Here is a 61,237-nt window from a genome sequence, read left to right on the forward strand (position 1 = left end):
TGATCGCACCACCCGGCTGCTGGGAATTCAAGCGAACGTCGACTACATCTTTGAGAAATTGGGTTGGGAGAGACTGTACAAAAGTGTAGAACCAACCTTCTGAAGCATCAATCGAGAGTTCCTCGCGACCTACATATGCTACTTCCCCGAGGATAATTCCATAGAGGACGCCTACATGGAATTCAGGTTGAACAAAAAATGGGTGCGGCTCAACATGTCCCAGTTTGCAGACATCCTAGGCGTCCCCAAGGGAACACACTCGCTCATACCGACGATATCCGCCTATGTGTTCCAAGAATTCTGGCAGAAAATAGCCATCCGAAGATATTCCAGTTCTAAAGGCAAGATTTCTTGGATCCAGCACCCGGTGATCAGATACGCTCATCAATTCATGTCTAACTCCATATTCGCTCGTGACGAACCGGGTAAGATCCATAAGCTCGAGATGGGTTACCTATATTTGGCGCTTCAAGAATTTCACGACGGGCCATCACTCGATGATTGTGTGCGAGGAGGATGGTCGACCATGGATTTAGCATCTAGGGTAGCAATCCATCTGTACAACATGGCCAACACGAAGGCTAAGGACGTTAAAATATGCGTTGAAGGCATCATCACAAAGATTGCTCGGAGGGTAGACACGGGGATTACATTCTACAAAGAAGACGTCATCGATTTGCATTGCCTCCTCGACATGGACTCCTCAAGACTCGAAGCCACGTCCGGAGGATAGGAGAGGAATGGATCTATCTGGGTGACGATGGACTCAAACAATACTTGCGTCTGCCATGTGAGGAGATAGAGACATTCACCCACGTGACACTGCGCCTAGACTTCGTTGAGACTCCTCCGACACGTACCGGAGACCGAAGAGGTCGCAGGGAAAGGCTCTTGACTTCTGATGGTGAAGAGACCTCAGTACCTATCCCCGATCCCAGGTTAGACCTTATCATCCAAAAGCTGGAGAGCTTCGATACTCGCCTCACCACCATAGAGGGTTTTGGACCTCGTCTCGCATCCATCGAAGAATCGATGGAAGATCACTTTGCCACGCTTGAAGCCACTCTCAACTGTTCTACTGAGAGTGCCCAACGCGAGATCATCCGTACGGTTGAGAAGATGATGGATGAAGATGCCTCCGGAGACGAAGATTCCCACCACGATAGCGAGACCGATGCATCATCCACTTCCAGAGCAAGCAATACCAGCAAGGGCAGCAAGAAGGCAGCACCATGGTCTACCTTATCTTAGGACGAGTTCAACTCTGATACTTTATTTTACCGGTGTTTTGGATCACATTTTGCTAAACCATGGCATGTTTAGGTTGTTTTGAACTATGCTTCGGATTTTAGACTCTTAGGTTGTTTTGAACTACATTTCATTGCTTGAATGCATGTCATTTCTGTTAATTCGAGCAACGGAAACTTTTTGATCAACGGAATACTCGAAAACGGGCGAAGAAAAAAATTCAACAGACCAAACGGGCGACCCACTCGTTTTCTCGAGCGGTCACCTGCATAAAAAAAATGGTCGAGAAAGAGAACGAGCAGAAAATGGGCGACCGCTCGTTTTCTCTGAGCAAAAAAATCACCTGGCCGAGCGACCGCCCATTTTTTGGGCGACCCGTTCGTTTTCTCTGAGCAAAAAAAAATCACCTGGCTGAGCGACCGCCCATTTTTTGGGCGACCCCTCACTCTTTCTGACCACTTTTTTCGATGATGTTTTCAGCATGTTTCAGATGGATTCCAGCAACCGTTGGAGGAGGGCACGAAAATACATTTTTACCGGAGTTACAAGACTCAAAGCCACAAAATGCCCACTTTTCAAGTCTCGTGGATGAAATCCGAGTTGATGCCGAACAAGAACATGCGGATCCAATCCCGTTTCAACCCCAATCCAACGAGGAGACAATCCTTCTACACCAAATCCATCAGAGGGGGATTAAGGCTTCAAAATTCGTATACCATGGAATTCAACCAAATCAACTCTATGAGAGGATCGAGGGGATATTCCAACTCGCCGGATGGGAACGTCTATTCCGCGCCAATCCCCGCACCTACCATTCATTGACAACAGAATTTGCGTGCACTTTCCAATGTTTCATCCCAAGGAATGTCGATCCTCGCAATGGCTACATCGGATTCTGTTTAGAAGGGCACCAATACTATCTCAAGATGGAGCAACTCGCTCAAATTTTGGGTGTTCAAGCGGGCAGCACCGCAACAATCCCAAAGATAACAATCGCCAAGGCTAGAAAATTCTGGATACAAATAGCGGCCACACACTTCACCCCTTGGGAACTCGAAGCCTTCATGATACGACATCCCGCAGTCTGCTACCTTCAGCAATTCATGGCATCCACCCTATTTGCACGCAAGGATACACGAACCGTCTCCATGACGGAACCAAACATGCTCATGGAACCTCTCCACTTCATGATGAACAACCGTCTAGAGGTTGCGGACGTCGCGTCAAGGGTAGCACTGCATATGCACAAGGTAATCACCTCCACCACTGAGTCAATTTGCTTTGGAGGGATCGTAACCATGATTGCAGAGCGATTGGGCATCGATCTTAGAGCATACGCGCATGATTTCATCCACGGAGACAAGATCAACTATATGCATCTTTTGGAGAACAATTTTGTCAAGGAACAAAATGGGGACATATTATGGAGGTTCGTGGACGTCGAGAGTAGGTATTGATCATTCGACATGGCCTATTTTGTGCTACCCCCTCTTACCGAAGAAGGAATCCATTTTGAGGTCTCATCAGACCTCGACACAGACTCCGGACAAGAGTCCTCATCCCACGGGTCCTGCTAAAGGCCCGCTCGGTCCTCTCTCTCAACTCTCACTTCTTTGCATTCATTTTAGCTAACATCACATAGAATTGTAGTTCTCTCACATTGCATAGGTTTCATGGGCTTACGACATCCGCAAAAGAGAAATTGGAATGCAACTCCACCTCATCGAAAAAGGTAACACACTCACCTCTTCCATTCCATTCCTTATTTCTCCTTTGGAATCACTCCACTAGTCGAGAGTCAACACCGTGGACGGTGTTTGATTCAAGTCTGGGGGGAGGAATGCACTAACGCACATCGTACCCATGAACCCTACACATCATGCATCATTTGCACTTAGAATCATGCATTCCATATTCAAAAAAAAAGAGAAAAAGAAAAAAAGAGTCTTGCATTTTGTACATACTTGCATAGATCGTCATCAATAGGTTGCATATGTGCATATAGGTCTAGGAATGCATGACGATGGGTTTTATCCCTTCAGATGCATCAACCAGAGTCCATACTTGGTTGTCTGACATGGATTGCATCTCGGACTTCATAGCCTCGCGCCATTTCTCGGAATCCGGACTCGCTATAGCCTCTGGGTATGTGGTAGGCTCGTCATGTTCTAATAACATGAGTTCCTCATTTAACCGTTTGGTTATAATTTTATTATGCAAAAATTGGACCGAACCGAACCTAATAAATCTATATAACCGTTTGGGTATGATTTTTTTATAACTGAAATAATCGAACCCGAAATAACTGAACCGAAACCCGAAATGGCCACCCCTAGTCATCGATGCAAGGAGGAGGAAGAGAAAAGACAGCGTCGAACTCCTAGTCCCTTTTATTCTGATATATTCGATTGGTTTTCGTATCTTTCTTACCTATAAGTTTGTCAAGAGTTACTCCTTGTTCGTGCCCTTCCACACCAGCGAGTACTTTTCGCCTTCATCTGTATTTGACATATCACAGACGCATCAATTTTCGTCTAGTTCGTCCTTGAACTACACTGTATTGGGAGGGTATCGACTTTGATATCATTTATAAGATCTCGTACAGATGTTGAAACTACCCCCACCGATGAATACAAGTCATTCAACGTGATTTATCCGCACTCGCCCACATCTCAGAAGTACTTCCCAAGAGATCACCCATTGTAATACATTTGACTTTGAAATTCTTTCAAGATAGACAATCGAATAGATAAATACGTCATATTGGTATGAATAACTCAATCAATTCATTTAAGTTATCTTTGACCGTATAGTCTCATACTTATACATCGATCGGATCTCTCTCATTACGATGCATTCGATTCGTCTCTATATCCCTCCTATCTAGAAGCCTATCAGGAGTCGCTCTTTATCTATACCCTTCCATATTGGCGATCACTCACCACCTTCATCGGTACTCGTGATGTCACGATACAAGTATTTATGCATGGAAAAGATTTAAAGAGCACAAAAAATTGAATATTCGAATGACATTATATGAGCACAAGTAAAGAGGTTACAAATGGTGTTTGATTGCGTGTTTCAAGAGAGTTTTAGGCAAGAACTTGATCTTTACAAGTTTGGGAGCAAAGAACAACTTTGTTCAGAGAAATGACTCAAGACGAGTTAAATTGACTCGATCCGAGTTGAAATTATTTTGCTCCAAATGAAACAGTTTTTCATTTTTTTTTTCAAACATTTGATTAGTGCGAGTTGAATTGACTTGATATGATTTGCATTGTGGCGAAGCTTGATGAGTTGCATTAGAATGATTTATTTATATTGGTTTTGGTGTCTTTGAGACTTTTGATATTATTTTTGAGTCAATGGTTCTTCTTTTTCGGTCTTTAGTACTAGTTCTAACTTTGCGATTGGGTTGTTGCTATCCATATTTGTGACGTTTTCTACCCGTTTTCAATGTTTTTTAGTTGGGTTTGGATTGAATTCAAAAAGTTATTAGGGATTGAGGCTAATTTTAGGTTTGCTTCAATATGGTGTAACGGTTTTCAGGGCATAAGTTAAATGTTAGGTCTAGACTTATTTGAAAAGTTCAAATCGGATTTAACCTATGAGAAGTCTAGTTCGTATAAAATATTAAAAATTCTTTGATAAAAAATATGAAAAATTGAGTATTTATTCTTGATTTGATTTGATTTTTAAAAAATCAAATTAAAACTAAATTTATAAAAAAATTTAGCATTTATTATTAATTGGTATCAGGAATCATATTAGAGTTAATTACAAAATCAAATCTCGTGTTAATTCTAATTGATTTTATTATTAATACAAGATACCCTCTCTTTTGATATAAATATGAGTGTTAGATTGTCTACAAAATATATAAACAAAAAAATTCATATATTTTTCTCTTTGTCCATATTTTTTCTAAGCTTTTTTTTTTTTTTATGAAACGTGATTGGTGTATATTCCTTAGCTAAAAAGACCATAGAGTTTACAAAATTCATTCAAGAGACGAAATATAAAAATTAATGGGATTTCCATGAGCAATTGGACAAAAATATTACTATTCTGCAGGATCTAGTACAAAAATCTCATATATTCGGGTTATTGGATTTGAATATATTTGATAGAATCAAAACGAATTTAGTCCGTGAGAAGTCTAGTTCATGGAAAGTTCTATAAACTTTAATAGAAAATCTGCAAAATATTGAGAGAATATTCTTGATTAATTTAAAAAATCAAATTAGAATAAAATCTACAAAAAATTTATCGATATAATATAAAAATAAAATCTGATTGATTTTATCTTGAGATTCTCTCATTTAATATAAATAGGAGTCTTGGGTTAGCTCACAACATAGAAAAGAAAAACAAATAATCTAGAGAAAAAAGAGTATCAACATATTTGTTTATATCTCTCAGACTTCGCTTGGTATTTGGAAAAGATTCTTCGGAATATACGGTCATTGTATCATGGGAGTTCACCGTGCTTCAATAATCTAGAAGTTTTAGAGGTGGTACGAAAATCGAATTTAAGAAAACTGTATTTTATATATCTCAACAAAATATTTTTTTATTATAGGTAATTATCTAGGATCATTGGAATTGTCGAAACTTTGCCGTCGTCAACAACCCTCGTTCCCTATAGGGACCACATAAAACCAATGCTCTAGCAAGCTTTCGTTTGGTCACGAAAGTTTTTATACAATATACGGTCGTTATATCACGTGAGTTCATTGTACTCTAATTATTTTGAAAATTTGGAGATGGTACCTCAAGCTTAGACATATCATTTTTTTTTACTATAGGTATTTTTGAGATTATTCAACTTGCCGATAAAATATTTGTTCACAATTTTTTTTTATTGCACGTACTTTCGAGTTACGGCGTGTCTTGTCGGCCCCAACCTCAACTACCCCTTTACCCTCCATATAAAACATTTCGATATGGTTCAATGTTTCCTTGTTGGTTCTGGCTTTATCTACCTAACATTTCAATTCTAAACTTCGTATACCTTTTTACTGAGATATATTCTAGTTTCCATTTTACAAGATTATATCCGTTAGATGTTTATATCGATTTTTTATTTGTTTTATTTTATATTTAAATTAAATTATTTTCCCCTGAAACTTTTGTAATTATCTTTCAAATATTTAGTTGGCTTTACATTTAATTCGTTTTAGAAGTTTGTATTCAACGGTTTTTGCATCTTTATTCAATTTGATTTCCCTGTGATTAATTACAGCGCAACACAAAATAAAAAATTTCTAATGACTTTTCGGTTTCTCTGTATACCTTTTGAGAAGTGGTCCAATGAGCTTTTCGGTTTCCCCCTGTACATATTACCCCCCTCCTCCTCCCTCTCTCTCCACTCAGGCTTGTCTGCCGTCGCCTCCGGTTCTCTCTCCACCGTCGGCTTCCTTCCCTTCTCTTTCCGCCGGTGGATTCAGTCTTTCACTTCTCCGCCGTCGGCTCGGGTCTCTTCTCTCTCTTTGCCGGTAGATATCGCGGTCAGATCTCCGCCCTCGCCGCCGTCTTCTCTCACCTCCGACGGTAGTCTTTGTCATCAATTTCTCCGCGGCATGCTTCCCTCCTATAGCTCTGTCTTCGGCCTGCGTTGACATTCTCTCCACCGTCGTGTTCGGCCCTTTCTCTCGACTCGCCGTCGTTCCTATTCTGTAGCAGTTAGGTATGATAGATGTTCCCTAGATTCTAATCAAAGTTCACCACCGCCATTACCTTGCTTGTAACTATAGTATATAGTTGAATGTGAACAATTTCCAGGTAAACATTCTATTTTTGTTAGGTGAATTTCGACCGTACAAGTTGATGATTTGTTCTGCAGTAATAAATAATCGATACTTTTCGATTCATGTGAGGTTTAGTCGGGGATATATCTCCCTCCTGTCATTAGGAGTGTACTGGTTCTAAAAATCTTGAATTTATATGATGATTCTTCCGATTTCCCAAATTCTTCTGCACTTTTTCGTCAGCTATTTTATTCTTGAATTATCCTTGATATGTGTAGTTTAGGAATTGAAATTCTGTGTTGTGAAACCCGCAAATTCATTTGATTGCTTCTTGGTTCTGTGACTTTGTCGTTTCATTGTTTTGGCAGTTTCTTTTTCATTAATCATCACTTGTTATCTCCTCCCAGGTAATAGCACGATGAGCTACAAAAGTAATACAGACTTTTCCCATGGTGTTGTGGCTATCAAATCCGAGCCAGGCGCTCTTGGAACCTATGTGAATCAACAGAACTGTCATGGTAGCCATAATTCTGGAGGGCAACTGCAAAGTCAAGATTCGGGAGAAAATAGATGTTCAACAGTTCAAAGCACTGGGCAGAGTAGCACCAGTGTAGTGGAACAGGTTCAATCGCCTATTGACGATACTGGTGGCACTTCATCTGGTATATGTCCACCTCCAATATGTCGTCAATTCTGGAAGGCAGGAAAGTATAATGATGGATCTGGTTTGGAGGCCCGTGCTCGTCATTCAGGTCAGCTATGATAAGTTATCACTTTTTTTCTTACTTTTTTGTCGTTGTTGTATCTGGTATTTATCCATTTTTGTTGTAGTGTACCGGATGATTGGCTTTAGTGGCCATACGTTCGAATTCAGTATTTTTCTATGACTAACAAAATTTTTAGTCTGAATGCTTGAATTCTTTTTTGTTACCTCTTCCTATGCTTTGGTTTCTGAGTTGTAGAACTATATATCAGTAATAGAACTTGCTTGCTTATGGCTCTTGACAAATGTATTACAGATGGAAAAAATTATCTTCATGTCCATCCGATGTTCCTTCACTCAAATGCTACCTCACATAAATGGGCTTTTGGTGGTAAGACTAAATAACTATAATTTTCCTGAACCCTTTTTTTTTCTCTTTCTAATATGGTCAATCAACATTATTCTGTGTTTTGACACGGCATATTGGGTTCTGTATCTGCAGCCATTGCTGAACTGCTTGACAATTCTGTTGATGAGGTGATTCTTGATTTCCTTTTTCTGACGTGTTCAGTGCTTTTTATTTTTTCTCTTTTGGAACAGTTGTGTTCATTGCTATAATGTTGCTTCTGTTTGTTCATTGCTGCTAATTGTTTGAAGTTTGAACACAGTCCTTTAGATCACATTTGTTTCTGGGAACCCTACTGTTAGCAGAAAAGTGAAAATTCCTTGCAGTCTGCGCCTTATTGCTTGATATTAATTTTTTGAGTCATAAAGTTTACTTTTTGTCAGCTTCTCCTTTTCCGTTTTGATTTTGAAAGGAAAATATCAATGACTCCTATTAGTGGACTGTGGAGTTTCTATTTTTCCCCCATCCCGAAAAGAATATATAAGAAGTGCACATTAACCTTCAGATTTATGTGTTTTCCCTTAACTGCACATGTCACCGGTATAAACATTCATATTCTAACATGAGAAAGATCTTGATGGTGAACTTTCCTCCTGGTAGAAACATGTTTCATTCTCCAACTACAGTGTCATGTGTTTCATTGAGGTTGAAATATATCCTAAACGTTAATAGACCATGTTAAAGTTCTGAACTATAACTTATTATAGTGATTTATGCTCGGAATCTTAATTACCCTATAGATCCAAAATGGGGCCACTTTTGTCATTGTAGATAAAATCACAAATCCAAGAGATGGTATGGCAGCACTGCTTGTTCAAGGTATCCTATATGTTCGACAGCTTTTCTTTATTCAGTTTTTTTTTGGAATAAGTCCATTTCTTTGATGTAATATGGAAAAGAAAGACTTAACTAATTATCTTTCCTTAAAATTTTCAAGATGATGGTGGCGGGATGGACCCGCAGGCAATGCGTCATTGCATGGGTTTTGGATTCTCGGATAAGAAATCAAAATCAGCCATTGGAAGATGTATAACATTTTGTATTTTCTTCACATGTGCATGTTTTCTTGCTTTGTTGCTCATATCTTTAATCGCGACTCGTTAGATGGAAACGGTTTCAAGACGAGCACGATGAGACTTGGGGCAGATGTAATAGTTTTCAGCCGCCATTTAACGAACAAGTACGTTCAGTGTGATTTGCAGCTCTATTTTTACATATTTTATGGTTTCTAACTGCAGCTGTCTTTTGCCGCCCTAATATACGTTTTCTTAAAGAATACTGTAAAAAAGTAAATGATTTAAGTTTGTCGTCCTGCTGGTATTGTTTTAATCATTTCTGCATTACTCAATTCTCTAAACAAGAGGGGTGCTGATTGGTTTTATTTCTGTCTCTCTGACCAGGACATGGACACAGAGCATTGGTCTCCTTTCTTACACATATCTTACACGAACTGGCCATGATAGAATAGTTGTTCCCATGGTGAGTCGGTCTCCATCTTTAATTCCTGTGTTATGAATCTTTTTTTAGTAGTTCACCCTTATTCACCTTATGCTATGTGATAATTCAGTTGGATTACGAGTTTAACAAGGCAACAGGCAGATTTGAGATGCTACAAAGTAGAGATCATTTTGTACAGAATCTTGCCATTCTACTAGAATGGTCTCCGCTTTCCACAGAAGCAGAACTTTTGAAGCAGGTAAGCTTATCCATTTCCACCCCTCCTAACCTCATGTTCCAGATACTCTTTCCTTACAATCTGGATGTTTTTACTGTACTTGGGGCGTCATGTGATTTATCCAGTGTGTTATGTGAACTATTGATCTTTCCCAATTTTTGTTCGGTTGCTGTTGATAAATTCTTTTTTGGGTTTTATTTTTGTTATGATTACTTTTTAATAGTTTTTGGTGGTCTCAACCCCATTCCTCTGCCCCCGTGTTTTTTCTTTATGTTGGATTTTTCAGCTAGGCTGGCATTTATTTTCCTCTAACGTCAAGATATTAAAAAGCCACATAGGTCTGTTAGTTGATAAGATGGATGAAGTCAATATTCTTATGATACCATACGCTGCCTGTAGTTAGGATTAGATTACGGCTTATTGATATTTTCCCTGCAAACACTCCAATGTCTTTAGAAAGCTGAAGACAATAAGATAATTAAAATTAATCTTTTTGCAGCTTTGTTGCATGTGAATGAGTTTTTAAATTAGTTGTCCTGCAATGTTTACATGGGGAGTTTTTAGTATCTTGTGTATAAAGTTGGATTTTTTGTTTGTTTTAGATTTCGCTCTGCTTAAACATCAAATCATCAAGTCTTTCAATTTGAATTTTATTTTGTAGCACATTTTTCAATATCTGAAAATTTTTGAGGTTTACACGTTGCTACTCTGGATCTCCTTGTGAGTGGTGTTTAAACGCATACAGAGCTTCTTGGTACAGTCCTAACTTCATGATTTTTGTTGCAGTTTGACAACATAGGGCCTCATGGGACAAAGATTATCATCTATAATCTCTGGTTCAATAACGATGCTAAATTGGAATTAGACTTTGATTCAGATGTTGAGGTTGATTTTCTTTTATCTTTCACATTCTTTTTTATTTCCAAGATTAGCATATTTCTCAGATTTGACTTTATTGCTTGTTCTTCATAGGATATTCTCATTGAAGGAAGCATGAAAAAAGTTCAAACTATTCCTGGTTGGAGGGATGTTAATGAACAACATATTGCAAACCGGTTCTCCTACTCACTTCGTGTAAGCTTGTTTCACAATAGTGTATAGAGGAACAATAATATGCTGATATTCATGCCATGTGTTCTGATATAGCATAAAATTCTATGGAAGTATGCCCACATGCATGAATATTTACTAATACTTAGGGAGACACGTTGCCCAGAAACATTGATTAGTGTGCTACAACCAGTTTTGTATCAGAAACCATATTTGCAACTGTCATTGCACGTGCACAAAAATATATTTTGACATACTTAAAGAGACAAGCCTCACTGTAGTGTGTATGCAGGTTTACCTATCCATATTATACCTGCGGATTCCTGAAAATTTCAAGCTAGTGTTGCGTGGTAAAGTTATTGAGCATCATAACATTGCTGATGATCTCATGTATCCACAGTACATTTTGTATAAACCTCAAACTGGTGGATGTGTGGAGGTGCGAATAACTTCTGGAAATTTTTGGTGTCCTTTATTTTCTTTACAAACCATTTAGGTGTTTTCCTTTCTGTTAATTAGATTCTTTGGTTCAACACAGGGCGAAGTTGTAACGACAATAGGATTTCTGAAAGAAGCTCCTAAAGTAAATATTCATGGCTTCTGTGTTTATCATAAGAATCGTCTAATAATGGTGAGTTTTAAAAGGTGTCAGTTCTTAATTCTATAGAAAAATGTTCTAAATCTCGGATGCTGCTGCAGTGTTTTTTGTTTTGCCATTAAAATGGCATTTGGTTGTACGTTCTAACTCTCATGACACATCAAAATGTTGCTGGACTCATTTACATAGATACAAGCATGCAAATATATGCTATCAACTTCGTTAAAGAAGACAAGTTTCTCTTGCCTGTATATGGTTCCCTGGAAAAATAGTTATTCCATTTGGATCTGGCATAAGAAATTTCTTGCCATTATCAGAGTATTTCTCTACTCTTGTATATTGCATTGACCTGGTATGGATTCTCTGCTCTTTTCAGCCATATTGGCAAGTCGTTAACTATTCAGATAGTCGGGGAAGAGGAGTAGTTGGTAAGAAGCTGCATGCATTGTTAATCTTTTTTTCTAACTATAATTTTTGAATTAATATGTAATTAATGCAGTATATGAAACAAATGATTATTGACATCTGCATATCATTTTCAGGTGTTCTAGAAGCTAATTTCGTTGAGCCAACTCATAATAAGCAGGATTTCGAGAAGACTTCCCTTCTTCAGAAGCTTGAGAACCGTCTAAAGGAAATGACATGGGAATATTGGTAATCATGCAAAACCTTAAATTTTTGCTGGCTGTTTTCATGATACTTTTTTTCCTTCCCTTACAAAGTAGATATATGCCTAGTGACTGGTACAAGACCATACAAAATATCCTTCTGTCCTCGCCAAGTAGGGAATTTCAATATTCAAATTATCTCTAAAATTTCTCCTATATGCTTGGATTGACTTTACAACTTTTGGTAAATTTATTATTATTTCTTAATTCATTTTTGTGGTTGAAAATTTTTGAAAGGGACTATCATTGCGTGTTGATTGGGTATCAAGAGAGAAAGAAGCCCCGTATTCGGAAATCTCAAGATATTCTGGTTGACAGTAGGACGTGTAGCGATATTTATCCTCACAAACCTTCTGTAGTTATTGACAGACAAGCAATAACTGCTCCTCCAGGGTTTCAAAAAGCTTTTATTTGTGGTAACTCAGCATCTCTCTCTAGAGCTACAGTTGAACCAGGTAAACACTCAAATAACCTTCTAGACCTCTCTCTCTATGGTTGTTTGACACGCTTTGCAACTAATTTGAACTGTGAAATTTGTAGTCATGGCGATAGCCACTGTTCCATATTCAATATTAAAAATGTTAAAATTTCCTGTTTCATTTCTGTCTTCCATAGTATTCTTTCTATTTGTTGCCATTAGTTGAAGTAGCATTTCTATAAAAATACCAGTTTCCACTAATAAGATATTTTAACGGAAGGCAAATGTTATTTTTCAAGGGAGTCAATTCCAATTGCATGTAAAAGACTGCAGATATAGCTTTCTCGAAAAGCAGTTGTTATTCCTTCTCGGGTCTGGTGGACTGAGAGGCCTGTCCTTTTTAGTCGTTAAAAATACCTTTGGAAATTTCATTTGTGACTTTTAGTAAGCACTGTAGAGGGCTGCTGGTGGTATGTCACAAATGTTGCATGCGTTTTAGTATCAGTTACAAGTGTATGGATGTTATGAACAAACAGAAGAAATACGTTATTACAGTGTTAATTAGTTACATATCATATTATAGTGTATGTTTTATTGTGCAACCACCCCTAAAGCCCTGCCTTACGCATGTCTGTTGGTTGCGCTTTTTCAGTGTTATTGGAAAAGAGGAAACAAGTTCCTGATTTGGTAGAATCTGCAGGGTCAAAACGACATTCTAAAAGTACTACCTGTACAGATTTACAGCAGAATCCAGCCAAGCAGGTAGGGCAATAATGTTTATTTTATTTGATTTCTTCTACAATAGCATTTACCTACATAGCTTTGGCAATGCTTTGTGCAAAAGCCCTGACCTACATAGCTTTGGCAATGAAACATATTAACACATAGGCTCATTTTTTATTCTACTTGTATGATATCTCTGGTGTTGGTAGGACAATTTGTCTTTTTGTTCTTATCTCGTTACCAAAGCACATATCGTTTTGTATTTTGCCTTTTACTTTTTAGCTTCAGTTAATGATCTCTCCCTAGTAATTTATTTAACGATACCTCTGAATGCAGTCCAAAGATCCTAAAATTGTTGGCTTGATGGAAGAAAACAAGAAGCTCCGTGCTAAGTAAGTAAAAAACCCGTCCGTTTGGAGTGATAGTTTATATTTCTCACTTCTAGGACTCGTAATGGTTACATTGCCAAGGAGCCTCATAATTTATTTAAGTTTTCCATCTAATTTATTTATGCTTCTTTAACTCAGATGCTTGGAGCACAAACAGCAAAGCAAAAACCTTGAACTCAAGGTACTTCCTTTTCATGCCAGCAACCATTTTGTGAATTATATTTGATAAAAGAATCAGACTGCTCAGCCATATAGCATAACGACTGCTTATTTCAGGGGTAAATAGCTGTGGAATGGAACATGTTGTGTACTTGGTTAACTTTTATATTACATAAGAACTCCGCTCTTTTGCATCTCGTTGTTTGTCGGTTTCAAATATCGGTCGGCCTACATTCTTTGCCTTGCCATGTTTTAAAATGTTTACAATGCAGGCATCGTGGCTTAGGAGCGAGATCGGGAAAACCAAGCAGCAGTACGAGCGGTTGATTGCTGAGTTTCAGGCCTTGAATGTGGTTAAAGAGGAGCACAACACAAATGTACGTACGTAGATTTTAGGTCTCTTTTGTTTGTTTTCGCTTTGAATCATTCCCTCTCGGCGAGGGCGAAAAGGACGAATCCATTGTATGGATTACATCCCTACTTTTCGTTTCGATACAAAGCTTTAAGCCTTTGTTTCCCTCCTCTCAGGAACGTAATCAATCATTATGGTAATCTATGAGATATATTAACCGATGGAGAGGCATCAATAGGAAGTCTGGATCATTATTTTCCATCAATGATGCAGATCCTGTTTGTCTTTCAAAATTGTGATTGATCTATACCCCGAATCAACTAGGTTGGTGATAGTTTTTATTTTGAATTTTTGGTTTTAATTTTTGATTTTTTGGTTTTTAGTTTTTAGACAATGTTTTTGCACTTTTATAATTTTTATTTTTTTAAAAAACTTGATTGGAAGAGTAATGTTTTAGTTTTATTTTAGATTTTTAATGTAAAATATCAAAAAAAGTTTTTATTTATATGTATAAAGTAAAATTTTCTGTAAAATTATAGGTCTTTTTTGTCTTTTGAATATTTTAATTAATATTTAATAGAAAATAAATAATCTGTTTCCAAATTGTATTTTTTAGAGAAAAATCCCTAAAAATTTCTGAATTTGTATTTTCATATAATATTAATTCCTTAACTTGTAGAGTTGTCTATTAATTCCCGAACTTGCAAAATTGAACACACTAATTACTGAACTTGTTAAATAGTTCCATAATTGTCTTTATCGTTAATTGGTAAAAAATCGCATTGACCTTCTCCGACGTGACGATTTACTTGTCCAGTCAACTCATCAAATTTGTGCCATATACAATTTCTGGTTTTTCATTAATTTGGATTCACAGTGTACCAGGTTCAATATACAAATCGGTCTACAGTAATATTTTGGGTTAAATAAAATCAGGTACCGATCAAAACCCACATTTATCACCCATAGAATCGAAGAAACCCTAAACTTGATTTCTCCCCCAAATTGAGAGAAAATCGGAACCCTGAATCCAGTGATCCCTGTCATCGGTGATTTCGTCGGAATTGTCTTCGGCTGGACACGTAAATCGCCATGTCGGAGAAGGTCAACACGATTTTTTGCTAATTAACGCTAAGAACGATTATGAAACTATTTAACAAGTTCAGTAATTAGTGCGTTCAATTTTGTAAGTTCGGAAATTAATAGAGATCTCTGTAAATTGAGAAATTAATATTATACCAAAATATAAGTTCGGAAATTTTTAGGGTTTTTCCCTATTTTTTAATTAAAATCTAAAAAAATGGTTTTTAGCTTTTCTTTTATTTACTTAACAAAATGGTTTACCGGATTTTTAGTAAAAATAAAAAAATAAAATCTTGATTGAATATTTTTTTGGCTTTTGAAATCTAAAATCTGGAAAATCTCAACCGTTAAGGCCCTAGTCTTAGGGGAAAAAGAGAGGGAAAATCTCATATAATTAATCTATTTGTTAAAACATGTTAAACAAAATACCTTAATATTTAATTTGACAATATAATACAAATATTAAAATTAAAATATACCAAATTAATATATCAAACTCCTTAAATTGTGTCAAATTATTACCTAAACTCTTGAAATCGAGAGCAATCTCAATCAAAATTCAAATTGATTTAGGCGTTTTTTGAACAAATGTATATAGTTTTTGTTGAGAATTGCTCTCAAAACCGATATCACGGCTTTCAAAATCGGAATTATACATTATCTTGTCTATTCCAAACATCAATCCTCGACGCCATCGACTGTCGGACAAATCCAATCGATGAAAATCCTCTTCATCGACCATTCACGTCAGAACTTTTCTCAAACTCGAGTTCAAGTCTTTAAGAGTGTAACTGTATTATTTTCTCGAAAAAAAACACAATCCTGAATCTTAGGTTTCAGTCAATGGGATTGTTGACATGGTTACCAAAGAATTGTATGTCTTCATCGATGTACTAATGTTGACTCACTCATCTATCTATACTAGATACGCGAATAATCGGACAATGGATGATGTCTTTATTAAGGGGCGACTGGTTGTACCGCCGCCACCCGCAAACGGAGCGGTTGCGATTTTCAGCGGTTGCGGGCGATTGAAAAATTGACTGGTTGAACCGCAATCAGTCGTAACCGCAACCAAACTTGTGTTTTCTAATCGCAGTTTCCAACTTGCGTTTTGGTAACGGTTTCCGGCGTTTTGACAAAAAAACTAAAATATTTTTATTAGAAATTATATAAAACATTAATATATATATTGCTGATGATTTTGTTTAGTGTTATGATTTGATATTATTTTTTAGTATTATATTTTAATAAAAAAAATACAAAAGTATAATTTTTAAGTTTAATAATGATTATTTTTAATAATTTTTATAATAAATTATTTTTAAATAATATTTTTTTTTGACAATTTATATCAAAACGCAATTGCAACCGTAATGAACCATTCACTTCTAACTGCACCCACCCGCAATCGCTACCAACAACAACTTTTCAACCAGTCAGTACTAATCATTTATAATCGCTATCAAACGTTTTGAAAACGCTGTCACCCACAACCGCAACCGCTGCGGTACAATCAGTCGAACCCTACTGCATTTTCGTGGTTCACATATGTTTCTCAGACAATGCATGTTGTCTTTATTAATGCACTTTCTTGGTTCACTTAGATTTGTTTCTTGCAAAATATACAACTGCTTGTGTAATAACCTAGATCTTATTTAATTAATTAATAACTATAATGATAATAAGTAATAATTAAAAAAGAGCTACGAAAACGTGAAACAAATCACGTACAATTAGGTGGCAAAATTGTTGATTGATTCGTGTTGCTTAAATATTTATGATTATTTTTATGTCCATGAATTATTGTGTTGATTTAATTGTTCATAAATTAACGTTCAAAAGTCCGAACCGGATCAGACTGGTCCCCGACCGTCCAAACTGAGATTTCAGACAAATAACACAAAAAATTAAATGTGAGATAAAAAATAAATGTTGGTTCGGATGGTCTGGATCCGGACCGATCCGGTCCTGTAATTGTAATAATAATAATAATAATAATAATAATAATAATAATAATAATAATAATAATAATAATAATAATAATAATAATAATAATAATAATAATAATAATAAATATCCAAAGAATAAATAAATAAATATATAATAAAACGGACAATCCAGAAATTGGACCGACTTGTTCTAACCCTAAAACCAAATTTAACCAAAATATGACTAAACTCGGTTTGAACCGGACAATATGTAGTTCAGACTAAACGATGCGACTGATGATTTAAAAGATTAAATAAATCCTAAAAATAAGAAAATAAATAAGAACAAGTTTAAAAGAAATTATGCTTAACTGTGTGTACGGTAAGTAATAATGCATGACCGTGTGATTGGGGAATCTTGTCAGGGTAGATGGCATAATACTGACATTATTCGGATGTGTTTGGGTAAAGTCCAGTGCATGATTGTAGACGAGGTTTGAGTGATATCATGATGATTGCTTTGACTGTAAGTCTTTGTTGTATGATATTCGATCCGGATAGATTATCATCCCGTAGAGACGTTATTGTGATTGTGGATCGCGCCATCGTTCCCTGACGAACGATTATGGCATCATGTGACTCACGTATTCGGGTTTTCGTGTGTCATCCGAATGCGTGATGAGGAAGTACGATTCTTTGGGCAACTGCGCCAACGTTTAATTGGTCATGGAACGGATTTCGGGTTTGCGTGTATCACTCCTTGATTGGCAAATAAACCAGAGACCTGGATTGTTGCGTGTGTCTCTGGCAAGATGGTACAGATATACTCTGAAAGACTTAAGTTCGAGTCTGATAAGTATTTTCTGAGCCGGATGGTCGGCGAGGAGGTAGCATAGAGTTGCTTCGTCCAACAGTCCGCGACATCGGGGATCGATGTCTGGAGTGGGTATGAGGATGACCGGTACCAAGAGCCATGATATCGGTGGCCGATGAGGTGTATGAAGATCATTTGAGGTCTTCGCAAACGATTTTGCTTAGACTGTTGCGCCTCGTGTTCGACACAAACATGAATGAGTTGTTGTATTTAGCTACGTGTCAGATACATGCAGAGACGATTAACAGATTTGTTTGAGATGGTTGAATAGTTCAACGGTGATTGATTTGATTGTTATATCTCGTCATATGTATACGTACAATACTGACTATATTGGTTGGCCGTTTTCAATAAAAATAAAAATTTCGGGTTACACCCGGATTTTTCTCTAAGCACGTAGCTTAGGACATTAATGTTTCAGGTCGTGAGTAACAGTCGTGACTGAGAATAATAGGATGGTGACTTTGTCTACGTGTGTAAACGTACTCATGTATATTATAATATCTTCCATTGTGTTATATTTAAAATGAGTGGTTTTAAATTTTCCACGATTTTATATTTCGAAATTTTCTGATTCTGATTTTATTTGTCCACATGACATAACCTATGAGCGGGATACGGATTACGGATGTCACAATTTGGTATGAGCACAGTTGTTTCCTCGAAAAGATTATGTGAAAACTTGATACCAAATAAAAATAAATTTAAAAGATTTTCAGAAACATGTTTTTAAAAGCTTTCAAAAGTATTTTTGACATGTTCCGAAAAGTTAATGCATGATCTTGAAGTCATCGGAAGTAAGTCTCATTTTCAATGTCTACATTGATTATGCCTCCACGAGGTGAAAGACTTGCATTTAGACTTGAAGCAGCAGAAGCACCTATCCCTGACCCTATGCCAGAGGACTTCTAACAGTTCTGCGAGAGGATATGACAACACTACCAGGCTCAGATGTCACCTCCAATAGCTTGAGCCATACCTGTGGCTAGACCGGAGTGTGTTCCACCACCACCTCCACCAGGTCTTTCAGCGTTTCATGCACCAGTAGCTGATCACCCCGAGGATTGAGGGTTCTCAGATTCCTAAGGTTGCTAAGGACTAGTTGGCGTGAATCACACATGACTTTGATTATCTACGGTGTTCGCTATAGTATCGAGTAGAGATAGTGAGCCACTATCTGTTCGGATAGGCTCGCCACTGGTGGGATGGAATTATGCAAGACGCTAGTCCTAGACATTAGTTCACGTGGGATGAGTTCCGAGCTGAATTCGAGGAAAAGTATTACAAGCGACACTGTTAGGAACATTGTCTCGTAGAGTTTATCAATCTCTAGCAGGGTGACCGTTTTGTTGGTGGCTATGATGTAGAATTTACCAAGCTTCTACGGTATAGAGTTAATCTTGTTCCGACTGAGCGATTGAAGATTCAGAAGTTCGTCATTGGCCTTCGCTCCTCTTTGCGGATTAAGATTGAGATACTGGAGTATCCTACCTTGAGCTGGTACATCTGCCAGCTCGAGAAGTTGGAACGAGGTGAGCAACAGGAGGCCAGAGTCCGAGATTGGACCCCCGCCAGAAGATTCTTCATTGGTCAACCTTCCACCAGTACTAGTCAGACTAGGAGTCCCGAGACAAGGACAAAGCACCGGTAATTTGACCACCACCACCATAGACGTCGTCCTAGAGGAGGCCTTGTCCTTGATGCAGGCGAGTTCAGTTTGGACTATGCAATACTCATCTGACATGTTACCATTGCGGATGATCAGGTCATTGTGACGTACTGTCTAGAGAAAGGGACATCTACGACGAACGTTAGACCTCTTCGTATTCAGCCTCTACAATAGTCTGGCATTGCACCAAGGATTTACCTGTTGGCGGGAGAGGTCGATACTTAGGGCGAGGATTACTACATTGAGGATCTAATCGCCGATGATGCTGTTATAGAGGAGGACCCCTAGCAGATCGATGTTACCGCTATTACTAGTACTTTATACATACATGATGTTTCTTGCCATACCTTGTTCGATACCGGGGCTATACACAGTTTTCTAAGTATGACGAAAGGTGATGAGTTATTATTGGTAGTTGATATCGTATACATATGCTCGGCGGAGAGATCCTTCCTATGCGTGGAATGTTGAACGACGTGCCTTTAGAACTATGTGGAAGGGATCTTCCAGCCGATCTAATTATTGTACCTATTCAAGGATACGATTTGATATTGGAGGGATTGGTTGACTCTAGATCGAGCACACATTGATTGTCGCCGATGAACTATTCAATTTACAGATTCGACGGGAAATTTTGAGTTTGTTAGGGACATGGTACAAACGCTATTCCCGATTATATCAGCCCTCCGAACTAGAAACATGGTTTGGAAAGGGTGTGATGCATTTCTCATCGCGGTTACTGCAGCAAAAGAAGTTGATGTGAAGCTTGAAGACACTCTAATGGTTCAGGAATTCGGAGATGTATCTCCAGACGATTTGCCTAGACTACTACCACAGAGAGAAGTAGATTTCTCTATTAGCGTGATACTGGGTACGAAACCGATATCCAAGATACCATATCGGATGGTTCTTATCGAGATGGCAGAATTGAAGAAACAGTTGAATGAATTAGTGGAGCACGAATTCATTCGATCGAGTGTATCTTCTTGGAGTGCACCGTAATATTTGTGAAGAAGAAGGATGACACTATGCGACTCTACATTGTCTATAGAGGACTTAACCAAATAACCATTAAAAATCAGTATTCACTACCAAGGATTGATGAGTTATTTGATCAGTTACAGGGAGCAAAGTGGTTCTCCAAGATTAACTTACGATCAGGATATCATCAGATTCGTGTGAATGTTGAAGACATATCGAAGACAGCTTTCCCTAGACGATTTGGCCACTTCGAGTTCGTCATCATGCCATTCGGACTAACGAATGTCTCAACAGTTTTCAATGCAGTTAATGAACCGAATATTCATGGATTATCTGGATGAGTTTGTCATCATATTCATTGATGTCATTATGATATTTCCTCCAGACTGACGAAGGTGCTGTGCGTTTGAGGGATAACCATCTGTATGCTAATTTCAGTAAATGTGCATTTCAGTTGCAGGAGATTGGCTTCTTTGGACACGTAGTCTCAGCTCGTGGAATTCAGGTGGGCCAGCAAAGATCGAAGTTGTTATGGAGTGGAAGACGCCTGCTAACGCCACGGAGATCCGAAGTTTCCTAGGATTAGCAGGCTATTACCGTCGATTTGTGGAAGGTTTTTTTGAATTGGCGAAACCAATGACGAAATTGATAGGAAAGAACGTACGGTTCGAGTTGACGTCGTAGTGTGAAACGAGTTTCCTGGAAATGAAGAAGCCACTGACAAACACACCGATATTAGCTTTACCACGACCAAGTATACAGTATGAGTGTATACAGATGCGTCGAAACAAGATCTATGTTTCGTATTGATGTAGGAGGAAGATGTGATTGCTTATGCATTCAGATAGTTATGGAAGCATGAGAATAATTATCCGACGCACGTTCTTGAGTTAGCTGCAGTAGTTCATGCGTTAAAGATTTGGAGTTCCTATTTATATGGTAAAAAGGTTAAGCTCAACACAAACCATAAGAGTTTGCCTTATGTGATCTCTCATAAGGATTTAAATCTTCGACAGCGACGATGGCTCGAATTGATAGCTGATTATGACTTAGAGATTACATATCATCCGAGCAAGACAAACGTAGTTGCCGATGCCTTGAGCCGAAAGAGAATCCTATCTACTATATGAGTCTTATGATCATCATGAGAGAACATAGCAGAACTATTGGTTATGTTGGGACACATGGTGATTTCCGAGGAGGATCAGGCTCCAAGTTTAAGAGACGAGTGATCTCGAGACAACGCAATGATCCAGACCTAGTATGATTCATTGAGGATATCGACAAATACAATGAGAAGGGCTACATGTTAGGTGACGAACGTGCTTTGAGATTTTATCACTGTCTTTGTGTACCACATGATCGTGATTTGAGACAGGATATATTGCGTGAGGCTTATAAATCGGGAATGGCTATTCATCTTGGAGCTAGCAAAATGTATCGGTGATTGAGACAGTGGTATACATGGTCTGGTATTAAAAAAGACGTTGTGGATTTCGTTACTCGATGTCTTACGTGTCAACAAATGAAGACTGAGCGACAGATGCAAGGTGGAAAGCTACAACTGTTAGAGGTCCCGGAGTGGAAGTGGAACTCTATTGCTATTAGGGATGTCAAACGAGCCAGCTCGGACCAGATCGGACCGGTTCGTTTCGAGCCAGCTCGGACCAGATCGGACCGGTTCGTTTCGAGCCAGCTCATTTTCAGCCCAACTCGTTAAGCCCGTTTTTATTTGGGCCAGAAAATTTCTGGCTCAGCCCAAGTCGCTTTGCTTACGAGCCGGTTCATATTTTTCTAAATACCTAAAAAAACCCATATCAAATTATACAAACCATATCCAAATGATACATCAACATAAAAAGAACATATCAATACATCCAAATCATACTTATATTAACAATCACAATCCATGTACAAAAAATCAACTTCAAATAGATCAAATCACAATTCATCCATATGCAAAAAACCATTTTCAAATCCTAATTCATCCATATACAATCAGATCCTAATCCATGTACAAAAAATATCTTCAGACCTTAATCCATATATAAAAAAAATTATCTCCAAATCAAAATATCATACCAAGCAATATCAACACTTTCAAGTTTCAACGTAAAATTTTTTTTTTTACTCAGCTCCCCAACCAGCTCGCGAACCGACCGAGCTAGCTCGTTTGGGCGGGCTCGTGGTGAGCTAGCTCACTCAGCCCGTTTTTTATTCGGATTCAGATATTCTTGGCTCGGCTCAATAAAAAAAGGACCTACCTCGAGTTGGCTCACGAGCTCGACTCGTTTTGACATCCCTAATTGCTATGGATTTTGTTGTTGGATTGCCAATGACGCAGACAAAGAAGAACGCTATTTGGGTAATCGTTGATCGATTAACCAAGTTAGCACATTTTATTCCGATTCGACAGGAGTATATCGTGGATCGGCTGGCGCAAATTTATATTGATAACATCTCGAATTGTGATCCTCGATTCACATCCCGATTTTGGAGTGCGATACAGAAAGCATTGGGTACAAAGCTAAAGATGAGTACCGCGTATCATCCACATACAGACGGACAATCAGAACGAACCATCCAGACACTCAGGACATGTTGAGAGCATGCATATTGGACTAGGGAGTTCCATAGGATAAACATTTGACGTTGAGCGAGTTTGCGTACAACAACAATTACCATACTAGTATCGGTATGACACCTTACGAGGTCCTATATGGGAGACTTGTAAAACACCATTGTGTTGGATAGAAATTGGAGAGCGACGTGTTTTTTGCCCTAAGATGGTGGAAGAAATAACAGAAGTCATTAGGAATATCAAGGCTCACCTGAAGGTAGCTCAGGATCGCCAGAAATCTTATGCAGACCAAGGACGACGAGATTTCACATTGGATATGGGTGATCAAGTGTTTCTTCGAGTTCAGGGTATCCGAGTCAGAAAGGCGGGAAAGCCCATATCGCGATATATTGGACCATATCTAGTGATCGAAAGAGTAGTCATAGCGTATTGCTTACAATTACCCTTCGAACTCGGTAATATCCATGACGTCTTCCACGCGTCAATGTTATGGAGATATGTGGCCGACCCTTCACATGTTCTACAACCACAAGAGATTGAGCTTACCAGCAATATTCGCTTTCGAGACGAACCAATACAAATAGTTGATTACAAGACGATGACTTCGGAACAAAGAGATTCCTCTGGTAAAAGTCACGTGGCGGAGCCAAGAAGTGGCAGATACGACATGGGAGTCGGAGAAGGAGATGCGCAATCATTACCCCTACCTTTTCAGTAAATATTCTTATCTAAATTCAATTTGAATCCGATGACGAATTCATTTTAAGGACGATAGATTGTAATAATCTAGATTTTATTTAATTTATTAATAACAATAATATTAATAAATAATAATAAAAAAGGATTGCGAAAACGTGAAACAAATCACGTATAATTAGGTGGTAATCACCCACATATCTACCTAATATTATATATATAATTATTATATAATAATTATTAAAAAAATCAAGTCTCTTCTATATAAAGAGAGACATTCTAGGGAATAAACACATCACGCAGAGAGAGAGAGAGAGGGAGAGAGAAAGAGAGAGAGAAAAATATATAGAGTAAAAAAATTCACAAAATATATATAATAAATAGTAAATAATAAGTAGTAAAAAAAGAAGAAAAAAAGTAAAAAGTAAAAATAAATTTTATTATGGGGGGAATTCTAATCAATTCGGAGAAAAACTAACGTAACAAAAGAAATCAACCGACATAATTCAAGGTTAGTAAATTTGGATGTGATTCGAAATTTTTTTTTTTATTATCTTCGAAATTTGAATGTATATGTGTAAAATTGCTGATTGATTAGTGTTGTTTGAATATCTATGATTATTTTTATATCCATGAATTATTGTGTTGATCTAATTGTTCATGAATTAATGTTCAAATATCTTGACCGGATCGGACTGGTCCTAGACCGTCCACACTGAGATTTTAGACAAAAAACACACGGAAAATTAAATGTGAGATTAAAAAAATGAATTCTGGGCTGGACAGTCTGGATCCGGACCAATCCGGTCCAGTCTAAATAAGAATAATAAATAAATAATCAAAGAAAAAATAAATAACAGAACGTACAATTCAGAAATTGGATCGTCTTGGTCTAAAACCAAAATTTAACTAAAATATGACTAAACTCAGTTCGAACCGGACCATACGTAGTTCGGACCAAACGATACAATCGAGTAAGTACCAATCTCGGGACGAACCGAACTGGAATTCGGACGTGCCAGAATCTAGTTTGATCGAATCGATTATTTAAAAGATTAAATAAATCCTAAAAATAAGAAAAATATATAAGAACAAAATTAAAAGGAATTATGCTTAACCGTGTGTACGGTAAGTAAAATGCATGATCGCGTGTGATTGGAGAATCTTGTCAGGGTAGATGACATAGCATTGACATTACTCGGATGGGTTTGGGTAAAGTTCAGTGTGTGATTGTAGAAGAGTTTTGAGTGATATCACGATGATTGCCTTGACTGTAAGTCTTTGCTATATGATATTGATCCGGATTGATTATCATCCGGGAGAGATGTGATTATGATTGTGGCGATCTTCGATCGGGCATCGTTCCCTGACGAACGGTTATGGCATCCTGCACCTCACGTATTCGAGTTTGCGTGTGTCACCTAAATACGCGAGAGGAAGTACGGTTCTTTGGGCAACCACGCCAACGTTCCATTGGTCATGGAATAGACTTCGGGTTTGCGTGTGTCACCCGTTGATTGGTAAATAAACGTGAGACCCAGATAGTTGCATGTGTTCCCCGGCGAGGTGGTATGGATATATTTTGAAAGACTTGAGTTCGGGTCTGATGAGTATTTTCCAAACCGGGTCGGCGAGGGGGAGTTAGTATAGAATTGCTTCGTCTAACAGCCGACGGTATCGGGGATCGATATCTGGAGTGGGTATGGGGATGACCGGTACTGAGAGTCGTGATATTGGTGACCGATGAGAAGTATGAAGATCACTTGAGATCCTCGCAAACGATTTTGCTTGGACTGTTGCGCCTCGTGTTCGACCAAACATGATTGAGCTGTTGTATTTACCTACGTGTGAGATACATGTATAGACTATTGACAGATTTGTTTGAGACTGTTGAACAATTCAATGGTGATTGATTTGATTGATATATCTCGTCGTATGTATATGTATAGTACTGACTATATTGCTTGGCCGTTTTCAATAAAAATAGAAATTTTGGGTTACATCCGGATTCCTCTCTAAGCACGTAGCTTAGGAGTTAACGTTTTAGATCATGAGCAGTAGTAATGACTGAGGTAGACGCGGCCCAGTGACAGCTACACTTCCAGATCATGTATAATTACTTTGGATTTATTTTATTTACGAAAATAATAGGGTGGTGATTTTCGAACTTTTGTATTATACTTTTCACCACTCGAATTATATATCGGTATCTTCGTGTACTTGTGTAAACACACTCATGTATTTTATAATATCTTCGGCTGTATTATATTTAAAATGAATGGTTTTAAATTTTCCACGATTTTATATTTCTAAATTTTTCGATTCTGATTTTATTTGTCCACATGGCACAACATGTAAGCGAGATACGGTTTACAGGTGTCGCACCTTGTAACCATTTCATAAATCAAAATTCACCGTCTATTTTGCAAGTCATATACACCGACAACTTTGAAATAGTCTTTACATATTTCATAACCCATAGGCAGCCTTCAAATACGCTAAAGCTAAAAAAATGCAACAAAACTTCATACTCCAATATCTTTAACTTTTTCCAAACTAACTTTTTGGGATTTGATTCTCGACCTCGTAGATTTGCACTTCAACTATGACTTTCCAATTTCCAATGTGAGTTTGTGCAACTCTTCCCCGAGAATCTTCCGTGTCTTTTGTCATAGTTTTGTTTTAGGGATGGTCATTTTTTGTTTTTAGTTCGATATTCAAGCGGTTTGGGTTCGAACGGTATTTTCGGTTTTATAAAAATTATACCAAACTAAAATCAAATGTTAAACGGTTCAGTTCGGAATGATATTATTATACAAATACCAAATCATAATATTTACATATATATTGGTGGATAATTCCAATTTTGACCAGCTATTTATATGATTCGGTTCAGAAAATGGTTTATTCAGTTTTATAGAAAGTGTTTCGAATCAGAACCGAACTAAAGGGGATATATATTGAATCTTGTTGATATGGAAACTATGCATGATTTCTGTGCATTACATATTTGTTTGCTATGTTTCCATATTCTGTAAAGTAGGTCAGAACTCAATTTGTATATATGCGAGCTTTGTCTCTCCGAATGGACAAGCTGTTTATCCGAAACCTTTCTCATGGTTGTGATACATGACATGGTATCAGAGTTCGAACCTCTTGAAATACTGAACTAAACTCGTTCTTCATTGCTTCCTGCAAATCGACATCGACCTCGACTGAATCTCGACAATGGCAGAACCTTCCTCGACTCTGACTATGACTCCTGACACCGCAATCCCAACACCGTTGTGGTCCCTAGGTGTATGATTTCTCCGTATGATCTTACACCGAGTGACAACTCCGAACTTATCCTTTTGCACCGAAGCGACAATTATGATGAATGGTCGATCAATATCTGACAAGTCTTGAAGTCCCGCAAAAAATTCGGATTTGTCGATGGCTCAATACCGAAACCCGACACGGACTCGCCGGATTTTGAGGATTGGGATACAAATAGCACTCTAATCGTTTCCTGGATCAAGAACACACTTGATTCTCCTCTTCGATCAGATGTTGTGCATCGAGAGTATACAGAAGATCTTTGGAATTATCTCAAACATCAATTCGGCATGGCAAATACGCCTCATCTCCTTAAGCTGCGAAGCGAGCTTGCAAATTGCAGGCAACACGGTCGAAGCGTATTTTGGCAAATTGACCAAATTCTGCAAGTGTGGAAGATGCACCAGGGACATTGCTACAATTCTGGAAAAAGAAAGAATAAAAGACATGTACGAGTTTCTCTTAGGACTTGATGAAACTCATTACGGGACCTGCGATCGAATCTCTCTCCCGTCAACCTCTGCCTAGTCTTGAAGAGGCCTACAACGTCATGACCCAAGATGAAGACACAAAACATGCTTCTCACCAACATCAAGTAAGTTCGACCTCACTGCATTTTCCACTCGAATTGGTGCAAAACCAAAGCCCAGACCAGACGAGAAAGACAAAACAATGCTCTGCACGAACTGTGGACAAACTGGGCACTTGGCTGATAGCTGTTTTCAGATCATCGGGTTTTCGGAGTGGTGGGGTGATCGATTCAGAAACAGATCAAGGGTGGCAGAGGAACACTTCCTCCGACTACTCGGTCTCCTGCTCGTTTCAATTCTACTCGGATTTTGGATACACAGTCATTTTAGGTGTGGCATAAGCGTTTGGGTCATCCATCTCTTAAAGCTCTTGTGAAGATTGCTAGTTTTGATCTATCTAGTATTAGTTCTTATGATACAAAGCATTGTGATGTGTGTTTGTGAGCCAAACAAACTCGCGACTCTTTTCCGATAAGTAGCAATAAAATTTCAGCAATTTTTTAATTAAGCCACTATGATATTTGGGGGCCATATCGCCATTCATCTTCCTCGGGTGCTAAGTACTTTCTCACCATCATTGTCGATTACTCTAGAGGTACTTGGATTTATTTGCTGGCTGGAAAGTTCGAAGCTTCTGTTAAACTTCAACATTTTGTCTCTCTTGTTGAACGTCAGTTTGCTACAGTTTGCTCAGATAATAGCTCATAATTCATCAGTTTAAGAGACTATTTATTCGACAAAGGCATTCCGCATGAGACTTTCTGTGTTGGTACTCTGCAACAGAACGGACGTGTCGAGCGCAAACACTGACACATCCTAAATGTTGCTCGTGCTTTACTTTTTCAAGCTCATCTTCCCGTCGAATTCTAGGGCGAAAGTGTGCTTACGGCGATTACTTGATAAACCGTACTACATCTTTTTGCTTGGTGGTCAAACGTCATATGAAATTCTCCATGGACATGTTCTGAAATACGATCATTTGCGAGTTTTTGGAAGTTTATGCTCTACTCATAATCAGAACCGAGGGGTGACTCTCTTCGCGAAGCTCTCGTTGTATATTTATTGGATATCCATATGGACATAAGGCTTGGCGTGTATACAATCTCGAAACTAAGACGTTTCTTTTCTCGTGCGATGTTGTTTTCTGGGAAGACAAATTCCCATTCTCGGACAGAATACTGATATATCTCAAACTCCATCGCAACATCACTCTCCTTTTCCAGTCGATGATGATGACGTTCTGATTCAGCTTCCAAATTCCTTGCCTTCGATGCCATCTCCACCAGAGTCACAGAGTGAACACACTTCCAGTCACTCTCAATCAATTGGTGAACATCAATCATCCACTAGTGATCCTAATCGGCATCACCATCCTCATCTTCTTCTCCCATAGCTGAGAGCTTCGTTTCTTCGCCAAATTTACCACCTATTGTGGAATAATCTAATTCTGCACCGCAGCTTGGTCGAGGACAAAGGCAGAAATATAGCAGTGTTCTCCTTCGTGACTTTGTCTCAAACTTTGTCCAAGGCGAAAGTCCCACTATCACTGCCCGGTCAGGTGCTTCACACTCTCTTGCCAATTTCATCTCCTACGATAATGTCCTGCCAAACCACAAAGCTTTTGTTGCTGTTGTAACCATGAATACCGAGCCTCAGACATATAAGGAAGCGATTAAAGATGAACGCTGAGAGCCACAATGAGGGATGAAATTTCTGCACTTCAAAAGAATAAAACTTCGACACTCGATACTCTTCCGCCGCATAAGAAAGCTATTGGGTGTAAGTGGATTTTCAGAGTCAAATACAAATCAGATGGGACAATTGAAAGATACAAGGCTTGCCTTGTCTTCCTCGGCAATAAACAAACAAAGGGAATAGATTATGCTGAAACTTTCGCCCTTGTAGCGAAAATGGTAACTGTCAAAGCATTTCTTGCGGTGTCGGCAACTCCCAACTGACATGTGCATCAAATGGATGTACATAACGCATTTCTTCACGGCGATCTAGCAGACGAGGTCTACATGAAATTGCCTCCTGGTTTCTCGCCATCAAATCCGATTCCAGTATCCCGTTTACGAAAGTCACTCTATGGTCTTCGACAAGCCCCTCGATGTTGGTTTGCCAAGTTGCTGACAACTTTACAACGATATGGTTTTACTCAATCGCAATCTTACCATTCCTTGTTTGTCCTTCATACTGCTATTGTCCGAATTCACATCTTGGTTTACGTGGATGATCTACCTGTTACCGGCAATTCACAATCCGCTATGACGTTTTTTCAAGAACTATCTTCATCAATACTTCCAATGAAAGATCTCGGCCCGCTCAAATATTTCCTCGGCATCGAGGTTGCTCGGAATGCTTCCGGAATATCATTATGCCAAAGGAAATATACGTTGGATATTCTCACCGAAACAGGACTACTCGGAGCCAAACCTGTTTCATTCCTTTTAGAACAAAATCATTGGATCGCTATTTCTACCAGTGATGTCTTGCCAGATCCTGAACGTTACCAAAAATTAGTTGGCCACCTACTCTTCTTGCTTGCCACACGCCCCGACATCACTTACACATTACATATTATGTTTCAATTTATGCAGGAACCATGTGTTGATCATTGGGAAGCAGCTTTGCGTGTGGTCCGATACTTGAAACGCAGTCTAGGTCAGGGAATTTTGCTTCTCGCCGTCTCTGATCTGCGCCTATATGGCCGATGTGATTCGGACTGAGCAGATTGCCCTCGATCGCGATGCTTTCTTTCTGGCTGGCTCATTCACCTTGGATAGTCTTCGACCTCGTGGAAGTCTAAGAAACAACACACGGTGTCACTCTCTTCTGTCGAGGCAGAATACAGGGCTATGGCCTCAGCAATATGTGAACTCATCTGGCTGAAGGTATTGCTCTCAACACTTGGAGTTCTTCATACCGAACCAATGCTCCTTCATTGCGACAGTCAAGCTGCAATACACATCACTGCCAATGACATCTTCCATGATCGGACGAAGCACATCAAAGTCGATTGTCATTTCTTACGACATCATCTCACTACAAACACTATATAAACTCGGCATGTCTCAACATTTTAGCAACTTGCGAACATTTTTACGAAGGCCCTTGGACGGAAAGAATTTGACAATTTTCTACACAAGTTGAGCATACATGTTATCTATACTCCAACTTGAGGGGGTAACGGAGATATATATTGAATCTTGTTGATATGGAAACCATGCATGATGTATGTATATTACATATTTGTTTGTGTCACCGCAGAACTGTGTGCGCCGATTCCGAATCTTGTCTCTCTCTCTCAAACTCTCACACGAAATGCAGCAATCGTAAAGAACACAACGAATTACGTGTTCGGACCGACCGAATGGACGCGATCCTACTCACGCCCAAGAGCTTATGCTCTTCAGAGATTTTTTCACTAGAAGCTCGAGATTACAAGAACAGATTCTCAGTCTTGGGGAAATCCATAAAGCGAAGAAGAAAAACAGAATGAACACGATACAATGATTAAAACCTGCTCAATTCCTTTTAAATCAGATTAGAACCGATTTACACCGGTTTACCCTCTGAATCCGGTTGAGGCAGACCAATTAAAACACGTCCCTGTAAATTTACAGGAATGCCATTACTAAGACTCTGATTTACTTGGAGTCTTTAGCCTACTGTATCCTCAGATGAAACCTTCTGAGTCATCCAACGGCTTGCCCTGTATCCAGCACCTGAGACTGAAATCAGTATACAAAACTCCACCTCAGTCTCAGCTTGTGCAGGTGCCATTGTTGTTTCTTCTTCCCTTGGTCTCGGCTCTAGCTACATTTGAAGTTTAGTTGCCTTTTAGCCCTAAAAGGGCTAAGGCCTGTTTGAACTTACCTGACGGAACTACCTTGGTTAAGATGTCTGCTGGGTTGTATTTGAGATTTTATGCACCTTTAACATGCCTTGGTTCAGGAGATCACGAATGAAGTGAAGCCTGACGTCAATGTGCTTTGTCCTCTCATGAAACACGCAGTTCTTGGATAAACAGATCGCACTTTGAGAGTCACACCAGACCCTCACCCAATCCTGCTTGAAACCCAATTCCTCAATAAGTCCTTTGAGCCAGATACCTTCCTTCACAGCTTCAGTTAGGGACATGTACTCCGACTCAGTTGTTGAAAGTGCCACAACGTGCTGCAAGCTTGACTTCCAGCTAATTGTATTCCCACCTGCAGTAAACACAAAACCAGAAAGAGAACGACGTTTGTCTAAATCTGATGCAAAGTCTGCATCACAATAACCTTCGATTATGAATTCTGCATCTTTTGAGTATGTAAGCCTCAGATCTGTGGATCCTCTGAGGTACCTAAGCAGCCATTTCACCGCTTTCCAATGTTCCATCCCAGGTTTACTCATAACCCTACTCACCAATTCTGCATCTTTTGAGTATGTAAGCCTCAGATCTGTGGATCCTCTGAGGTACCTAAGCAGCCATTTCATCGCTTTCCAATGTTCCATCCCAGGTTTACTCATAAACCTACTCACCAGTCCAATCCCATAAGCTAAATCCGGTCTAGAACCCACCATAGCATACATGATACTACCAACAGCACTTGAATATGGGAATGAACTCAGCTCTAGACCTTCTTCCATGGATTTGATTGCTGCCAACTTGAACTGTCCTCCTATAGGTGTTAACACAGGTTTTGCTTCACTCATGCCAAATACCTTCAATACCTTTTCCAAGTAATCCTTCTGTGACAATGTTAGTGTTCCATTTCTCCTGTCTCTTCTAATATCCATTCCTAGGATTTTAGATGCATGCCCCAAATCTTTCATTTCAAACTCTGAGTTCAGTAAATTCTTAAGATCATCTATTTCCTTCATTCTCCTAGCAGCTATCAACATATCATCAACATACAGTAGAAGATAGATGAATGACCTGTCATGGAGTTCTCTGAAGTATACGCAGGAGTCATACTTGCTCCGTGTGAATCCCTGATCTATCATAAATGTATCAAACCTTTTGTTCCATTGGCGAGGAGATTGCTTCAGGCCATATAAAGATCGTTTCAACAAGCACACATGATCTTTTCGACCTTTCGCAATGAAACCTTCAGAATGATTCATGTATATTGTTTCTTGCATATTTCCATGGAGAAACGCAGTTTTGACGTCTAGTTGTTCTAGTTCCAAGTCCATATGAGCTACTAGAGACAATAGAATTCTGATGGAGACATGCTTTACAAGTGGAGAGAATATTTCCTGATAGTCCACACCTTCAACTTGAGAGTACCCTTTGGCAACTAACCTAGCCTTATACCTTGGTTTCTCTATTCCTGGTATTCCTGATTTCCTTTTGAAAATCCATTTGCTGCCAATGGTTCTCTGCTTTTCTGGCTTTTGCACCAATATCCATGTTTCATTCTTCAGCAATGAATCCATTTCCTCCTTCATGGCTTGGATCCATTGCTTTGAATCTATGCACTTTACTGCTTCCTCATAGGTTCTTGGTTCTTCGAGATTCACCTCATCTGCCATGGTCAATGCAAATGCTACTGCGTTTGCCTGCGAGTACCTTACTGGTTTGACAATGGCCCTTCTTCCCCTGTCTCTAGCTAGCTGATAATCTGACAGATTACTTGTTTCATCTGCTTCATCCGAGTCATGGTCTGATTCCCAGTTTTCTGTCATATTGTCCTCTTCCTCTGGTGTTTCGGAGTCCCGTTCTGTTTCTCCACCTTGAACAGATTCAGAAGCTCCACCTCCAGCTGAGATTCTTTGTGAGTTGTGGTCAGTTCTCCTTGTCTCCTCCCTCACAATGGGAATTATGATCTCTTGCCTTTCAGGCTCTGTGCTTGTAACCAACTGTCTCTCTTGAAACAAATCCTTAAACACTTTTATTTTCCTAAAACACAACATCTTTACTGATGATACATTTTTTCTCTTCTATTAGCCATAGTCTGTAACCTTTGATACCTTCAGGGTATCCCAAGAAAATTCCTTTTCTTGCCCTTGGATTCAGTTTACCCTTTTCTGTATGAACAAATGCCCAAGATCCAAATCTCCTCAGGTAGCTGTATATTGGTCTCTTATTAGACCATTTTTCTTCTGGAATTTTGAACTCAATGGCTGAGGATGGTGATCTATTGATCAGAAATACTGCTGTGGAGACTGCCTCGGCCCAGAATTCTTGTCCCAATCCTGACTCATTCAACATACATCTTACTTTTTCCATGATGGTTCTATTCATCCTCTCAACCACTCCATTTTGTTGTGGAGTATATGCACAAGTTCTGTGTCTGCGTATCCCTGATTTGCTGCAGAATTCATCAAACGTTTTATTGCAGAACTCCAATCCATTATCTGTCCTTAAGCATTTTACTCTTCTGTTTGTCTGATTCTCCACCAAGGTCTTCCAGCCAACAAACTTGGTATATGCTTCATTCTTGGTTTTTAGGAACAAAACCCATACTTTTCTGGAGTAGTCGTCAATAATGGACATGAAATACTGAGCCCTTGACAGGGATGGATGGATAGATGATGATCCCCATATGTCTGCATGAACATACTCCAAAATGCCTTTTGTTGTATGCTTCCCTGTTTTAAAACTCAATTTGTGATATTTTCCCATGATACAGTCTTCACAGAAACTTATAGAGCTGATCTTTTTCCTGTCCAAAAAACCCTTCTTTACTAGGATTTCAAGTCCTCTTATGCTCATATGACCTAGTCATCTGTGCCAGAGTTCTGTATCATCCTTTTGTCCCGTGATTTGTTGAGCTTCACCTTCGACTGTTGTTCCTTGCAGAACATACTACCCATTCTGAAGTTGACCCTTCATCACCACAATGGAACCTTTGCAAACCCTCAGCGATCCATCCTGTGATTTGTATGTAAAACCTTGCTTGTCTAAAGAACCTAAAGATACCAAATTCCTCTTTAGATCTGGAATGTATCTTACTTCCTTTAACAACTTTATAGTCCCATCATGTACTTTTATTCTTACTGAGCCAATGCCTTCTACCTCACAAGTCATATTGTTCCCCATTAGAACCTTTCCTGCACTGAACCTCTGTAGCTCACAGAACCATTCTAGTCTTGGGGTCATGTGGTATGTACATCCCGAGTCTAATATCCACTGTTCCTTTGGATCCTGATTCGAGATGGTGAGAACTTCTGTTTCAATTTCAGCTACAGCAGCAGTTTCATCTTTTTGTTTTCCTTGTTCCTTTTGATGAAACTTCTTTCTCGCATTACAGTCCCGCTTGAAATGCCCTTCCTTCCCACAATACCAACATCCCGAACCTGACTTGCTTCTAGATTTTGATCTTGATTTCTTTCTTTTACCTTGGTTGTCACTCCCGCGTTGTTCTGTTCTACCTCTGACTAGTAACCCTTCTGCATTGGTTTTACCTGTCTTTGCTGCAAACTCTAATTCCTTTGAGTAAGCGGCACGTGTTATTTCGTCAAAGGTCACATATTCCCTTCTGCTGTACTTGAGCGTATCTTTTAATTGCTCATACTGATCTGGTAATGAGTTAAGGAGAATAAGTACCTGATCTTCCTCAGAGACTTCAATTTTCAGATTTGCCAAATCATTTACAAGCTTTTTGAACACATCCACATTGTCTTCAATTGTCTTTCCTGAATCCATCTTGAACCCAATAAGACGTTGCTTCAGATACATCTTGTTGGGTAGAGACTTATGGAGAAACTCATCCTCGAGAGCCTTCCATATACCAGCTGCTGTATGCTCGTGTCTCACTTTCCTCATAATTGGATCTGACAAACATAGTAGGATCAGATTTCTTACCCTTCGACTCCTTTCATACCTTGATTCTTGGCCAGAACTAAGCAATCTTTTGGCAACCCCTGGTGTTTTCGCCTCTTCTTCTTTCACTTCTCCTTCAGTTTCAGATTCTGGTGTGGTTACGTCATATTCTTGACTTAGAACATCATGTAACCTCAGAATCTCAAGACTTGCGATTACTGTCTTTCCATAACGAGAAATCACATTTCCCGTCATACTTTTCAACATCCAATTTCACAACCGTAGCCATATTTCTTCAGGACCCTTTCTCTGAATTTTCTTCAGATTTCTTTTCTAGTTCAGTACCTTGTTCTTGATTCTGACTCAGGTTCCGATTGATCTTTGGATCTTCGACTCTTTCTTGCCCTACAGATGCAGTATCTTCTCTGGATCGAGACCGGGCTCTGATACCACTTGTCACCGCAGAACTGTGTGCGCCGATTCCGAAATTGTCTCTCTCTCTCAAACTCTCACACGAAATGCAACAATCGTAAAGAACACAACGAATTACGTGTTCGGACCGACCGAATGGACGCGATCCTACTCACGCCCAAGAGCTTATGCTCTTGAGAGATTTTTTCACTAGAAGCTCGAGATTACAAGAACAGATTCTCAGTCTTGGAGAAATCCATAAAACGAAGAAGAAAAACAGAATGAACACGATACAATGATTAAAACCTGCTCAATTCCTTTTAAATCAGATTAGAACCGGTTTACACCGGTTTACCCTCTGAATCCGGTTGAGGCAGACCAATTAAAACACGTCCCTGTAAATTTACAGGAATGTCATTACTAAGACTCTGATTTACTTGGAGTCTTTAGCCTACTGTATCTTCAGATGAAACCTTCTGAGTCATCCAGCGGCTTGCCCTGTATCCAGCACCTGAGACTGAAATCAGTCTACAGTTTGCCTGTTTTCATATTTTGTAAAGTAGGTCAGAACTCAATTTGTATATATGCGAGCTTTGTCTCTGTGAAAGGAGAAGCCGTTTTTCCGAAACCTTTCTCGTAGCTGTGACAGAACTAAATTCCCGAACCAAATTGACGACACCGAACAAATACGGTTTCGTGACACAAAACAACATAAAGTATCATGTGAAATTTAATATTCACAAATACCACTAATAAATAGACAAAATGAAAGATGAATACTTTTACCGCCTTAGAAGAAACCACGTCCTGAATTGTTTTGTATTTTCGAATCAACGTTGAAAATTGGACTTCCGCAATCACGAGAGAAGGGATCGGTATAAACCGGTTTAGGATTACAATTTTAAATTTCATCTGCAGGTTAAAGCTACTTCCCATCAAATATGCATAAAACCATACCACAGTTCGTCGACATATATAAATATAAACAAGGCAAGATTTTTTTTTTTTTTGTATGTTTGTTGTTTGTTTGTGAACTTATTTTTGGAATTCTAATTTACATCCACGATAGAAATACAAAAAAATAAAAAACCTCTGATCTCGAATTCTTTCTTTCAATTGTTGATATATTGTTTCTCAATTTCAAGACCCTAAATGCCAAGAAAATATATGGTCATTCCGCCTCCTTTTTTTTTTTTTTGCATACTCCACCTATTAATCTCGATTATATAACCCCAATCTAGGGTTCTAACATGCTGCAGATTTTCAAAGAAAAACCAATTATCATAGTTTGATAGAGATCAATATTCAAAACTCTAAACGTCAAGAACAAGCTTGGTTTTGTTTGGGGTCAATGTTTCAGAAAACGGTTCGGGTTTGAGTAGTGATGTCAAAATGAGTCAGGCTCGCGAGCTGGCTCGCGGTTGGCTCGTTTTTTATCGAGCTGGGCTGAAAAAATAAAAGACCAAATAAAAACGGGCCGAACGAGCCAGCTCGCGATGAGTCCGAGCCCATCCGGGCTAGCTCGGTCGGTTCGCGAGCCGAATATGTTGATGTTGGTGTATATTTTTTGTTATATTTTGATGTTGTTGGTGTATGAAACTTTTTATATTGATGTTGATGTATATTTTTTGTTATATTTTTATATTTTGATGTTGTTGGTGTATTACACTTTTTTATGTTTGTTTGGTTTTGTTAATTTTTCTTGATTTAGATATAGTTTTATGGATTGTTATGTTAAATATTTTATGTTATATTGCATGACTTCAAAATATTGTTACGTAGACTTTAAATGATTAATTTTCATGTAATTTTTAAAAAAAATCGAATAATTAGATAAAAACGGGTTGGCTCGCGAGCCGGCTCGGAGCTCGGACAATTTGGTCTGGGTCAGAGTTTTTCTAGCTCGTAAAAAAACGGGTCGAACGGGCTGAGCAAAAAATGAGCTGGCTCGAGACGAGCCGGTTCGGGCCGGTCCGAGTCAGCCCGTTTTACATCACTAGGTTTGAGACGGAAATATATCGGTTTACTTTTTTCAGTTTTACAAAAATAGATATCAATCGGTTTTTATATTATATTCGGTTTGATTCAGTTTAGTTACCGGTTCGGTTCAGTTCTGGTTTTTATTAAAAAAAATATAGATTTTTTAAAAAAAAATTGGTTTTTTGGGATTTTTCAAAATTCGATTCGGTTCGGTTACAGAAAATTCTCGGTTCTCCACATATAATACCATTCTCTAAAAATAAAACTTCCATGATTGATGGGTCCGTGTTCTGCAGCAAGCGCAATTTCTAGAATTTCTCCTTTAATTCGTCTCGTTAACCCCTATTCTACCCAGTTTTCCCCCATCACCTGCTTCTTCAACAGAACCCAGAAGCCAAAGGTTTTGTTTTTTCAGCGGAGATACTGTAACCCATTCGTCGGAAACCGTTTAATCGATTGAGTTTCTTCGTTTTATGAACTGGGTCTATTCGATTTTGCAGAAATTTCATCAGTTTCGGGTGTTCTCGATGGCGTCGGAGTCGAAGGAATCGCCGGCGAACAATCCCGGTCTCTCTGTGACTCGTGACGAGGCTACAAAAGGATATATCATGCAGCAGACTGTAATATTTCTCGCTTTGAATCGAGATTCTTTTGGCGTGTGCGCGTATTTAAGCGTGTGTATGTGTGTGCGTGTATGTACAAGATATTTCAGGGAGATTATTGTTTGGAAATCATCATTCCTTGTTGAGCTCGAAAAGGGCATCTCGTATGTCCTTATGCAGGCATTTGTGTGTCAAGTGAGTGTCTATGTCCGTTTGGAAAAAATCTAAAATGTTATTTGAACTCAAGAGTGAGTCATGTGATATGTATGTTGGAATGTCTGCGTCTGTGCCTAGCTAGGGTTCTTACATGTCTGATAGAGATATTGAAACCAACATTGCTAAGTTGAATTCAAATTGAGCGGTTGGATGTTCGCCTTCAATTTTTACATTTTCTGTAATAATGTCGACCCAACCCGATGCTCTGTTTGTTAGTATTGGATAAGTTCTCTTCGAGTTTAAATGAAGTTCTCGATCTCAACATGTTATATTCATGTTGATAATCTGTGGAAAAACCTATTGTTTCCATCAAGTCGTTTTGGTTCGGATAGCAGTCAGACCACTGGAAATAACATGGGTTGATGCAGAAGAAAATTGAATTAAGTCCTACGTCTTGACCTTACACTGGTTTCCTTATTCGGTTTGTTGTTGAAATTCGTTCTTGTTTTCTTTCTATCGAGACAGCTGACTGAGCTTCATTTTCTTGTCTGTCTTAACTTCTAGATGTTTCGGATCAAGGACCCCGAAGTTAGTCTTGACTTTTACTCGCGCATACTGGGAATGTCGTAAGTTCTCTCTCACTTCTTTTCTGGGGGTGGGGGGTTGAAATCCAACCCAACACTTGAATAGTTTTCACTTTAAGTTTCAAATCATAAAACTCGGTTTTGCTTTTCTGATAATTAGTAATTTTAGTTATTGTAAAAATAAATCCCTCTAGGTCAGCCATTGTTATGTTTTGCTTTATTATTTTCAGATTACTGAAGAGGCTGGACTTCCCCGAGATGAAGTTTAGCTTGTACTTCATGGGGTATGAGGTAAAACCGGGTTACCTAATCCTCTCCATTTCATCATTTGACTATTTATTAGGAAAGAAAACTTCATTTTGGGGTTTGGACCCTAATATCATGATTCAAGCATTCAACTTTTGATCTTGTTTCCAACAAATTCTCGCGATCTTGGAGATTTTGCATGGAATTTTTGTCATATAGATGATTCGGTTGAAAGTAAAGAACAAAAACATTTGATGCTGGTACAGGATACTTCATATGCTCCAACTGATCCAGTTGAGAAAACAGTCTGGACATTCGGTAGACCCGCTACTATTGAACTTACGCAGTAAGAACAAGAAACTACTGTCTATTATGCTTTTCGTTTTTTGCCCATCAAACCTGCCTTCAATATGAATCTTTCTTTCAGCAATTGGGGTACCGAGAGTGATCCAGAGTTTAAAGGGTATCACAATGGGAACAGCGAGCCTCGTGGTTTTGGTAATAACTCTTTTCTTTACATATTCACGATTAATTGGGTAATTTTTATATGTTAACTATTATATACTGGTTCCATGGAATCCAATCTTGATTTGGAAGGATCGAAGATTTTTAGAATAGTATAAGCGTAATGGGGTAAAGATCAAAAGATACTATGATCTATATATTCACGGAAACAAGTCCCGAGTTCTTACAATCTCCGACGTATTATCTCAACGCAAGGACTGACTTTTCTCTTGCAGGGCACATCGGGGTTACGGTTGATGATGTTCACAAGGCGTGCGAAAGATTCGAAAAACTTGGAGTGGAGTTTGTGAAGAGACCGAACGACGGTGTTATCACCAAATCGACTCAATCTAATCGAAAAGTTTGAATCATTTCATATCGCAGACGAAATTCTCAACTCCCCCCCCCCCTTTTTCCTGAAATGTTGCAGGAAAAATGAAGGACATAGCGTTCATCAAGGACCCCGATGGCTACTGGATAGAAATCTTCGATCTCAACACTATCGGGAAAACGGCGTGAATGCAGCTTGAGAAGGGTAACACCCGAGTCATCCATGAAAAGTCTCGATCCATTTCCCCGTGTCCGACTGTTACCAAACCACTGAAGGTTTACAAGCGGTTCACTCATGGATTGAAAAGATCTCTAAAGATGATAGCTAAGAAGTGAGCTGGCAAGAAGTTTATTTTTATTTCGTATGTTCTGTATTTTTATTCCAGCTTTGTAGTTTGTTTCTCGGTAGTGTGAAAACACTTGGGTAGTTTTATTTCCTTGTTATTAGGAGAAGTTATTTCCCTTACGTTTGTGTACTTTTAAATGCTAAGAAGGAAATGGAAGGAGACATCTTGAAAATCCAATTCAGTCTTTGAGCACTTAGTCTCAAGAGGTTATTAGGTTCCCTCTCGTGAGCCTAAATTACAGCAATCATAGATCGTAAGAAGAAAAATCCTAGCCAAATCATCCAAACACCCATCGAATTCCTACCGCCCCGACCCATAACGAGATCCATAACCCGGGACCGTAACACCGACCAGTGTTTTATGCTCTTTCTTCAACGTGAGTCTGTCGTGATGAATAAAGAAACATGGAATGTGATGTTATCTTGTGCTAAATCTAAGGATATCTCTTATACCAAAAAAAAAAAAATCTAAGGATATCTCTCATTTTTCAGAAACTGATGTTAGATTCAACAAGGATATTAATCAGCAAGAATCCGTTGGATAACATTACATCATAAAATCTCCTTATATAATTGATTTGTTTCCTTGAGTAGGTGTCGCCTTATCTGCTTGCTTGATTTCTTTGATTCTCCTTGTGTGTATATATACAAGCAAAGCCTTTGCATCAACAACATAGTCAGTAACAATGGCGTCTCTTTCGTTATGTGTTTTAGCTGCAATGCTTCTTGTCTTTTTCTCGGTCGCTGCTTCTGCCCCTCAAGGCGGAATCACAGCCGAATTGATCCGCCATGATCCCCCGCGCTCTCGTCCTACTCGGTCTCCGTATTCCGACACAGTATCCAACCACTTGGGCGGGTATCTGATGAAAATAAAGATCGGGACACCGCCATTGGAGTTCATGGGACTTGCAGACACGGGGAGCGATCTTACCTGGACGCAATGTTTGCCTTGTCCTAATAACTGTATCCCACAAGATTCTCCAATGTTTAACCCTCTCTCTTCCTCCACCTACCAAGACCTTACTTGCAGCGCAAGTCAGTGCAGAACCATTAACAGAGACACCCACTGTGACGGCAAGAATAGTGTCTGCCCTTATAGGCTGGTTTATGGCAAAGGCTTCTCTTTTGGGTCAGTTGGGTTCGACACGGTCACCCTCGGTCTGACCTCTGGCTCGCAGTTTTCTCTAATCGGAACCCTCTTCGGCTGCGGTCGAAACAACTCCGGTTTTAGCCATGGCGTGACAGGCGTCATCGGACTCGGCTGGGGACCGTTTTCCCTCGTCTCTCAGATGGGAGATAGAATCCAAGGTCTCTTCTCCTACTGTTTCGGCGCCAAGACAAGCAAGATCAACTTCGGAGCAAACGCTATTGTTTCGGGTGGCGGTACTGTGTCCACATTGCTTTTGCGAAAGATGTCTAATCCGAGCTTCTACTACCTCAACCTAGAGGCAGTGAGCGTGGACGATGCACGGGTCGAGACCTCGGGAACCTCGATGGGTTCAAAGGACGGGAATATCGTCATAGACTCGGGAACGACAAATCTGATGCTGGCGGAGGACTATTTCTTGCGTGTCAAGGAAGTCGTGACAACTGCGATGAAAGCGAAAGGAGCCAATCCCCAGGACAATTGTTACTCGCCGTGCAATCTCGAGGATTTTCCGGTAATAACGATGCATTTCGCTGGTGCGGATCTCGTTATGGAACGATCAAACACGTACGATGACGTAGGTCATGGGGTGGTTTGCTTAAAGTTCGTCCCGATCCTAAAGGGGCTTCCTCCCCTACTCGGCTACCAAGCTCAGTCTAATTTCTTGATTGGTTATGACATCGTCTCAGAGATTATCTCCTTTAAACCCACCAACTGCTCTTCTCTCTGGCATTGATTTAATCAATAGTTGTTTGAGGATTGTTAGCTTAATTATGCCTTTTGTTCCATCCAGAAATAATCAGAGATTATAATATAAAACAGTCTAAAATGTCTGAACAAAGACGTCAAGGCTCTTCGGAAGCTCCACGAACTCGGGAACTCCCATTTTTCTCGAACAATCAGAACCAGAAAACCTTCTAGAAGAAGGTACAGATAAGTACTGTTCACCAGTGGAGGAGAAACAAACAAAACGGCTGTACTTGAGATGAGTACCAAGATTCGGTTTCTTTCAACGTGTCGGAAGTTCAAGAACCAATCCATGACCGAACCCGATATCTTCTCTCGTTCGAAATGCAACATAACATCACAAGAACATTACCATGAGACACGTCAACATAACACAAGACAGCATGTGATGTTCTTGATCTTGTGTGATCTTGAGTGCAACTCTGAGGCTACATTTACAAAAGAGTGACTCTTGGAAGTCATTTCTTGACCTACGAACAAAACCCGAAAAAAGTGGACTGGAGTTGGAATCTAGAAGAGGCTTACATAAAAAAAAAAGAGAGAGATTACATGCAAATCGTACCTGTAAATCTATCTTTACGTCTCGGAGAAGCTGTGCTGCTATTGTACCGTACCTTCTCGTCTCCCAATCACTAAGCTTTCCCTCTCGTAATTTCATTAATATGCTATCTTCCTTGAGCCGAACAACAGCTCTGGCCTCTCCCTCGTTTTCCATATCATTGCTTCCGGCATTATCAACTTTCTCTTCTTTTGTTTCGCTTGTATCAACCTCTTCATGGCTACATGCTAAACCCACGGTTCCCGAGCAACCAGCAGATGATTTTTGCCCCATGATGTAAAGGTGAATGCTCGGGTCTTGGTATTTACCATCCATCTATACGTTTATATCCATCACGCATGTTGCAAATTTTGATCAGAAATATTGCTTCCTGCAGTGTCACAGATTAGAACCAAGCTGTGTATAATGTTTTACCTTGGATCTCGGTATGATTTTGACTTCGAAATTGTCTTTCCATATCTGAAGCATTTTCTCATGAATACTGGTCGAACGTATCTCATATCCCAACTAAAACAGAGCAAACAATGTTGAGCCATCTTGTTATTACAGCATAATTAATGAACTCCAAGGAAATTACCATACCATAACCGTTGTCTTTGGCCCTGACAGCCCAATTATCGTACGCAGAAGAGGTTCCAAGAGCTGTTCGGCATATACCTTCAAATTAAATACAGCAGTGTCACTGACTCCCTTGAGGAAACTATTACATCATAATGAATGGCTGGAATATAAAAGGCTTTTTGCTAAAGAGATGGATCTAAGCTTCTACGACAAAGACGATAGAATACAGAAAAAATAGTCAATAAATCCAATTTACTTACAACATCGGTACCAATGATGTAGTCAAACGGTGGCTCAACTGCCTTTATATGAACCTCGTTCCCCCAGTCCAACTCTGCAACCTCGAGTGACCCAAAAGATTCTACAAAGAAAGAAAAAACTTCCTCGTAATATGCACAAAAGAAAGAGGATCTGCCATTTTATTGCTTGTTAATATATCGAATCAAGTCATGGTAGGTCTAGATGTAACAGGATCAAGCAGAGCTAAGAACCAGAGAAAACAATGATTATTTCAAGTAGACAGTGTAAGTCAGTACGAACCTGAAGTGGAATTCGTCTGCACGATTCTGGAGGTATTCCATTCAACATTCCTCTTCAACAACGGCAAAACCTCCCGTTGATCAGTTGAAATCACATCGCATCCCAGCATTGCCATAGCTGATGAACACATTTAGGATTGAAGACTAAACAAACAATAAAGACTCCCATTTCAAGCAGAGAGAAAACCATATGAAGAGAGGAAAATCCACAAGGCAGCTGATACGTATGTATACATGTATACACGTACCAAATCCCGCAACACCACAGCCCGCTCCAAGCTCGATAACACGTTTCCCTTTCAGTTTGGAAGGATTGAATCTTCCCTTCCTGCAATTTTTCTCCTGGAAAATATTGACAGTGCCAAGAATTCAGAACGATCAACGGGAAACAAAATCTGATGAGAAGACCTAACTGTGACGACATCAAAGAGATCCACATTAAACACATGAAGAAGTCAAATACCGAAGATAATCCTAGCAGCCAAAAAATCTGGAAGGCGTCAGGAGAGAGATATGAAGGATTCAAAGGGGAGAGAGGTATGATACCAGATATTTGGCAAACACCATGGATGCATCCCACACAGTGGTTCCTAAATGCTTCGAATTTGGATCCTACCATGGCAAACTCATACCATCATGATACAGCAATACAAGAAGTACAAAGAACTTGAAGCTATGAACAATAACCAAAAGCCACGTACAACGGCATCAAACTGGTAAGAAAAAATGCAAGCTTAAATGGAGGAATTCAAGGAACCAAAAAAAACGTATACCTGAGCAAAATGCAGTTCATGCCCCATAACCTCAAGGGTAATAGTGCAGGTGCTTGGAGAATTCAACCTGACAAGTGAAGTTGTAAATTTTGTTCGACTTATCACATATATGATGCAGGTAGTCAAGCAAACGTATGATAAGAACATTCAGCAGACTCCATGGATTAACCAGAAAAGGACTTGGAATTCTTTCCGAGAGCTAAATCTGGTATGAGAACAATGCAAACTTGTTCCAAACGACGGAAAATCTCAGTTATTTTCTTTAATTTCGAAGATACATGACATAAAAACGATGAATGGGAAGAACCACATAAACTATGGTCGATTCTCTGTATAAGAGAAAACGTAATTTTCCTTCAAAAGGATCCAACTTAACAAAAACCCAGAAGATAATTTCTAGTACCAACGGAGATAATGCTTTTAGCTAACATGGTAATCCCAAAGAAAAGACCAATTTGAATCGGTTTCATCTCCCAATAAGCTTTAAACGTTATGAAACTGATAAACTCATGGAGCGGAATGAGAAGAAATTGCAGTATCATGAAAATTAAGCAAACATTAGGTAACATGAAGCAGAAATCAACTGAAAATACCTGTCGGGATCCATTGTGATCGTCCTCTGATTTCTTTTGTTGCTCTCAGGGTTTTCGGCTTCTGGGTTTTCTCTTCACTCGAGTAACTTCCGACTTCTCGGCGCAAGCATATTGACAAACTGCCAGGACCCTCTATCTAAGTTAGAGGTTTTCTTAGTTTGGGTCTTAGGCCCATCTAAACGTTCTGGAACTCTCGAGACAAGAAAAAAAGGAGGAAACTTTGGAAACCCCCGAGAAAAGCCCTAGGAAATCGAGACGACAACGGTAATTTGCTCGTTGCTCGCCATCGATCATGGAGATTATTGTTATCGGGTGTGTTCTCGGTGTGAGAGGGTATTTTCCGGCGACGATGTTAATGGTGGTGGTGGTGATCCGTATCCTCCTTCGTTGTTCTGCACATTCTGCAAGTCCAAAGAATCCAAACTGCTCTATCGGCTCCTTGTATGAAAATCTTGCATTCTACTCTAATGGCTTGTCGTTGTATGGGAAAAGGGAATCCTCGAGGAAACCTTTCTTTTTTCCCTCTGAAAGTGAAGATCTTGCTGAGTTCCTCTTGTTGTGAGGCTTGTGAGCCCCTGATTGTGTTCGTTTCCAGTTAAAGTTCGCAGCTTTTGGCTGTGAAAATTGAATTGGAAAATGGGCTTCGTTTAGTTTGGTGTGCTAAGACTCTGATTTTATGATTCCGTCTGCGATGAGTGTGATGAGACTGTTTCTCAGGAGAAAAAAAAAAAACAGAGGAATACTCATCTTAGCAGTGAAAGTGGGAATTCCAACTAGCTTTATGTGATTCAGAGGATTTGTAGTTTCTTTCTGTTGCTGATAAACGAAAACAAGGATTCATTTTCGTCCTTACTGAGAAATTCCTGTTATTGTTTCTAGATGATGAGAGCATTCTCTTTTCTTCGTGGATACCGCAGATGTCTATAGCAACCGATGCCGAGGTGAAATCCGTGATCTGTTTCGATAGAGCTGCGACGACCCTCTTTGGTTGCTCAGCTGATGAATTCGTCACCTTCGCAAAGCCCAATCCTTCTGCAGGTAAATCCAAAGTTCTTTCCTTTCACCAAAATCAACTCCATAAGATACATATAAAACGGTCTGAGATGATTTGGCATGGGTTCATGTGTTACTTTGTAGCTTCAATGGCTAATCAGGTTCTGGAGGGAGAAATGCTGAGGATGACATTAACTCGGCCACACAACCGAAACGCCCAACACACGAGAGTAGCCTCGGTTGCTCCTCTGCGATCGGGGTTTAAGCCTGTAATAGTGACCCTCAGAGAAATCTTCCAAAGGAATTCTTCTCCATGCAATCATTCATAAGCTTGCCTGTTTATACACGCATGCATGTAAAATCTTGCCCAATCCCAATGTTGTTTGATTTAGATTCACGTTAGTACGTTGCCACATGGCATTGGCGTGACATATGATCATCGGGAACTTCGAAATTTGATGTATTTATCTTATACCTGAAAAATTCATATATTATTACGAGAAATTAGTAAAATCAGTATATTTATTTAGAAATTTCTGGGTTTTTTTTATATCCAAAAAATACAAGAGCTTCGTTGCGAAGGAAACGCATTCAAGACAAGTCACCTCACCACTGCCTTTCTTCCGCCAAAAACGTCGAACGCGAAAAAAGTGTCCTTTTTTAAAAAGAAATTCAAAAGGAAGCAGTACAGTACAGAAGAACACTGTCGTCTATAAAGTTGAAGAACCCAGTTCTGATGGAATGGAATCTGTGTGAGAGAGATCAATTCGGGAATTCCTACTACGAAATCGAAACGATGAGCGGTTCCCGGCCTGATATCACTCTTCCCGACAAGGCAGAGGCCTTGTTAGGGCAAATCTACTTCAAACACAAGCTTCCTCCGATCAATCCGGACACGAGGCTGAGGCTCTCGTCGATTCCTGAGGAATTAGCTCTTGAGACACTCAGGAAAGTGTATAATTCTAAGGTCAAGTATACCCTCGATGGGTACATCAATTTTCTGCTTTCCAATTCCACCGGCTTCGGATCGCCGCTGCCGAGCCCCGGCGGTTCTCCGGCGAAGACTCCGAACTCATCCGGCAAAATTGGTTGCAGGGCTTTTCAAGGTTAGTTTGGTTTCCCCAAGTTTAGACTCTGGCATCACTCTTGGGCTGCCCATTTGTTAGGAGTTCTCGAGTAATTTTAGGCATTTTAAGTGATATAATCGCGAAATAGTTTGATGCTATCACGTAAAAGATATCATTTTGCGCAATTGTTTTGCGCGGAATTGCCGTTTTTGGTAAAATCTTTAGCAGAAATAGCACATGATTCTGAAACCCGGCATCTGAAGAACTCGAGGAGAGAAGATGATGGAGCGTCTCTGTTCAGTTCCCAGCAGTTGGCTTTGGGTGAACTCGAATTTAAGAAGGCCTTTCTCATGCTGAACTATATTGCAGAGTACGTTTCAGTGTCATCTACTTCGGTCTTATTTCTTTGAAACGTGATTTCATATGGTTGAGAATCATCTTCTCGGTGTATGCAGTAAACGTCTGGAGGAGGTTATAACTGCTGATGAAATCAGGAGGATGAAGGACTTGCCAATGGTTGAATATGAGTCAGGAATTTGGAACCGGTTGGGCCTACATTTCTGTCGCAGAGAGGACCGTAGAATGGTGTGGCAGTTCGGTTTTGCTTGTTGTTTATCACTTTAATTTTCTAAGTGATGATAAGAAATGAAAAGTTAATGCTGGATTCTCGAAATTCTTTTATACTTCTATACTCCATAGAAATGATTTGGATATTTGTCAGTGTAGTGGAATTCCGACATTTGACTTGCAAGATTCAATCTTTTATCAGTTCTTATATCAATAATTGCACCAACTGATTCATCTCATGCTTCCCTGCCTCATTTGTTGCAGTTGCTTGAATGGGATTGTGGGAAGCCTCACTACTATCAGTGCTATGTTGCTTCAGATGGTACTTGTAGATTCAAGGTTCGTTACGCTAATGGCATACTTTGTATTTCTCGTGTTTGCTTGTGTCAATCTCCATGTGAAGCAAAAGTTAATCAATTTACCTAGGGTTCCGTATCCCTTGTTTGTATAGGTTCCTATGCTCACACACACATGTATATGGTAGAAAGTTATGGATGTTTGTATATGATAATACAAAAGCTTTGAAGGAATGTGTTTGATGGAATTCAGCAGAATAATATTAGTATTGTGTATACACATGCATTTTTAAAGGTTTGGACTAGAGGTATGCTCTGTGGAAGCCATTAGAGCGATTTACTTGCAAGTCGATCTAAGCATGTAGATGTTATCTTTTTCACTTCTGACCTTCCATCTGAAGTGTTTCCATATGCTGACAGTTTTCTAGTTCCAATTGTTTATCACTTGCTTAATCTTGCTTACTGCGGTTTGCTCCTCGTAACTAGGTTCAGTAGGTGCCTTAGTAGGGTGTTAATAAATCCTAGTTGTAGGATAACATCCTCCAATAACGACTTATTATGCTGGTAGCGTGGTACCGACCACTGCCTCTTTTGCGCTTTCCCATCTTTAGGGTCCTTTTCTAGAGAACACTACAACACACTTGCACAAGGTTTTGGGTGATGAGAATGTTCTAATGGTGAAATTTGAGGACGTTGCATGCCGGAGAGATTTGCCGATAAACAGTAGTGACTCTTATTCTACATACAAACACATTGCGACCAATGGAATAATGATCGGTTTACGCCGCTATCAATTTTTTGGTGAGCCTTTTATCTTGTTATCTTCTCAATGAACTTTAATTTGTCCAGTTTCGGGGATGGCTCTTTTTTGTTGATGGGCATCTATTGCTATGTTTAGTGATGTGCTTAGGAAAAAATGGCTGCATTTTTAGTTTGTGTTTCCCAGCTCGGTTCCTAACATTTCTAACTTTCTTGTAAACAGTGTTTAAAGATGGGGGCAAAGAAGAGAAGAAGAAAGATCCGTCTACAAAGGGAGTTAAATGTTATTTTGTATGCACAGATTCTAGAGCATTTAATGACCGGGGAAAAGATTATAATTTTTCCAGGAAATCAGTCCATGAGGTTCGAATGCATTTTATGCATGTGCATAATTTGCAAACGTTAGCCAACTATATGGCAAGGTTAATATCTTCAGCCAATTGACATTCTTTCTTCATAATCTGTATTAGAGGAATGTGATGTTTTGCTGTTTTTTCCATCTGTAAAATATTCTGAAAATTCCTGTCCTGACGAATCTTGGATCACTTCCTCTGCTGGTGCTTCAGGTTTTCTTTAATTCTGTCAAAGACAAAGAAGCTTGAAGTTGACCTGACTGACATTAACTTCGACAGAATTGATGACATAAACTGCCATGTATTTCTATATACCGTAGTTCATCAACAATTATCCTTTCTATTTGTCTTTTATGTTAACCATTATTTGTTCACTGATCCTGATCTCCCGCTTCAACCTTTTCTTCTCCAACATCAAATGCAGGATCAAGATGGTAATGTTGTTTTTGATAAGAATGGGAAACCTTTTATACATTCAGATGGAACTGGCTACATCTCTGAAGACCTTGCTCGGAAATGTCCTATGAACATATATAAAGGGCAATGTACCAGAGGCAAACATGTTCAGGTTTTTGTTCCACTTCTACTCGGCTAGATGGTTGTTTAGTTTCTCTCATGCTTGCTTAGCTTCTTCTCTCATGCTTGCTCTTTGTCTTTTCTGCTGCCATGTCACGGTTGTTTTGTTTCGTTGTGAATCAAGGGGAATGTATCAGAATTTGAAGCACAGGAAGGCTGTAGTCAAGAGCCAGTATGCTATAGTTCTCAGACCTTGTTTATGGTTGATTCTCTATTTTCCTAATACTCAAACTCATGTGGTTCTTTTCTTCTTAATAGCCTCTGCTGATTCAGTTCCGGCTGTTTTACAATGGTTGTGCTGTCAAGGGAACATTTCTGATGAACAAAAAAGTAATTACTTTTGCATCCTTTTTTTTCCTTTCACATTGCAACATTCAGGTTTACAAACAGTTCCTAGTTTTGCTTTTCAATCTGGCAGCTTCCTCCTAGGACCATCCAGGTTCGACCTTCTATGATAAAGGTGGACACAGATCCACACCTGTCAAATTTTAGCAGCATTAACTCTCTCGAGGTAGTTAGTACAAGGTATCTGTCTCTTGGAAACTTGTTATCTCAGATACTAAGAAAGCTTCTTGCGTGTTCTTATCTGATAAGGAGTGACAATTATATTAACATCTAGTTGTTTCCATCATCCAGTAACCCACCCAAAAGAACAAAACTATCTCGAAATTTAATTGCACTTCTTAGCTATGGAGAAGTTCCAAATGACTTCTTCTTGGATATTTTGCTCAACACTTTGGAAGAGTCAAAAACCATATTCTATGATACTCGGGCAGCTCTTAAAGGTACTTTCAGCGTACTAATGTTTAATAAAATTCTCCTGCTGTTTAGTCGGTTTTGAAACTTTTTCTGTCAATTTTGCCCTGTAATACTATTTTGCAAACAAAACCTCCAATGTTTTCTGACGTTTTAAAATGTCACAAAAACAAATTGAGCATCTTGATGATTTCTTTCACTAATGGAAATGTTTTTAGTTCAGTTGCCTTAAACTATGCTGACATGGATGATTACAATGCTGTGGATATGATCACGGCTGGTATTCCCCTTGAAGAACCATTCTTGAAGCATCACCTTTCTATACTATTAAAGACAGAGAGGAAAGATCTCAAAGCTGGAAAGCTTCCTGTCGCTGAATCTTACTATCTGATGGGAACGGTTGATCCCACTGGAATGTTGGAGAAAGATGAAGTCTGTGTCATCCTGTATGTTACTGATTCTTTTTATTGCTCCTCACTTGAATGCATAATATTTCGTATTTGCGATATTGAATATTCCTCTCTAGTTCTAGCTGTTATCTTCTAACTACTTTCGGCTTATTGTTTTGTAGTGAGACTGGTCAAATTTCGGGAGATGTGTTAGTTTACAGGAATCCTGGGTTGCATTTCGGAGACATACACATTCTGAAGGCCACATATGTAAAGTCCTTGGAAGACTTTGTCGGAAATTCTAAGTACGGTGTATTTTTCCCTCAGAAAGGTCCAAGATCTTTGGGGGATGAGATTGCAGGCGGTGATTTCGATGGTGATATGTATTTCGTATCCAGAAATCCTGAGGTTGTTGTTGGATCTCTTTATATCTGTCAATAATGGTTTTCATTGATTTGTTATGCTCCACAATATTTTGATCCTTGGCAGATATAAGAAGTTTTGACCCTATAACTCAACTTTGTATTCCCTTTCTTAGTTGCTCAAATATTTCAAGGCAAGCAAACCATGGGTGAGTTTGTCTTCAACAAGTAAAAGCATTTCTGGTAGAAGGCCAAGTGACCTTTCCTCACAAGAGTTGGAAGATGAGCTCTTTAATATGTTCTTGGCGACTAGGTTTCGCTCCTTGTGAGTAGTTGATTCTTAACACAGAAAAGCCCAAAATACCAGAAAGATTTACAATTGCTTCTTGTTCCAATGTAGTGTTCTTTGTGGTTTTATGCTCTCTGATTGTGATGTTGAGTTGTTTCCTGGTGTTTCAGCAATGTCATAGGGATGGCTGCAGATAGCTGGCTTGCGATCATGGATCGCTTGCTCATTCTAGGAGATGACAGAGCTGGTGAAAAAGTCGAAATGAAGAAAACAATGCATCAGTTGATCGATATATACTACGATGCTCTAGATGCACCTAAAAAGGGGGCTAAGGTGAGTTCTTGCACATATTCAATGATTTGCTGAACTTGGACTCCACGCTTGATAATCATAATTGAAAACAGGTTGATCTCCCAAATGAATTGAGGGCCGATATGTTTCCCCATTACATGGAGCGTGACCCAGAGAAATCTTTCAGATCCACCTCTGTTCTTGGATTAATCTATGACTTTGTTAAATCTCACAAGACGGAGGAAATCTCGCCATCTGGTATAAATCCCCTCCTTTTACCCCTAATAATCAGAAAATGCCAGAAATCATGAGAATTTTTAATGGTTGAAGCTTCGTTTTTTGTTTTTCAGAAATCAAGAAACTCCCATGTTTTGAAGCAGAACAGGTGCCTGAGTCTCTCACGGAGAGATTGAAAAATTGGTATGAGAACTACAGAGCTGAGATGAGCCGGGCCTTGGATTTGAAAATCGCGAGTGACAGGAATGGAGCAGCCGATGAAATTATCAGGAGATACAAACAGGTAAATCTAAACTCCATTGCCGTATGCAATCTCTCACTGATCTGCCTCTATACCACAAGGTTAAGTGCCATATCCGTATCTTTCTAATACCGTATGCCAATGTTTCCATTGCGTTGATCATCATCTTTAACGGGTTCTTTTTTTCTCGTAATCCAGGAGTTCTATGGTTCGGCTGGGTTTGAAGACTGGGAGAAACATCGCGAAGAACTCTACCCGCGTGCTATTGCGATCTACAATTTGGTTTATGACCACGCCATCAGAACACAAAGGGTGGCAAATTGTGGGTTCGCTTGGAAAGTTGCAGGTCCGGTACTGTCTCGGTTTTACTCCGAAAGAACTCCCGGAAAGACTGTTTTGTGTTCAGTCGCAGTCCTAAGAGATATATTGGGTAATAGACGGATTTGAGTTGTATATGTTGTTCTCTACTCCGATGTGTCAGCTGGCCAATAAGCTCGAGCTTTCGCGCATCAGAATCATCTTTCGTCGAAATGGTTTAACGTTGTATATGTATTATGAAATGTCGTGTGTGGTGATGTAGCTTTCTATGTATACAATTTTCTTTATGATGAAATTTATTGGTTTTCTTAAATGGATATGGTTTTTGAAGTTTTTAGAATTCAAAAACCAAAAAATTTAACAATCAAATTTTTATAATTTTGGTTTTCTTAAAAACTTGGAAAACTATTTTATAGAAATAATTAATAAAAAAAAATCAAAAATTCTATTTTTTGGATTTACAAAACTACAAAAACCAAAACCCAAAACTAGTGGTGTGGTTTACAGAATAGTTCCTAAATTGTGTATGTGATAGATACTACAGGGTGTATGTTAGAGGCAGGAGAGGGCAGAGGAAGGTTCAAGGAGCATAAGGGAACAAGGTTGAAGAGGCAGAAGCAGAAGGGAACAAGGCTGAAGAAGCAGAAGCAGAAGGAAGCAACTAAGTCACCAGGAGGGCTCTACAGGCAAAGGTACGCACCTATTGGTTGTTGTGTGTTTGTTGGTAGTTAGTATAGTTGTGTAACAGCTGTATAGTTGTTTGTAGTTCGTTATATTGGTTAGTAGTTAGAGTTTCTGTTAGGAGGGGATTGTATAAATAGAAGTAGAATTGGGGAAGAGGGGTTAGCGAAATTCTACAGGAAACTTGTAAAGGGAAGAGAGTGGGGACCTCTCTCAAATCAAAGTCATCCAGATTGTGCCTTGTTTTGGTGTTCAATAAAGCTGGCCAGTTCTTCTTGAGGAGGATCCAGCCACTTGAACCTTAACAAATTGGTATCAGAGCAAGTCTGAGCCATGACGAAGAGCAACACGCAACGTTGGGAGCAATTGGAGGATACGGTCCATGACAGATGCGAGAAAATCGAAGAAACAATGGCAGATCTACAGAAGCAGTGTGCGAAAATGGATGAGCTGCAAAAACAATGTTCGAAAATCGATTCGATGGAGCAAATGTTGGAGAAACTGTGTCGAATGGTCGATGGGATCCAGAATCGTCAGGGATCTGGTCCTGAGACGATTCTGCCACCGATAACAAGCCAGGAGAGATCGCAAGGTGTTCGCGACACAAATCCGAGTACCAGTTGCAATCCAGAGCCGCAAATTGTGGAGGATCGAGTACAGGAGGTGGAACAAGAGATTAAGGAGCCGATTCCAAAGACAGAAACGGATAATGAATCGTGTCATCAGGAGCGATTTATTGGGAGCAGTAGCTCGCATTTCAAAAGAATTGAAATGCCAGTATTCGAAGGAGTGAATGTACATGCTTGGATCACAAGAGCTGAGAGGTATTTCGCAATGGGACAATGCACCGAGAAAGAGAAGTTGAGGTTAGCAGCTATGTCGATAGATGGACATGTATTGAGTTGGTATGACTATCAAAATGGGAAGAAGCTATTCAAAGATTGGGAGGATGTCAGGGAAAGGATGAGAAGAAGATTTGGAGGAAGAAGAATTGGATCACCATATGACAGACTACTATCCTTGCGCCAAACAGGTACGGTAGAAGAATACCTTTGTGAATTTGAAGAACTATTAGCTCAGGTTCCTCATACTCCAGAAGAAATGATAGAAAGTACTTTTAAAAAATGACTGAAATCAGAAATTATAGAGGTTTTGCGGATATTTCGACCTAAAGGAATGGATGAGATTGTAGATGTGGCTTTAAGCATTGAAGGAAGTAAACTGAGTATGGCGTGTATGAAAAGAGGGGAAGGCAGAAATGTGAGGTCAGGAAATGCAGGATCTGTATTCAGGACAGTATCATTAGCTACTGAGAATTACAACAAGTATCACAGTGCAGTTGACAAAAGCAATTGGCAAGAGAAAGGGAAACAGATCATGAAAGGAAAATCAACAAATGCAGAAGGAGTAGGGCATGAAAGGAGATCAACATTCAAAAAAATGTCAGATGCTGAGTTTGAAGAAAAGAGAAGGAAGGGATTATGTTTCAGGTGTGATGAGAAATACTTTGTGGGACACAGATGCAAACAAAAGGAATTACAAGTGATATTGACTGAAGAGGAAACAGAACAGATGAGAGAAGAGGAAGAGGATGACAGGATGACAGAAGAGAATGCACCTCAGGAAGGAGAGTTTGCTGAGTTATCTCTTAACTCGATAGTGGGTTTAACTTCTCCAAGGACATTGAAGGTAAGAGGATCAGTGGGAAAACAGGAAGTAGTGGTGATGGTAGATAGTGGAGCAACACACAATTTTATATCCCTGGACTTAATAAAGAAGATGGGATTAAAACCAGAGGGCAATACAAACTTTGGAGTATCACTGGGTACATGAATGAGGGTGAAAGGAAAGGGAGTATGCAAAGCAGTGCATTTAAGACTACAACAAGTGGAGGTTATTGAAGATTTCTTGCCCTTGGAATTAGGCAGCGCAGATATAATACTGGGTGTGCAGTGGTTACAGAAGCTAGGGAAAATACAGATGGATTTCCAAGATTTGGAAATGAAATTTAATCAGGGAACATCATTGGTTACAGTCACAGGAGATCTTACATTACATAACTCACTAGTGACGTTTAGATCACTGATTAAATCAGTTGAAGAAGGTGATCAGAGTTACATATTGGAATTTGGAGCACTAAAGTGTGGGCAAGAGTTGGAAGCAGAACTTCCAGGATTATTACAGAAGGTCCTGAAGAGTTTTGAGTCAGTTTTCGAGATGCCTACAGAACTACCACCACTGAGAGGAAGAGAACATGCTATCAACTTACAAGAAGGTACAGGAACTGTAAGTGTCAGACCCTACAGGTATCCACATGCTCATAAAGAAGAAATTGAGAAATTAGTGAAGGACATGCTAAAGGCTGGCATAGTAAGACCAAGCCAAAGCCCTTTCTCAAGTCCGGTATTACTAGTAAAGAAAAAAGACGGGAGCTGGAGGTTTTGTATATATTACAGGGCGTTAAACAAGGTGACAGTCCCAGACAAATTTCCCATTCCCATGATAGATCAGCTATTGGATAAACTACATGGAGCTGTTATATTTTCAAAGTTAGATTTGAGATCAGGTTACCACCAAATAAGGATGAAAGCAGAAGACATTTACAAGACAGCTTTTAGAACACAGGATGGCATTACGAATTCTTAGTAATGCCATTTGGCCTTACCAACGCTCCAACAACATTTCAGGCCCTAATGAACAAGATCTTCAGACCTTTTTTGAGAAGGTTTGTGCTGGTATTCTTTGACGACATATTAATATACAGTGGGTCGTTAAAGGAGCATGCAACTCATTTGGAGAAGGTGTTAGCTGTGTTACAACAACACATGATGTTTGCTAACAAAAAGAAATGTGCCTTTGGGAAGGATCAGATTGACTATTTGGGACACATTATATCACAGGAAGGAGTGGCTACAGATCCTACAAAGACGGCAGCAATGCAGAGTTGGCCAGCCCCGAATAACGTGAAAGAATTGAGAGGATTCTTAGGGCTGACTGGGTACTACAGAAGATTTGTGAAGAATTATGGTACTATAGCACGTCCCTTGACAGACTTGCTAAAGAAAGACGAGTTTAATTGGTCTGAGGATGCTTCGAGTGCATTTGGAAAACTCAAAAAGGCAATGATTTCTGCTCCAGTTCTGGGATTACCAGATTTCAAAGATGTTTTTGTGGTAGAAACTGATGCTTCTGGGTTTGGCATAGGAGCTTATACAATCCCCTCCCTAACAGAATCCTCTAACTACTACCAACCCTAAGGAAACAACTAACAAAACAGCCAAACAAATGTCAACACCTATATGCTATCTACACACACAAACAACCACCACACTAGCTGCATACCTTTGCCCCTAATCCTTCTGTAGTACTTATCAATACTCCCCCCTTCAGCATGGAACAACGCGAGGTGAGCATGGAATACCAACGTTGGCTTATTAAACTCCTAGGGTATGATTTTCAGATTGTGTACAGGCCAGGGGTGGAGAATAAAGCAGCTGATGGCCTTTCCAGAATACCGCAGAATGCAAGTCTGGAAGCAACAACAATGGTTTTAGCTATGACATGCCGAAAAGTATTCAATTGGAGGAGTTAGATAAGGAGATTATGCAGGACACAGAATTGAATTTGAAAGAGATAATGGATCAACTAAATGGGGGACAAGAGAAGGTGGGCAAATATCACTTAATACAAGGCAGATTGAGGTATAAGGACAGAGTTGTGGTTTCTCAGCATTCAAGCTTCATTGCTACAATTTTGACTGAATTCCATGACAGTGTAGTAGGAGGCCATTCAGGGGTGTTGAAGACAGTGAAAAGAATACAGGAAGTGTTTCACTGGATTGGAATGAAGGCTGACATCAGGAAATATGTTTCAGAATGTGTAGTTTGTCAGAGTCAGAAGTATTCGACTCTAGCACCTGCAGGATTGTTACAGCCCTTACCTATTCCAAATAGAATCTGGGAAGATGTGTCAATGGATTTCATTGAAGGACTTCCAAAATCTGTAGGCTTTAATGTCGTGTTGGTTGTGGTTGATAGACTGAGTAAATATGCGCATTTTATAGCTCTAAAGCATCCTTTTTCAGCTATGGTGGTGGCGAAAGCATTTGTGCAGGAAGTAGTGAGACTGCATCGTTTTCCAAAGACCATCATATCAGATAGAGACAAGATTTTTCTGAGTCATTTTTGGTCAGAAATTTTCAGAATGGCAGGAACAAAGTTAAAGTACAGTACTGCGTATCACCCGCAAACTGATGGACAGACAGAGGTGTTAAACAGGTGTTTAGAGACATATTTGAGGTGTTATGCAAGTGCACATCCAAGGAAATGGGTACAGTTTTTGAGTTGGGCTGAGTTTTGGTATAATACGGCATTCCATACAGCATTGCAAGCTACTCCGTTTCAAGTTGTATATGGCAGAGAAGCACCAACATTATTGAAGTATGAAGAAGGTTCAACTACAAATTTTGAGTTGGAAAAGGCTTTGGGAAAGAGACAATATAGACAATATGTTAGAAGAGATTAAGCAGAGGATACAGTCAGCACAACAGTAGATGAAGACCAGGGCTGATAAAGAGAGGAGAGATGTCATAATGGAGGTAGGAGAGTGGGTATATTTGAAGATTCGACCCTATAGACAGAAGTCACTGGCAGCAAGAAGTAATCAGAAGCTAGCAGCCAGATTTTACGGGCCTTTTCAAGTAGAGGCAAGGGTAGGAAAGGTAGCCTATAGACTGAAGTTACCAAAATACTGTCATATTCATCCAGTCTTTCATGTATCACAGCTAAAGAAGGCAGCGGGAAGCAATCTACAACCAAATCAGATTCCGATCCAGTTGACCGAAGAGTTAGAGTTGGTAGTACAGCCGAAAGAGATCAAGGACTTCAGATATTCTAAAGAAGGACTACTAGAAGTTTTGGTGGAATGGCAGGATGTACCTGAACATGAAACGACATGGGAGATAGCTGAGGATTTGAACAAGCAGTTTCCAACATTCCAGCTTGAGGACAAGCTGAAACAAAAAGGGGAAGGTATTGATAGATACTACATGGTGTATGTTAGAGGCAGGAGAGAGCAGAGGAAGGTTCAAGGAGCAGAAGGGAACAAGGTTGAAGAGGCAGAAGCAGAAGGGAAAAGGCTGAAGAAGCAGAAGCAGAAGGAAGCAACTAAGTCACCAGGAGAGCTCTACAGGCAAAGGTACGCACCTATTGGTTGTTGTGTGTTTGTTGGTAGTTAGTATAGTTGTGTGACAGCTGTATAGTTGTTTGTAGTTCGTTATATTGGTTAGTAGTTAGAGTTTCTGTTAGGAGGGGATTAAATAGAAGTAGAATTGGGGAAGAGGGGTTAGCGAAATTCTGCAGGAAACTTGTAAAGGGAAGAGAGTGGGGACCTCTCTCAAATTAAAGTCATCCAGATTGTACCTTGTTTTGGTGTTCAATAAAGCTGGCCAGTTCTTCTTGAGGAGGATCCAGCCACTTGAACCTTAACAGTATGCTTCCACGATGAATGGATATTGTGATCATTCATCGATTATCGTGAGAAGCAAATTATTCATGCATTTTATGGTTTACAAACAAAACACGAAGTGCATCTAAAATAGATTACAGCCTGAAGACACAACCGGATCAAGACCACTCTTCTTTTAAATATAAACTAACCTTTACCAAAAGAAAAAAACAGAAGAATTGGGAGATGGGGCTGTGCAAAAATACCCAATTTTTGGTCGGAACCCATCTAAGATACGTTTGAAGTTAGATTACGAACACTAAAACACGAACAAATCTGATTCAAGGATACCATTGTTGAATGTTGATGGTTGCTTCAAGTACTCGTTGAGAGAGCCAACCCGTAATTATTTTAATTATTTTAATATACATAGTTACATAAAACTTGTACACAATAAGAGCATCTTGATACAACAAATACAAATATAATTTCATATGCATGCAAATGACAAAGCAATGCTCAAGTGCAGGGAATTTCTGGCATTTCAGGAAAATGCTCAAGCGCAGGGAACTTGCAGACAAGCTGATCTGGATTGAAGTAGGAAATGGTAGAGGTACTTGGTTCTGGCACGATGTCTGGACTCCGTTTGGCAAACTTCTCGATTATCTCGGTCCCTCTCGGCCTCGAGCTCTTGGCATCTCGAAGCGGACTCGGGTGAGCGACATTTACAATGCAGGAACCTGGTTGCTACCCTCAGTTCATTTTGACCCGGCTCTAAGCCTCTCCGTTTACCTAGCTGGCAAAACACTATCGCACCTCCCACACAAACACTTCTGGAAGGTAGAAAACCATACTACCCAGCTATTTGTTTCACGACAGATCTGGCATCAGCTCTTTAGAGACGGCTCGATAGTCCAATGAGATCACAGATGAACTTGCCTGAAATGGGAGATTTCTCATAGACTTTCAAGAACCGAAGCTTTGATCTGACACCCAGGACCCGACTGCTTGTACCGCTGTTGTTGCGGTTGCGGCTGCGGGTGACGGCGTTTTCAGAACGTTTGATAACGATTATGAACAACCAGTATTGACTGATTGATAAGTTGTTGTTGGTAACGATTACAGATAGATACGGTTAGAACTGAATGGTTGATTACGATTGTGGTTGTATTTTCATATAAATTATCAAAAAGTATATTATTTTAAAATAAATTTTTATGATAGTCATAATTAAATTTTTAGTATCATTTTGATAAAAAATATTTATTAAATTAATAATAATATAATAAATTTAAAATAGAAATATTATCAATTTAATTTATTTTTAAGTAAAAAAATAATTTTATTATAAAAATTATTAAAAAATAATTATTAAACCTAAAAATGACATAATCACATGATTTTTGTACAGGAGATGGAGAGAAGAACAATAAGTAGCACTCCGGACAGGTCTTGCAACTAAGGCGAACTCCATACTTTTTCAAGTTTGGCCATCTTATGAACAGACGGTCCAGATCGTTTTGATCTGTTGGATAAAAATGAGCCACGTGTATACCGGAAGATGTTTGTAATAATGTTTGAATGATTAGTGTGTTGATAATATGAATAAGAATCAAAATTGAAACCGTTACTGCGTTATTATTATCTATGTCAAAATTTGTACTCGTCATTTCTCAGCAACTAAAACAATAGAGAAAAAACCCTAAAAATTCCTGAACTTGTATTTTGGAGTAATATTAATTCCTAAACTTGTAGAGATGCCTATTAATTCCCAAACTTGCAAAATTGAACACGTTAAATCCTGAACTTGTTAAACGGTTCCATATTCGTCCATAGCGTTATTTGGTCAAAAAAACGAGTTGACCGATCCGACGTGGCGCGTGACGTGGCGCGTGACGTGGCGAGCCACGTCGGATCGGTCAACTCGTTTTTTTGACCAAATAACGCTATGGACGAATATGGAACCGTTTAACAAGTT

General features: G+C 39.3%; 6 protein-coding genes across 11 annotated transcripts; 5 read left to right on the forward strand and 1 right to left on the reverse strand.

Moving 5' to 3' along the window:
• Positions 1 to 6,586: 6,586 nt before the first annotated feature.
• On the forward strand, positions 6,587 to 14,404 carry LOC104808315 (protein MICRORCHIDIA 6). The gene is made up of 20 exons (XM_010533987.2): positions 6,587 to 6,937; positions 7,406 to 7,750; positions 8,018 to 8,092; positions 8,204 to 8,238; positions 8,848 to 8,926; positions 9,045 to 9,134; positions 9,212 to 9,287; positions 9,508 to 9,586; positions 9,675 to 9,803; positions 10,569 to 10,667; positions 10,755 to 10,856; positions 11,125 to 11,271; positions 11,371 to 11,463; positions 11,807 to 11,858; positions 11,973 to 12,084; positions 12,336 to 12,553; positions 13,169 to 13,278; positions 13,576 to 13,631; positions 13,767 to 13,809; positions 14,060 to 14,404. Exons 2-20 carry the CDS (start codon positions 7,417 to 7,419, stop codon positions 14,174 to 14,176), a joined length of 2,046 nt encoding a protein of 681 aa, XP_010532289.1. The 5' UTR covers positions 6,587 to 6,937; positions 7,406 to 7,416; the 3' UTR covers positions 14,177 to 14,404.
• A 23,825-nt stretch (positions 14,405 to 38,229) lies between these two features.
• LOC104808316 (lactoylglutathione lyase) lies at positions 38,230 to 40,898 on the forward strand. The gene is made up of 8 exons (XM_010533989.1): positions 38,230 to 38,352; positions 38,453 to 38,572; positions 39,275 to 39,336; positions 39,525 to 39,585; positions 39,807 to 39,886; positions 39,968 to 40,038; positions 40,281 to 40,370; positions 40,475 to 40,898. Exons 1-8 carry the CDS (start codon positions 38,230 to 38,232, stop codon positions 40,561 to 40,563), a joined length of 696 nt encoding a protein of 231 aa, XP_010532291.1. The 3' UTR covers positions 40,564 to 40,898.
• Positions 40,899 to 41,406: 508 nt separating this feature from the next.
• LOC104808392 (aspartic proteinase CDR1-like) lies at positions 41,407 to 42,603 on the forward strand. The gene has a single exon (XM_010534067.1). It carries the CDS (start codon positions 41,407 to 41,409, stop codon positions 42,601 to 42,603), a length of 1,197 nt encoding a protein of 398 aa, XP_010532369.1.
• A 93-nt stretch (positions 42,604 to 42,696) lies between these two features.
• On the reverse strand, positions 42,697 to 45,753 carry LOC104808317 (protein-lysine methyltransferase METTL21D). The gene is made up of 10 exons (XM_010533990.2): positions 45,640 to 45,753; positions 45,047 to 45,113; positions 44,820 to 44,885; positions 44,522 to 44,615; positions 44,275 to 44,391; positions 43,995 to 44,095; positions 43,756 to 43,830; positions 43,588 to 43,680; positions 43,177 to 43,488; positions 42,697 to 43,084 (listed from the first exon to the last, which is right to left on the reverse strand). Exons 1-10 carry the CDS (start codon positions 45,651 to 45,653, stop codon positions 43,073 to 43,075), a joined length of 951 nt encoding a protein of 316 aa, XP_010532292.1. The 5' UTR covers positions 45,654 to 45,753; the 3' UTR covers positions 42,697 to 43,072.
• A 132-nt stretch (positions 45,754 to 45,885) lies between these two features.
• Positions 45,886 to 47,128, forward strand: LOC104808393 (the record flags this gene model as incomplete). Its single annotated transcript, XM_010534068.1, has 3 exons — positions 45,886 to 46,080; positions 46,557 to 46,677; positions 46,777 to 47,128. Coding segments are annotated over 3 exons (501 nt in total), but the record flags the coding sequence as incomplete, so codon positions are not given.
• Positions 47,129 to 47,231: 103 nt separating this feature from the next.
• On the forward strand, positions 47,232 to 53,446 carry LOC104808318 (probable RNA-dependent RNA polymerase 5). Of its 6 annotated transcripts, none has more exons than XM_010533993.1 (19): positions 47,233 to 47,738; positions 47,925 to 48,069; positions 48,155 to 48,284; positions 48,531 to 48,605; positions 49,174 to 49,363; positions 49,545 to 49,743; positions 49,888 to 49,990; positions 50,099 to 50,242; positions 50,375 to 50,422; positions 50,509 to 50,580; positions 50,669 to 50,775; positions 50,887 to 51,035; positions 51,230 to 51,452; positions 51,578 to 51,803; positions 51,934 to 52,082; positions 52,217 to 52,379; positions 52,451 to 52,595; positions 52,688 to 52,857; positions 53,014 to 53,446. In XM_010533993.1, the coding sequence occupies exons 1-19, from the start codon at positions 47,369 to 47,371 to the stop codon at positions 53,260 to 53,262; spliced, it is 3,057 nt and encodes a 1,018-aa protein (XP_010532295.1). In that variant the 5' UTR covers positions 47,233 to 47,368; the 3' UTR covers positions 53,263 to 53,446. The 6 variants fall into 6 exon arrangements, with proteins under 6 accessions (XP_010532297.1, XP_010532295.1, XP_010532296.1 ...); XM_010533994.2 differs by having other exon boundaries at positions 49,888 to 49,975; XM_019201966.1 differs by having other exon boundaries at positions 47,928 to 48,069; positions 49,888 to 49,975.
• The last annotated feature ends 7,791 nt before the right edge of the window (positions 53,447 to 61,237 follow it).

Source organism: Tarenaya hassleriana, unplaced genomic scaffold (assembly GCF_000463585.1).
Source record: "Tarenaya hassleriana unplaced genomic scaffold, ASM46358v1 Cleome14, whole genome shotgun sequence".
Lineage (NCBI taxonomy): Eukaryota > Viridiplantae > Streptophyta > Magnoliopsida > Brassicales > Cleomaceae > Tarenaya > Tarenaya hassleriana.

Excerpts from the sequence above, each read along its gene's own strand:
- LOC104808392 (XM_010534067.1), top strand. The coding sequence starts at position 41,407 with ATGGCGTCTCTTTCGTTATGTGTTTTAGCTGCAATGCTTCTTGTCTTT.
- LOC104808316 (XM_010533989.1), top strand. The coding sequence starts at position 38,230 with ATGGGTCCGTGTTCTGCAGCAAGCGCAATTTCTAGAATTTCTCCTTTA. Across the intron at positions 38,573-39,274 it reads GATATATCATGCAGCAGACT|ATGTTTCGGATCAAGGACCC; the intron begins GTAATATTTCTC and ends CTTAACTTCTAG. Across the intron at positions 39,887-39,967 it reads GCTACTATTGAACTTACGCA|CAATTGGGGTACCGAGAGTG; the intron begins GTAAGAACAAGA and ends TCTTTCTTTCAG.
- LOC104808318 (XM_010533991.1), top strand. The coding sequence starts at position 47,369 with ATGGAATGGAATCTGTGTGAGAGAGATCAATTCGGGAATTCCTACTAC. Across the intron at positions 48,606-49,173 it reads ATGGTACTTGTAGATTCAAG|GGTCCTTTTCTAGAGAACAC; the intron begins GTTCGTTACGCT and ends TCCCATCTTTAG. Across the intron at positions 51,036-51,229 it reads TACTCGGGCAGCTCTTAAAG|TTGCCTTAAACTATGCTGAC; the intron begins GTACTTTCAGCG and ends TTTTTAGTTCAG.
- LOC104808315 (XM_010533987.2), top strand. The coding sequence starts at position 7,417 with ATGAGCTACAAAAGTAATACAGACTTTTCCCATGGTGTTGTGGCTATC. Across the intron at positions 9,135-9,211 it reads AAAATCAGCCATTGGAAGAT|ATGGAAACGGTTTCAAGACG; the intron begins GTATAACATTTT and ends GCGACTCGTTAG. Across the intron at positions 12,085-12,335 it reads GAAATGACATGGGAATATTG|GGACTATCATTGCGTGTTGA; the intron begins GTAATCATGCAA and ends AATTTTTGAAAG.
- LOC104808317 (XM_010533990.2), bottom strand. Across the intron at positions 43,831-43,994 it reads ACATCATTGGTACCGATGTT|GTATATGCCGAACAGCTCTT; the intron begins GTAAGTAAATTG and ends TTTAATTTGAAG. Across the intron at positions 43,681-43,755 it reads GGCCAAAGACAACGGTTATG|TTGGGATATGAGATACGTTC; the intron begins GTATGGTAATTT and ends GCTCTGTTTTAG.